Source organism: Martes martes (assembly GCF_963455335.1).
Source record: "Martes martes genome assembly, chromosome: 12".
In the NCBI taxonomy this organism is placed as follows: Eukaryota; Metazoa; Chordata; class Mammalia; order Carnivora; family Mustelidae; genus Martes; species Martes martes.
The window spans coordinates 95,517,209-95,582,990 of record NC_137900.1 but is presented as its reverse complement, the minus strand read 5'-3'; the positions used below and the strand labels follow the sequence as shown (position 1 = coordinate 95,582,990).

At 66.0% G+C, this 65,782-nt stretch overlaps 5 protein-coding genes across 8 annotated transcripts; 3 read left to right on the top strand and 2 right to left on the bottom strand.

Moving 5' to 3' along the window:
* The first annotated feature begins 12,321 nt into the window (after positions 1–12,321).
* Positions 12,322–23,623, top strand: LOC308352828 (endoplasmic reticulum mannosyl-oligosaccharide 1,2-alpha-mannosidase-like). 2 transcript variants are annotated; one of them, XM_080819269.1, is made up of 13 exons: positions 12,322–12,563; positions 13,096–13,204; positions 13,862–13,965; positions 15,542–15,696; positions 15,990–16,099; positions 17,328–17,513; positions 18,178–18,326; positions 18,781–18,933; positions 20,695–20,885; positions 21,578–21,698; positions 22,311–22,508; positions 22,595–22,726; positions 22,931–23,623. In XM_080819269.1, exons 1-13 carry the CDS (start codon positions 12,444–12,446, stop codon positions 23,141–23,143), a joined length of 1,941 nt encoding a protein of 646 aa, XP_080675395.1. In that variant the 5' UTR covers positions 12,322–12,443; the 3' UTR covers positions 23,144–23,623. The 2 variants fall into 2 exon arrangements, with proteins under 2 accessions (XP_080675395.1, XP_080675396.1); XM_080819270.1 differs by having other exon boundaries at positions 18,745–18,933.
* Positions 23,624–28,119: 4,496 nt separating this feature from the next.
* Positions 28,120–32,535, top strand: DPP7 (dipeptidyl peptidase 7). The gene is made up of 14 exons (XM_080819294.1): positions 28,120–28,188; positions 28,746–29,058; positions 29,130–29,243; positions 29,327–29,466; positions 29,550–29,713; positions 29,875–30,010; positions 30,084–30,165; positions 30,245–30,411; positions 30,608–30,668; positions 30,999–31,117; positions 31,210–31,366; positions 31,461–31,525; positions 32,045–32,115; positions 32,231–32,535. Exons 2-14 carry the CDS (start codon positions 28,977–28,979, stop codon positions 32,364–32,366), a joined length of 1,494 nt encoding a protein of 497 aa, XP_080675420.1. The 5' UTR covers positions 28,120–28,188; positions 28,746–28,976; the 3' UTR covers positions 32,367–32,535.
* A 786-nt stretch (positions 32,536–33,321) lies between these two features.
* On the bottom strand, positions 33,322–45,062 carry MAN1B1 (mannosidase alpha class 1B member 1). Of its 3 annotated transcripts, none has more exons than XM_080819268.1 (13): positions 44,821–45,062; positions 44,180–44,288; positions 43,418–43,521; positions 41,687–41,841; positions 41,284–41,393; positions 39,870–40,055; positions 39,057–39,205; positions 38,450–38,638; positions 36,498–36,688; positions 35,685–35,805; positions 34,875–35,072; positions 34,657–34,788; positions 33,322–34,452 (listed from the first exon to the last, which is right to left on the bottom strand). In XM_080819268.1, the coding sequence occupies exons 1-13, from the start codon at positions 44,938–44,940 to the stop codon at positions 34,240–34,242; spliced, it is 1,977 nt and encodes a 658-aa protein (XP_080675394.1). In that variant the 5' UTR covers positions 44,941–45,062; the 3' UTR covers positions 33,322–34,239. The 3 variants fall into 3 exon arrangements, with proteins under 3 accessions (XP_080675394.1, XP_080675393.1, XP_080675392.1); XM_080819267.1 differs by having other exon boundaries at positions 38,450–38,602; XM_080819266.1 differs by having other exon boundaries at positions 44,180–44,285.
* Positions 45,063–47,257: 2,195 nt separating this feature from the next.
* On the bottom strand, positions 47,258–52,671 carry UAP1L1 (UDP-N-acetylglucosamine pyrophosphorylase 1 like 1). The gene is made up of 9 exons (XM_080820846.1): positions 52,344–52,671; positions 51,542–51,746; positions 51,207–51,382; positions 50,716–50,888; positions 50,410–50,603; positions 49,855–49,995; positions 49,127–49,312; positions 48,491–48,557; positions 47,258–47,811 (listed from the first exon to the last, which is right to left on the bottom strand). Exons 1-9 carry the CDS (start codon positions 52,630–52,632, stop codon positions 47,728–47,730), a joined length of 1,515 nt encoding a protein of 504 aa, XP_080676972.1. The 5' UTR covers positions 52,633–52,671; the 3' UTR covers positions 47,258–47,727.
* A 4,402-nt stretch (positions 52,672–57,073) lies between these two features.
* Positions 57,074–61,741, top strand: SAPCD2 (suppressor APC domain containing 2; the record flags this gene model as incomplete). The annotated part of the gene is made up of 6 exons (XM_080820263.1): positions 57,074–57,650; positions 60,196–60,308; positions 60,774–60,920; positions 61,194–61,301; positions 61,425–61,541; positions 61,613–61,741. The coding sequence occupies 6 exons, from the start codon at positions 57,074–57,076 to the stop codon at positions 61,739–61,741; spliced, it is 1,191 nt and encodes a 396-aa protein (XP_080676389.1).
* Positions 61,742–65,782: the final 4,041 nt, after the last annotated feature.

Sequence of the window (65,782 nt, the reverse complement as noted above, 5' to 3'; positions counted from 1 at the left end):
AAAGCGCCTGCTCTGGTGAGGTGTGTGCCAGGATAGATGTCCCATGCCTCCTGCTTCTACACTTCCCCACCCCACCTCTCTTCATTCACTCCCAGCCCCCACTCCTCTTGCCCCTTTCCAGAACCTCCCTCGTCCCTCTCACCCTCAGGATCCTAATTCTTTGTCCCTACACCCCTGGAGAGTGCTTCACTTCCCTAACTCAAAGGATGGCTGAAGCTCCGCCCCCTGCCAGTGACATCACTGTTTCCAATAGCAACTGAGGATTCTGCAGACCCAACTGCAAAAGCCCCCAGTAGGGATAAAGCAGGGCCATCCCTACACCTAAGTGATGTTCTGAGCAGTAGAGGGGAGACGCCACTCCCTGCCTCCCTGTGGTTCTCACCAGCAGGCTGACGCCCCCCTTCGCCGAGCCAAACGGAGACACCCAGGGACAACCCTGGTTCTGAGAGGCAGGGGCTTGGCTTTGGAATGCTCCCTTTCTCAACCCCTTCTTTCTCAATGCGAGGGAATCATTGCTGCGGGGCTAACCTATCCACAGCCTGTCATGGCCCCCCACCCCGCTCCAGGATTGAGGTCCACAGTGGAAGGAGCACCAATCTTAGACACACTTACTCCCCCATGGGCTCACGGAAGGATCTGTTGGTGGGTGCTTGGGAGCCCAGAGCCAGCCCCACTCCACAGGGTCTGTGTCTGGTCTCCGAACTTCTGTGGCCTGCGGCCTGGGGCCGGTGTCCAGTCAGAGCTTGGAGGCTGTGTGGGTGAATGAGGGCTGGCCGCCAGCTCCGTGTGGCCCAGACAGCTCCAGAACACTTTGGAAGGAAAGAATTCAGCAGGGGCTGCAGCCAGAAAGCCTGGCCCCTCCCCTCTCCCCCCATTTGCCAGGCTGCAGCGGCTCGTGCAAGCCCTGGAGAGGCAGTTTCTAAACATTCAGAGCTCCGAGAGCGAGTTTTCACAGGCTGGGAGCTTCACGCTGGCTATGGCGGAAGCAGTTACACCCAGGAAATCATCAAAGCCTGCAAACGAGCGCTTATTCTGCCCCATGGAGGGTGAGTTTGTCAGCACACCACCACCTCCCCTAGGTGGCCGATGCCCTTGCTTTTGTCCTGAGCCCCTGGTGCACCTTCCAAGCATTCAGGAATGGTGGGGGGAGGCTGTGACTCCCCGCCAGACCTCGGCCCCCTCCCAAGTGTGTCTCTCCTGGGACCTGCCCTCCATTTTACTCTGTGGCCTTCTCCCAAGGGAGTGACGCAGGCATAGAGGGCCTGGGCCTTGCTGTGCCCCGATATGACAGATGAACCTGCCTGGACTTGGGCCCCTCTGAATCCGCTTCAGCCAGTTCTTTCGGGAGGACTCAGGGGCCTGGGGCGGTGCCGCTGGCCCGGGTGGAGAGGGAGGCCTGGTGTCCTCCAGGCCTCCCCCTAGGGAGGTGCTCCTGTGGAGGGAGCTGCACCCCACTGCTCCAGCCATGCTCCACGCCCCAACCATGCTCCAGGAGGCACTGCCAGTCCCAGGCCCAGCCCTCCTAAGCCCCAGTCGATCGGCAGGCCGGCCGAGCGGGTGTCCCCAAACCCAAGCAGACCACTCCAGGCTCTTCCCTGGGACTCCGGCTGGATCGAGAGCTGGGACAGGAGCCCGTTCCTCCATCCTCTCTGCAGGTGCCGCTCTGAGAACTGGGGTCAAGAGCCACTTGTGGACACATTCTGCCAAGAGGCGACCCGTCCGAGAAAGGAGGACGCTGACGCCAAGGGGGTAGGGTGCGGAAGCTCTGCAGGCCCCTTGGCCATGGCCAGCTCAGGGCCCAGAGGACGGGCCTGCCCCTGCTGTTCACCTGCGGCGAAGGCCTGCCTCCACATTTTCCCCGACTGGGGAAACGGGGCCGGCTGTCAGACGTGGACCGGCTGGAGTCAGGCTCTCTGTGCCCTGATCGGGGAGGCCTGAGGACCTTCACAGAGTCCTGCTTCAGACACCAGTGATGCTCGCTTGCTTGCTCTCATGCTGGTTTCCCCACGTCCACCTTGACCCACCTGGTTCCACTGCCGGCCACCGGCACCACAAGGGCCCTCCTGTCCCCGTCCCCGTCCTGACTCGCCAAGTCCCACTTTTCCCAAAGGCCACCTTCCCAACATCACAGAGTCCCCCACGGACCCCACTGTGGACAAGACCGAGCATTTCGTTCACGCAGCAGATGTTTGCTGAGCAGCTGCTACGTTCTGGGCACTGCCGCAAGGGCTAGGGGTACCGCAGTGGAGGACCTGGACAGGTACCTTAGGCCGTGAGAGGCAGGAGAAGGAGGAGAAATCGGAGTGGGAGGTAGAGAGTGATGGTGCCGTGTGCTGGTGTCCACACGTCTGTGATCACGGGGATGTGCACCCCTTCAAGGGGGCCCGATGCTTCTCCCCTTGACTATGGACTGGACTTGGCGACTTTCCTACTGAATGGAATGTGGCAGAGGGGGTGGTGTGCAACGTCCGAGGTCAGGCACCGTCTGTCTCGGGCCATCTGCTCCGGGGCAAGCCAGCCGACTGCCATGCTGGGAGGATAGTCAGCAGTCCTGGGAGATGCCAGCGTGCAGCGTAACCCCATGCCAGGAGCCTCCTGCCCATGGCCAGCCCCGACTTGGAGACGCCAAAGGCCCTCCGGCCCCAGCCGAGCGTTCGCATGACCACGGTCCTGGCTAACCTACTGACGGTCGTGTCAGGGAGACCGTGAGCCTGAACTACCCCGTCGAGCTGCTCAAGAATTCCTGACCACAGAAACGGTGAGGGACAATGAATGTTTATTGTAGTTTCAGATGCCAAGTTTTAGGATAATTCGTTATGCAACAACAGATGACTAGTCAATAGCGGTTGCTTTTCTAGGTTACTCCTCCCCTAAAAGATGTCTGAGAAGAAATGAGAATGAAGGCCAGGCAAATATCTGAGGAAAGAGTGTTCCTGGGATAGGGAATGGCAAGTGCAAAGGCCCTGGGGTGGAAATGTGGCAGGGAGCAGAGTGAGTGGGGGAACAACAGTTAGGGGGGAAGCCAGAGAGGTGATCGGCCAGATCCTGGGGGACCGAGTAGGCCATGAGGAAGACTTCAGCCTTACTTTAAGCGAGCTGTGACGCCACTGGAGAGATTAGATCAGAAGAGTAACACAATTCAGTTTGTTTTTTGTTTTTTAAAAGATTTTATTTATTTGACAGATCACAAGCAGGCAGAGAGGTAGGCAGAGCGGGGTGGGGGTGGGAAGCAGGCTCCCCGCTGAGCAGGGAGCCTGACGCGGGGCTCGATCCCAGGACCCTGGGATCATGACCTGAGCCGAAGGCAGAGGCTTAACCCACTGAGCCACCCAGGCGCCCCTCAGCCTGTTTTTTTAGAAAGGATCCCCTGGCTGCTATGCGGAGAACTAGCGACCAGCCAGTACGTTACGGGATCACCCATGGGCCAGTGACAGCCACCAGGTGACAGCCAGGGAACGAGGAGGCAGGTGGGCCACAAGGTTCTTGTCCGTGGTGGCACTGCCGGCTGAGAACGGAAAGGGGCAGGTCCATAGGTCCTCTGAAGTAGGAATCAAGACTTTAATATTTTTATAAAGTTCCCACTAAGCACTGCTAGAGAGTCTCCACATTTTGATAGGCTGTTTTTATTTTTATTCATAGACGTATTTTTCCATTCTCATTTCCCTTGCAATTTCTTCTTCGATTTACTGGTTATGTGGGAGCCTGTCATTTCATTTTCAAATATTTGGATATTTTCCCGGTATCGATTTTTGCTGTAATTTCAGCATGGCCAGAGCGCACACACACTGAGACTTGTCTTCTGGTCCATAATATGGTTTTTCCTGGTGACTGTTCTATACAGACTAGTGGGAACTGTGTGCCCCCGATTGTTTTCTATGTGGGGCGAGTGTTCTAATAAACGTAAACGTGTCTCACTGGGGTTCTGATTTGGTCTCCCGGGTCACTCACGCTGGTGAGCCTTCTCACACGCTTGCTGGCCTCACGTGGGTTTTCTCTGGGGAAGTTCCGTTCAGGCCTGTTGCCCCGTCTGAACTGGGTTAATTTTCTTTTTAGTATTGAGCTGTAGGAGCTCTTTGCACATTCTGGATAAGTCTTGTATTAGATACATGTTTTGCAAGTATTTTCTCCAAGCCTCTTGTGTTTTCATTTCTTAGCATCATCTCCAAAGTGCAGGAGTTTTAGAAGTTTGGGTGAAGGGACGCCTGGGGGCTCAGTGGGTTAAGCCTCTGCCTTCAGCTCAGGTCATGGTCTCAGGGTTCTGGGATCGAGCCCCGCGTCGGGCTCTCTGCTCAGCAGGGAGCCTGCTTCCCCCCCTGCCCCCCCCACTGCTGCCTGCCTCTCTGCCTACTTGTGATCTCTCTTGTCAAATAAATAAATAAAATCTTTAAAAAAATTTGTATGTGACTACAAAGGACCCAAAATAAACTTGGAAAAGAATGTTGTTAGAAGTCTCACCCTAGTGGATTTCAAAACTTAGCGAAGCTGTGTGATGAGGACACTGTGGTCTGGGCACGAACACACAGATCAGTGCTCCAGAATCGAGGTTCTAGAAATAACCTTTTCACTCAGGCCTGTTGATTTCCTCCCTGCGTGCCTCCCTCCCTTCCTTCCTGTCTCTCTTCTTTCTTTCTTTCTAATATTTATTTATTTGAGAGACAGCGTGAGAGCGCGGGGGCAGGGAGGACAGAGGGAGAGTCTCCAGCAGACGCCTGCTGTGTGCGGGGCTCCACCTCAGGACCCTGAGATCAGACCCAAGCTGAAACCAAGAGCCAGACACTCAACCGACTGAGCTCCCCTAGGTGGCCCAGGCCACCTGATGTTCTAAAGGCAGACAGGCAATTCAACAGCAAAGTAGCTTTTTTTTTTTTTTTAACGGTTTTTATTTATTTATTTGACAGAGATCACAAGTAGGCAGAGAGGCAGGGAGAGAGAGGGGGTGGGAAGCAGGCTCCCCGCTGAGCAGAGAGCCCGATGGGGGACTCGATCCCAGGACCCTGAGACCATGACCTGAGCCGAAGGCAGAGGCTTAACCCACTGAGCCACCCAGGCGGCCCCAAAGTAGCTTTTTGTTTCAACAAACGGCGCTGGGCCAGTTGGATATTCACGTTCAGACGGATAAATTCATACTTCGTCTCATACTACACCACAAGAAATTGAACTCAAAATGTGTCCTAGACCTAAATGTAAGAGCTAAGCCCCTTGATAATTAGACTTCATCAGAGCTTTTTTAAAAAGATCTTATTTATCCATTTGAGAGACAGCGTGCAGGAGCAAGGGGAGGGGCAGAGGGAGAGGGACAAGCAGAATCCCTGATGAGCAGGGCACTCAGCGCGCACACAGGGCTCAGTTCCAGGACCCTGGGATCATGACCGGAGCTGAAGGCAGATACTTAACAGACTGAGCCTGCCACGTACGCCTGGACTTCATCAGAACTTTTTTTTTTTAAATTGTGGTTTGATTATTTGACGAGAGAGAGAGATCACAAGTGGGCAGAGAGGCAGGCAGATGGGGGGGGCAGGCTCCCCGCTGAGCAGAGTGTCCGACGCGGGGCTCGATCCCATGACCCCGGGATCATGACCTGAGCCGAAGGCAGAGGCTTTAACCCATTGAGCCACCCAGGTGCCCCCACATATAAATGTTAAGATCCACGTGTCAGTTTCTGCTACGACCTGATGAAGGCCGCACTGACTTTAGGGATTAACTTCTTGGAAACTTGAGCTTCACGGTACCAAGTCTTCGGGTCCATTTACTCAGCAACGTTTTGTAGATTTTAATGCACAGGTTTTGCACTTATTTTGTTAAATTGATTCTTAAATATTTTATTCTCTTCGATGAAATTATGAATGGAATTGTTTCCTTAATTTTATTTCTGGCCTGGTTCACTGCTAATATGTAGAAATAAAATTGACTTTTGAGTATGGATCTTTCCAAACCCATTCACTCACTCAGCAGTGCCGCTGCTGCCCGGAGCACTTCCTGCGGGGTCGTGCTGGCTATTAGCAGACCGTCCTCCTCCTTCCTTTCCAGTCTGGAGGTCTTTCTTTTCTTGCCTGAGTGAACTAGACAAAAGCTCCTTGCCTTGTTCCCACTTTTCCAAGGGAAGCATTTGGTCTTTCACTGTTAAGTGAGATGTGAGCTGTGGGTCTTGGAAGCTGGAGGAAGTGTTCTTCTATCCCTAATTGTTGGAATCCTTATGAATGCGTGTTGGGTCATGTCAAATTTTTTTTCTTTTTTTAAGATTTTATTTATTTATTTGACAGAGATCACAAGTAGGCAGAGAGGCAGGCAAAGAGAGAGAGAGGAGGAAGCAGGCTCCCTGCTGAGCAGAGAGCCTGACTTGGGCCTCGATCCCAGGACCCTGGGACCATGACCTGAGCTGAAGGCAGACGCTTAACCCACTGAGCCACCCAGGCACCCCTCAAATGCTTTTTCTGCATCTACTGAGATGACTAGGTAGTTTTTTTTTTACCTTATTTTACTAATATGGCATATAACATTAACTTTTGGATGTTAAACCAACCTTACATTCCTGGGATAAATCCTACTTGGTCACAACATACAATCCTTTTTATATGTTGCTGAATTGTTTGCTAATGTTTTGTAAAGAATTTTTGCATTATGTTATAGACATTGTAGCTTCTTGTGATGTCTTTGTCTTGTTTTGGTATCAGGTTAACGCTGGCCTCATAGAATGAACTGGAGAGTGTTTCCTCATTTACTATTTTCTGAAAAAGTTTGTGAAGAATTTGGGTTAATTGTTCTTTAAATTTTTGGTGTAATTCACCTGTAAAAGGCTAGACCTTCTGGGTGGGGGGATGGAGAACAGAGGAAGGTTTTCAAGTCACTATTCCAATTTCCTTACAGACATATTCATATTTTCTGTTTCTTCTTGCATCAGATAAAAGTTTTGGAAATTTATATCTTTTTAAGAATGTGTCCATTTCAGGGGCACCTGGGTGGCTCAGTGGTTAAGCGTCTGCTTTCCACTCTGGTCATGATCCCAGAGCCCTGGGATCGAGCCCCACATCGGGCTCCTTGCTTGGCGAGAAGCCTGGTTCTCCCTCTCCCACTCCCCCTGCTTGTGCGCTCTCTCTCGCTGTGTGTCAAATAAATAATTTTTTTTTCCTAAAGATTTTGCTTTTGGCTTTGAAGTACAGCCTGTTGGGCCAGCAGCAGCAGCACCCCTGGGGAGAGGTAGGAAGGTCAGAACCCCAGAGTCAGAGTCTGCATTCTAAGATCTGCGGGTGTCTCCCAGCACACAAGGGTCCGCCAAGCACACGCATGGGGCTCTTGGTTTGCTTTTCTGGTATCTTTCTGCCACCCCCGTCTCTTTTTTGCTCCATATTCTGGCAGATTTCCACTACTTTGCCCTTCCAGATTAATCACTCAGGTTTTGTCGGCAATAATGTTTCTCACTTCCAGGAGCCTCTCTCGTTGGTTTTGTCCTACAGCAACCTGTTCTCTAGTGGACGGGACACCTCCTTGAATCTCTCCCGGCATTTAACCCCACTGATCCTGGCTTCTGTTTTCAGGGGTCCCGCTCTCCTTGCTGACGCGGGTCTCTCTCTTCCAGCCGAGTCAGCCTCGGTCGAACCCTCCCGGGTCAGGAGTGGGCCAGGCTCTCCCAGGCGCTGCTGGCAGCCTGTCTGCTGTTGGCCCGGCGGCAGTCTCTCCCCCAGCTGTGCAGGCTGCAGGACCTCTGGGGCAGTGGGGGGCAGCTGCCCGAGGCTGCCCAGTCCCGCGAGGCTGGGGTGAAGGGGTGTGGCGCACACGGAGCTCAGCCGTCAGGAAGGACTTGCCGCCCGACCGTGGGGACTGCGGTCAGCACACAGCCCCAGCCAGCAGCTCCATGGCCAGCCGACTGCGCCCCCCACCGCCGTCCGATCCGGTGTTGAAGCCCAACAGCTCTCCCTCGCGCAAACTCCACCAGAGAACCCCCGCCGGGAGGGGCCTGGGAACGTGGGCGGTCAGACGGGGCCCGGGGCCGGGGCCGGGGTCGGCCCGCCCCAGGGGCAGCGAGGAGCCCCGCGCCGGCGGGCACTGGAGCGGACAGCCCCTGGCCGGAGGCACCTGCACAACGGCCAAGGCTTTGCACGGGGATGGATCAACGGGACGGCTTGTGCTGAGCACACTCACGTTTGACAGGGAGGCAAGGAGCACCTGGGGCCCGGGGGCAGGCCACTGACTGCCAGGCGGGGCCTCTGGTCGCTCACACAGACGTTCTCAGCCCCTGCAGGGCTGCCGGAAAGAGCCCAAGCCTGAGGACTCAGGATGCCGGACCTCAAGGGCCCTTAGCTGCAGCTATGGTCAGAAGCCTGGGGCCACACACGTAGGGGGCAGATGCCCCCGAAGCTTGACACCCGACTCGTCTAACCCTTCCGAGCCTGCAGACTCGGTCCCATCCGCCCCTCCTCCCCTGAGGGAGACGATGCAGACGTCTGGCCTCCTCCCCTGAGATGATAACTCAGAAACCTTTTCCCCTCTTCCACGTGAGGTCTTTGCTGGGTGGAGTCCAGAGGAGCCAGCCGGTCTGGTCTGCACCCGCCCAAGGAGCCCTAAGATCCTGCCAGCAGATGGGAGGGGAGCTGGGGTCAGGCTGTGGGAGTGGGTGCCGGGGGTGTCCGACAAGGGACGCGGGATCACCAGGGAGGCATGATTCTGCCCTTGGGAGCTTCCTCCCGAGATGCTGGATTCAATCTTCACAAGGACCCTCAGGACTAGGCTGGGACTCGCCAGGAGATGTGAAATGAAGAAGCCACTGCTGTCACAGCAGAACAATGACGGGACAGGAGACGCAAGGGAGCCGGCATGCTGGACGGATGGGGGGCCTTCAGAGACCCAGACGTGAACCCCAGACGCGAGGGCCACCAGCTCTGGCAGGGTCCCCGTGACCAGCTGACTGGCTACATAGAGGGTGAGTCACACACCGGAACTACGGAAGGCCGTCATGCCAGCGGCTGTGGGCTGGTGTCCCGGAGAAACATCACCAGAGCCTGCACAGAGACCCCGGCGAGAGCAACCCCAGGCAGAGAAGAACATGGCTCTGCAGAACTCAGGACAGAAATGGTGAGGAAACTTCTAAATTCCGAGACCTGGAAGGATGAAAGGTTCCAAGCTAAAACTGTGGGCAGGAGGAAAAAGGGACTGAAGACCCCAACTAGGGGCTTGGACCCTCACCCCATCCCCTCCCGGATGCTCCCTCCACAGGCCCCACAGTCAGACTGGGGCCTGGGAAGGGCCGCCTCTCCCCCAGCAGCCAGGCATGGGCCAGGGGGAGGGGCCAGGCACCAAAAACCAGCCTTGCCCCAGGCTGCAGAGGAAAGGGGAGTCACCCAGCCCCGCACCCCACACTTGTCCCTGGCCAACGCGACCTCCAGTCTCCACCTGGGTCCTGCCTGCCAGGTGATGGGACAGGTCTGGACAGGGATCCTGCCCTTGGGCTGTGGCCTGGGAACCCAGGCCTCCAGAACAGGCCCAGGCTAAGGAAGGGGGACCTAACACTATAAAGGGACTGTCACTGTGATAACTAACATGGTGACAATGACTTTCTATCGAGTCATACCACTGCAACAGTACTAGCCTGGCTGCAACTCCAAGGGGGATTTCCAGTCCCGCTCAGCCTGGATGAGGACCAGGCCAGTGCCCTGCAGCCCTGACTCACTCCCAGGACTGCAAACCCCAGGGCCTGAGAGGTGGGGACACAGGGATCTCCACCAGGTGGGGCCTCTCCCATCCTTGGTTCCGTGGAACACATGACCCAAAAACTGCTGTGGACCGAGGAGGGCTCTTTTGCTGTGCTCCGGCCTGTGGGGTCTGGGTGGGAGACAGAGGTGTGGCATCCCTGGAGAGAGCAGCGACCCCGTGTCCGTTTGAGTGGAGACCAGAGGACCAGTGGCACCTCTAGCCCTACATGCAGATCCACCTCCCAAGGGGCACCAGACACTCGAGCTTTTCTGCAGATGCACATACGAGGCAAAAAGAGAATGGGACAGTGTCCCTCCGTCCCACCTCCCAGGGCACTGTGGCCAAGGAGCTGCCCCCTCCCTCCTCCTCTAGCAACTGCACCGTGTCACGGCCCAGCCCCCACCTTCCCACCAGCCCCAACGCACACACAGCCGGCACACCTAAAGCTGGGTCCTCTCAGTTTCCCTTGGACGTCTCGGCTCCCCGGCCACGTCTACGGTGGGTTCGGGCTGCTGAATTTTACGGGCTTCCCCCCACGACCCAGTGGGCCCAACGCCTGCGGCCTCACGTGGCGGTTCATCAAGCTGAGGTGTAACCGGCCAGGGAGCTCCTTCCCCCGGCCAGCTGGCCAGTAGCTTGCGACAACCTGGGTGCTCACGCTCCTCCCGGTTCCCGGCAGGGAGGCACAGCCTCCACCTATGCGCCCACGGCCCCCGCGCCGCACCCCAGCACCCTGACCGAGGCCGGGGGAAACCCACAGGCCCTGGCCCTGAGCCCCTGCCTGGCCTTGCTGCTCCGGGGCCCTGTGCCTGTTTCCTTCCCCTCCAGAGAGCAACACAGGGGCCCCACCCTCCCCACTGACGTGGAGGGCAGCATGCACTGCAGCCGGCCGCCAAACCCGGAGCCCGGCCCCGGGCCCCCAGCGACCCCCAGGGCAGCCCACACCCCTGCCCAAGCTGTGCTTTCCCCAGGGGGAGGACGTTCTCCAGGCCCCGCGGGGTTCAGATGCGGCGGACTCCTCCAGCGGCTTGCGGGGCCCTGTAGACCTGTCCAGGCACCCCACCTGGGCACGAGGGCAGGGCCACGCCCAAAGCCCAGAGGAGGACTTTGCTGCCACCCAGGCTCGGCCAGTCCCTTGCAGACCTCAGAACCGAAGCGTGGGCCTCAGGACCCAGCTCTCAGCGGCTCCATCAGGCAAGCAGGGGGCGCAGACAGAGGCCGGTCGGCCAGGTCAGGGGTCCTGCCCGCAGCTGCAGCTCCTCCCCTCCGCAGCTCAACAGCCCCGCCGCCTCCTTCCTACACCAGCTGGAAACGCTACTGCGAAACGGCTCGCTTTGAAGGGCGCGGTTTATTTTAAATTCCTTACACCTTTACGTCACGTTTCAAACCCCGCACAGAGGGGGCGGGGCGGGGGCGGGGCAGCCGCCCTGGGGCGGCGGGACTCGCAGCTCACAGGATCGTGGGGCGCCCCCCAACCAGGAACGCGAGGAGGGCCCCCGCAGTGCTTTCTCACGGGGGTGCGTCCCCGCGCCCACTGCGCACCCAGGAGGCAGGACGGGCCCTCCCCACCGTGCTGTCCCTCAGGCTACCTTTAGAGCCTCGAATCCCAGACCACCCGTCACGCCCCGGACTTCTCCACGGAGGACTGCCGGACTCCCGGGTGTCCCCCAGGGTGGGGGCGGGGAGGAGGGCGCCTCTCCAATAAACTCAGGACGCGCTGATGCGTCCCCGGCCCGGCGAGCGCGGTTTCTGAGCAGCGCGCGTCGGAACGGCAACCCGGGGGCCCCGGCTCCGTCCCTGCCGGGGAGCGAGAGCCCACACGCCGGGCTGCGGCTGCACCTGCTCGGGGCTGCCCAGGGACCCCCCTCGTGCCCCCGCCCAGCGCTTCCCCACGGTCTCCGCGCGGCCTGAGACAAGCCCGCGGGTCCGCCACCTGGGGGTGGGCCCAGAACCTGCCCTGCCCCCCCACCCCCGCGCCCCCGGCCCAGCGCTCCAGGGCAGGGCTCCCGCCGACCGCACGTGCAGGGAGGGATGCGCTCGGGCACCGCCGACCGCCGAGCTGGGTGCGGGGACGGACCCGCGGCGGCGGCCTCTAGGAGGCAGGGGGACCGGACGGCGCGAGCGCCGCCCTGGGGCAGGCTCAGCCACGAGGCCGCGCGGGAGGCCCACGCGGAAGGGCCGCAGCCGGACTGCGGGGCCGGCTTCCACCAGCCCCGCGCGGGGCCCGGAGCCCCGCAGACCCTCCTCGGCGCCGCGGGGCCGCGCGCACAGCGGGCTGCGGGGGCGGCCAGCGCGCCCCGAGGACGGGCCCGGAGAGCCGCCGCCCCGCCTGCCCCGACTCCGCCGCGGCTCACCTCGCTCGGGCCCGGGCAGTCCGCCCGCGACCCGGACTCGAGCCCCGCAGCAGGGGGCGCCGGGCGGCGAGCTGGGCGCAGGCGCGGGCCGGCAAACGTGGAGGGCGTGAGGTCACGGCGCACGGGCGGTCGTGCGCCGGCGCAGTGGGACGTAAACACAGGGGCGCGCCGGGGCCGCGAGGGCGGGCGCAGGCGCAGTGGGGCAAGGAGGGCGCGGCGCAGGCGCAGTGGGGCAAGGAGGGCGCGGCGCAGGCGCATCGGCCGCGCTCGCGATGGGCGGGGTGTGGACGGCGCCGCGATGGCTGCCCGCGGGTGTCGGGCCCGCGAAGCCCCGGGCCCCTCTCAGAGCCCGGCCTCCTGACGCCGCCAGTGGGCGGGGCCGCCCGGGCCGCCTCCGCCGCTGTCATGTACCCGCCGCCGCCGCCGCCGCCGCCGGCGCCGCATCGGGATTTCGTCTCGGTGACGCTGAGCGCCGGCCGGACCTACGACGGCAGCAAGAGCTGGCGGCGGCGCTCGTGCTGGAGGGTGAGGCGCCGGGGCGCGGGGCCGCCGGGGAGCCGGGCCGGGGCGCGGGGCCGCCGGGGAGCCGGGCCGGGGCGCGGGGCCGCCGGGGAGCCGGGCCGGGGCGCGGGGCCGCCGGGGAGCCGGGCCGGGGCGCGCTGGGCCGGCCTGCGGCCGTCTGTCTGGGGGCCCCGGGTCTGCGGCGTGGGGGCGGCGCGCGGTGCCCCGCGCGGAGAGCCGTCGGTCGGGGCGGCGAGGCGGGAGCCCCGCCCGGGCCCGCGCCGGAGTGTCCCCGGCGGCCTCGGGCTGCAGCGCGTCCGTCCCCCCACGTCTGGGCAGAGGCGAGGTCCCGCCGGCGGCCGGAGCCGGCGCGCGCCCGCTGCGGGCGTCTGTGCCCCGCCCGCGCGGCGGCTCGCCGTCCGGGCCGGGAGGGCACCTCCCGCGGGGCAGACCCCGGGCCTGGGGAGCGCCTGGCCGCGCGGGGCTGGGGGCGGGCGGGGAGGTCCGCGCTCGTGTCGCTCTCAGCGAGGAGCCTCACTGCCCTTCCGTCCGTCAGAAGTGGAAGCAGCTGTCGAGACTGCAGCGGAACGTGATCCTCTTCCTGCTCACGTTCCTGATGCTCTGCGGGCTCCTGTCCTACGCCAGCGTGGCTGACCAGTGGCGAGGTATCAGCGCCTCGCCCGGGTCTGTGTGTGTCCCCGAGGGCTGGCCGTGCAGAAGCGGGAGGTCGAGGGGCAGAGCGCTGGCGGCTGTGGGGCTGGCAGGTGGCTGTGCGTTTCCCGTTGTGCGACTGCTTCCTCGGTGTCTGGCTGAGTCCCGGCACCTCCACGCCCTGTGCCTCGCAGAGAAATCGAGGCCCGGAGGTCGCAGGCCCGGTCCAGACGCGTCAGGGGAACTTGCGCTCGCGTCTTCCTTCCCCGGGGTCTGGACGCCCCCCCCTCCCCCCGCGGAGTCCTGGGGAGCCCCTAGGGAGTCCTGGTGAATTTCTCTGTTGGGGCCCTGGCCTGCAGCAGGAAGGCGGAGGAGCCGCGGGGGGGGGGGGGGGGGGGGGCTCAAGCCGGCCGCCCGCTCTCTACCCTCTGCGGTCCCTGGAAGGGCAGAGCTGAAGGCCACGTGTTTGTGGGGCGTGGGTTGGGACGAAAGACCCGGAGCTGCCAAGGACTTTCAGAAAGGCTTGGTTTCCTCTGGCGTCGTTGGATTCCCCGGGGCCCACGCTGTCCTTTCGTGAGGAGTCTCGCCTGTCTCGACGCGCCGCGCGACACACGCAGAGTCTCCTCCAGGCCGTGGGGGCTGCTGGGGATAAAACCGCCTCTCTTGTTTAGCGGGGAACGGCCGGTCAGCGGAAGAGCGGAAGATGAGACCAGCGGACCCGCCCGTCTTGCCAGCTCCTCAGAAGGCAGAGGCCCTCCCGGGCCTCTCACCGCAGGTACATCGGGTGACCTACGCGTGGGGTCGTCCCCGGGCTCCTGCGGGACGCAGGCGTCTCGGAACAGTGTGTGGTGTTTCGGGTAGACGGGGAAGAATTCTCTCTGTCCCCGTCTGTGTGTCTGTGTGACGTCTGAGCCTCACGCTCCTTGTGCTGGGCCGGTGGGACGACCCTTGGGGCGGGAAAGAGGAATACTCTCTGCTTCGTTCTTCTGGAACGCCTGCTGGCATGCCAGGCCCCGTGTCTGCTGGTGAGCAGCACAGACCCGTGCCTTGCCTCGAGGAGCTGCGGGCTGGCGGGGGCAGGCAGGCGAACCTCCTGAGAGGGGAGAGCAGTCGCCGCCGCCGGGAGGGATAAGGCTGGTGCCGGTCCCGCGGTCGGGGAAGCCGCTGTGCGACTCTGCTGGTTCTGGGTAGGGTCAGGAGAGCTGGGCTCGAGTTGGATGAAAGTGCCCAAGGCCCGGGGAGCTGGGCTTGCTCGGGGACTTGAAGCTTCAGCAGGTCTGGACGGGGCAGGGGGCCGGGATCAGTCCAGGCCGGGCCCTACGGGGCTGCCCCGGGGAGCCGCAGGAGGCCACGCTCCAAACTGTCTCATTCGGGAGCTGTGTGTGAAAAAGCGGGTGTTCTCCCTCGTAGGGAGGGCAGGCAGGCGTTTTTTTTTTTTTTTTTTACCTCTTCTGGTCCCTCCCTTGCACACGGTCTCTGCCCTAACGGTTGGGAAGGCAGAGCCAGCCTGGCGTGTTTCCCCACGGAGAGACACGTTTCCAGAGGTGTTTCGGGAGGCCCGTGATCCAGTCTCTGGTGTCCAGCAGGGGCCTGGACGGTAAGGGGTTAATATGCACACCTCCCCTGGTCCAGGCCGGGGGACTGGGAGCCCCTGGTGGAGGCCACTTGGACTTTGTCTCTTGCTCGGACTCCAGCACTGGTCCCCCGGACCGGGGTCAGCCTCGGTGCTCTGTTTCGGCCAGACCCCCTTCTCCTGGCCACGTCACTCGTCAACGTCGTCGCAGATCCTGTGGACGCTGAGAAGCGGAGGTTTTTCCCGATTCCCAAGGGGCCTTCCTCCCGTCCTCTGGGGGAGGCGCCTCGTCCCGCCCTCTGTCGAGCACTGGCTGCTCCCAGGCCCCGGTGCTCCGTCCCTGGACCCGGCGCCCTGCCCTCGCCACAGCATCCCGAGGGTGAAGCGCAGGAGTCCCGGGGCACGGGCCCGCGGCCGGGTTCTCCCTGCGGCTCCATCCGCGGGGACGTGGTCCTGACCCTCTCTTGCTACCTTTCGGGTCTGTGACGGCCTGGGAGCATCCCGGACCAGGAGTTCAACCCGCCATCCAGGGCTGCGCCAGCCCGTTGGCACATCTCCATCCCTGTCGGCCAGGGCCGGGAGATGGCGAGTCGGGATCTCCCGGCCAAATCTGCGTGTTGTGATGAGAAACAAAGGGATTTGCTCCGGGGCCGTGTGCTGCCGGCCGATTCACGCACTGCGTGGGGTTGGGCCTGATCGGGGAGCGTCCCGGGGGGAAAGGAAGGGCAGCCCACAGGCAGTTGAGCTGTTTTCACGGGTGACTCTTGTTTTTATCTAGAAGCCTCAAAGGCATTTCCGACGGGGACCTCCCAACCTGCAGATTCGAGCCCCCGGTAAAGGCTCCGAGGACAGGAGGCAGGACGACAGCAAGCGGAGGGGCGAGGCAGTGGGTGACGCTCGTCGGGAAGAAAACACACGGAGAACGGTGGTCAGGTACGAGGAGCGTCAGAGACGGGGCTGGACGTGCAGAAACGCTGAGGCCCGCGTGTCTGGCGGTTTCTGAAAACCAAAGAGGAGGAGGGTGAGCGCAACGTCTGAGGTACATGTTGCTCTCAGAGCAGGCAGGGTCCAGGGCGGGACCCTGGTGGGGGGGCAGACCCAGCCTTCTCCTGCTCGTCCTGCCCAGAGTGGCGGGCAGCGGGGAGCCCCGCCGGGTGGCCGGGACCTGGGGGCGTTTCCGTCTCCGCCCTCAGGCTGGCTGATTGCTCTTCCTTCTCTCCCTGAAGCTGGAGGGGAGCGGTGATTGAGCCGCAGCCGGGCACCGAACTTCCTTCGAGGAAGGCGGAGGCGCCCCCCGGACCTTCCTCCCAGGCCCCCAGGATTCAGAACCAGGCGGGTAAGACCCCACGGGCGCCCTGTTGGGCCTCACCTGGACGTTCTGACGAGGGGGGCGCGTGGACACCCAGAGGGGGAGCACCTGTCGTCCCTCCGAGTGCTGGTCCCCCGTGACACCCGGGCGGACTGCAGATCTCTCGAGAGCCTGGAGAGGACACGGGGCTCCTTGGCGGCCCATCGCTGCAGCCCCTGGCCGCCCGTGTGGGTGAGAGACTCGTTTCCCAGCCTGCGTCTGTGCCACGGGGGGCTGGAGGGAGGCGCCTGGGGAACGTGGAGACGCAGCCGCCCCTCTGCGTCTCCACCCACGCCCGACGGGTCCCGGCAGGTCTGCGCAGCCCGACGCGGTGGCCCCGGGGTGGAGGGCCTTCTGGGCGCAGGCGTGTCGGGCGCCCCGTGCAGCCTGTCTGCTTCGGTTCTCATGGCGCCCTCTGGGGTCGCCTGTGGGTCGTATCCCCGTTCCACGGATCGGAGAGCTGAGGCGGGGTCAGTCACGGCCAGGGCCGTGGGCCTCGTGGAGCGGGGGCTCGTGCCAGGTCAGCGAGTCTGGGGCCCAGGCTGTGACCCTCTGGTCCCAATTGCTGTTGCCTCTGACGGAAGGGGGACGTGTGGGGGACACCGAGCGATCGCGTGGCTTAGAGGACAGACGGCAGCGCCGCGGGCGTCAACACGGATGGGCCTCAGACCGCACCGAGCACCCACGTGCGGTGCCGCCATCGACACGCACGGTTGTGTCCACGCGGGGGCTCCGTCACTCGTGCCCCGTCCTCCCCGGTGTGGAGGGCAGAAACCTCGTCCCCCACATGAGTCGTGAGGGCACCCCGGAAAGGCTCCAGGGCGGCCGTGGGTGCAGCTGCTCCGCACTAGTTCCTCCTTGAAAACGCCCGGGGCCGGTGAGGCGCGACGGGGCACCCGGGAGGTCAGCAGCCGCCAGCACGCCCGACGCTACCGAGGCCGAAGGGCACGGCGCAGCCACCGGGCGCTCACCGTGTGGTCCCCGGGCCCCAGAGCGTCGTGCCCGCCGGGCCCCCGGTGGAGGCAGACGGGAGGCCACGCTGTCCCGTGCTGGCCCCGGAGGCCTCGCCGCCCTGGCAGCCACGTCCAGCCGTGAGGACCCGACCTTGGACGTTGTCCCCTGCTGCTCCCCCACCCCGTTCCGTGTGGGGCTGCAGAGGGGCCCTGTCTGAACCCTGACCGGCACCGGTCCTGGCGACCTGCTCTCTTCCCTCCAGCCTCCCCGAACGAGCGCCAGAGGGCCGTGATCGACGCCTTCCGCCACGCGTGGGCCGGATACCGCAAGTTTGCCTGGGGCCACGACGAGCTGAAACCTGTGTCCAGGTCCTTCAGCGAGTGGTTTGGTCTGGGCCTGACGCTGATTGACGCCCTGGACACCATGTGGATTTTGGGCCTGAAGAAAGGTATCCGCTCCTTCCCTCGCACGTGGCCAAGTTCTCCTGGGGTGACTCTCGGGCGAGCGAGCTGTTGGCGAGGGCGGTGGGTGGGGGTATGAAACGCTGCTGTTCCCATCTGGTGCACGCTCCCTTCTCGTGGGGGCACGATCGGACGCGCTGGGCGTGGGTGGTGGCTTTCCTGCCTGACCTCCGGCGTCCAGGGCCGGTTCCAGCCGGTTCCCCTGTCGCAGCCGGCAGGGGCCCTGTGGCGGGAGGCGGCACGTGATGCCACGGGCTGTCCGCGGCCCGCGTCTCTCCCTCACGTCCCCCTTATGCCACGCTGATCGGGTGGCACGGGGATCACGCGTCGTTGGTTATTCGCGAGCTGGGACTTCAGAGGCGTGTTTTAAGTTGTCTGAGGAGGCCCGAGACTCCCGCCGAATCACTCAACGCGGCCGTTTGTGCCGGGATCGTCCACCGTCGACGGCCCGTGCTCACGCGCGCACGCGGGCTCCCTTTCTCTGCGCGCCTGAAGTCGCGGGGGCTCCTCCCCTCGCCCAGGGACCGGACGTGGCGAGCCTGCGGGGGAGAGGGAGAGACACGAGAATGCACGGGGCCCCCGAGCGAGAGGTCACGGGGGCGCGCTAGGAGCCCCGATCCGCTCCCCTCCCCACACTGTTTCGTGTCACAGAGTTTGAAGAGGCCAGGAAGTGGGTGTCTAAGAAGCTACGGTTCCAGAAGGACGTGGACGTCAACCTGTTCGAGAGCACGATCCGCATCCTGGGCGGGCTTCTGAGCGCCTACCACCTGTCCGGGGACGACCTCTTCCTGAAGAAGGCTGTGAGTGTCCCTGCGCCCGCGGGGAGGACGGGCCCGAGCGAGCGTGGGCGTGCGAGCGGCTGTCGCTCTGCTCCCGGGATCCAGGGAGGGAGAGGTGGGGAGGGGTTCGGGGGCGCGGGCCGGCGGGGGGGTGGGTCTGCCCCCAGCGCTCCCGCTCCTCTGCTGGAGCGTGAGCGCACACGCGCGTGAGCGGCGTCGCCCTGCCTGTCGTCCCCGCGGCTTGCAGGGACGTTCTCTCGGAGCTCCCCAGGGCCGGCTTGGTTTGGTGGCCATGGAACGTGGAGGCCACGCGGGGCCGGTAAAGTCCCGTGTCCGTCCGCGTGACTGGACGGAAGCGGGGGCTGGGTTAGCACCGTGGGACGGAGGCCAGTCCACCGTGCGGCAGGGAAGCTTGATTGCCCGCCGTGCTGTGTATCAGGAGGATTTTGGGAATCGGCTCATGCCTGCGTTCCAGACGCCTTCCAAGATCCCGTACTCCGACGTGAACATCGGCACCGGGGCCGCCCACCCGCCGCGCTGGACCTCGGACAGCACGGTGGCCGAGGTCACGAGCATTCAGCTGGAGTTCCGGGAGCTCTCGCGCCTCACGGGCAATAAGAAGTTTCAGGTACGGAGGGGCCGGGCCGCCCCGAGACGCTCCCTCTCGTTTCCTCTCCCGTTCCCCGTGGTTCGTTAGCAGATGCCGCTTTGCCAGGGACAACAGAGGCCGGGGCGTCGAGTCGGCACCTGGGGGCTGAGTCCTCGCCCCGGCCCCGCCCTACAGCAGGCCCGTGTCCTCGGGGGTCCCAGGCGCCCGCCTCCCACGTGCCCCGCGGGGTCGGGGGCGGGGGGGCAGCGGCGCCCGCGGGGCGGGGCGTCCAGCCAGGTCGGCACGAGGCGGGAGGAAGGGAGCTGCGCTGGGGCTTTCCCGACCCGCGCGCCCGTCGTGGGCCCTTGTTGTCAGCGAGCCCCCGGCCGCGCCTGGTGGAGCCGCTCTCCTCGTCGGGGGGAGGCTGGGGGGGCTTCGGGACTCGGCGCAGCGTGCCGGCGGTTCTCCCCTTGTTTAGAGAAACAGAGACGTGATCGGAGTGAAATCGTGACTCTTCACGTGTCCGTGGCCCTGCGTTCCCCCTCCCCCACCGTGCAGCCGTGGGCGAGCTCTGACGCCTGCACGACATCCTCCCCGTCGGAAGTGGGCCGCGGCCGTGAGCGCTGTGCCCTGTGCGTGTGTGGCGGTGGGGGCTCTCGGTTCTGATCGTCCCGCGCGGTGAGGTTCTGCGGCCGGGGCTGCCCGTGTCGGGCTTGGTCGCCACGGGGGACGTTTGCATCCGCGTGGAGGGCGCCCACGGGTTACGTCTGTGTCGTGGCGTGCGCGCGTCCCGCGTGTCCCTTCTCGCCCCCAGCGGTACCCCGCCGTGTGGACAGGGTAGGAGCTGTCTAGGTGCTGGCCGGCCCTGCCTGTCAGGCTGTCTCCGACGTGGGTGTCGCGAGAGGCGCGCCCCCGGGAGCAGGTTCCCGCCACGCTCGGGCCCCGGCTCTTGCGTGGCTCCTGGCGCGTTGTCGGTCGGCCTGCCTCGGGTGGCCGCGGATCTGATTTCTGGGTGCGGCGTTCTCTGAACGCCCGCTGGCCCCGTGTGTGTCCTGGGGAGACGGGGGGCGTGCGGGGCCCTCCCTGCCCATCCATGGCGTGGCGGCCGTCCCGTCGTCGGCGCCTAGTCCAGCGGCTCCGCACGTGTCCTCCTGCTCCTGGGGCGTCAGCCGGGCACCTGCCCGATGCCGGGATTCCGTGGTGGCCGGCGACCCGCGAGGACCCTGTGGGTGGGTGTGGGCGCGTGCGTCTGGCGGAGCCCAGGAAATGGCTCCCCGCGTGGGCTCCTGGGCGCGGTGACCGAATGCACGCGAAGCCGGGGAGCGGAGGTGCCGCGGGGGCCCGGCAGGGAGCTCGGAGCAGCCCAAGTGGGCTGGCTCTTGAAGGGGGCGCAGGAGCTCCCCGGGGGTGGTGAGCCGCGAGCCCGGGTGCGGAAGCCGACGTGCCTGCCTTCCCTCCAGCCCGCGGGAGCAGCCGGCCGCGCCTGGGCGGGGGGTCATGGGGACCAGGCCCGCGGTCATCGGACTCGGCCCCCCCGCCGCCCCCCGGCTCCCGGCCCCCGCCCCCTGCGAGATGAGCGGGGCCCTCGGGGCGGCCACGCGTGCGGGCACGGACCGGGTTGCCGCGGGGCCTGGGCCCGTCTCAGAAGCCGCTGTCGGCGGCAGCTGGGCCAGGGGCGCCGTGGGCCGGGACGGCGGCCTGCTCCCTCCTCGGCGGGGAGCGGGTCCGTCCCGTGGGGGCGAGCCGACGCAGCTCGCCCACCCCCCTCGCTCACGCCTGCTCTCCCGTCGTCTGCCGCAGGAGGCCGCGGAGGAGGTGACGCGGCGCGTGCACTCGCTGTCGGGGAAGAAGGACGGGCTGGTGCCCATGTTCATCAACACGCACAGCGGCCTCTTCACCCACATGGGCGTGTTCACCTTGGGCGCCCGGGCCGACAGCTACTACGAGTACCTGCTGAAGCAGTGGGTCCAGGGCGGAAAGAAGGAGACCCAGTGAGGCCGGGTTCTGCTGCGCGGCGGGGGCGGCTCCCCGCGGCTCTCCTCGTCCCGGGTTCCCGGTCGGGCAGCCGCCGTGCCGGCCCGCGCTGGGCCCGTCCGCGAGGAGCGTGTTTCCTCCAGGCACGGCCTTCGTGTCCAGGAGGAGGGGACCTGGCTGGTCGCTGAGGCTCATGCTCCCCAGTGCCAGGCGGGGCCCGGGGTCGGGGCCCGTCCGAGGGGCCCCCAGCCTACCGGCAGCGCGGTCCGCCTCGCGGTTGCGGAGGCCACTGTGCACACGCGCCCCCCAGCAGAGGGCGGCCGGGGCCGCCTGGGCTGCACCGTGCGGCGTGGGAGGCAGAATCGCCCCCCCGGGAGGGAACCGGAAACCCCCGACGATCGAGCCTGGGGCCGACCGCCACCCAGAACCCCCGGGGCTGCGGGCAGAGACTGGGGCGTCACACCGGGAGCCGGTGGGGACGTTGGGGTCCTGGGGCTGTGCGGAGGCCGGTCTCGGGCCGTCCCCCGGGGCGCTTGAGAGGAACGCCCCCAGCTCCGGGCCAGCCTGGCGCCGCCTCAGACGGGGCCAGGGCTCCGGGCCACCAGCGTGTGCTGGTGGTGCACGGCCACGCGGCCGCTCCTGGGTGCCGGGGCGAGGGGGCCGTGCTCCCGGCTGGCCCCGAGCTGACGGGGCCTGCCGCCCTGCCCAGGTTACTGGAGGACTACCTGGAAGCCGTCGAGGGCATCCGAAGGCACCTGCTGCGCAGGTCTGAGCCCGGGAAGCTCACCTTCGTGGGGGAGCTCGCCCACGGCCGGTTCAGCGCCAAGATGGTGAGCGTGCCCACGAGCCAGCCCGGGCGGGCGGGGCTTCGGCCACCCCCCACCGCACCCCCGACCGCCCACCCCGGGCCGCGTCCTGAGCTGTGACCGATTTGTGAGCCGGGACGTTGCAGAGAGCCCCGAAGTGCTGGCCGTGGGCGTGCGCCCGGGTCGCGTGGCCTGGGCTGGGGTGGGGGCGGCGGGGGGAGCTGAGGGGGACCCGAGGTCTGCACTGGGTCCCTGGCTGCTGCCCCTGGGTCCCGGGCACCGCTCCCCGCTTCCCAGGGACCCTCCCTCTCCCCTGGGCCCTGGGCCCAGCTCCTGGTCTCCTGCCACCAGCACTGCGGCAGCCCGTTGGTGTCGGTGGGGGAGCGGGGAGACCTGGGTCAGCGTCTGCTCCCCCGGGAGGGGGTGTCTTTCCCCCGCCTCTCCGCTGCTCACGGGGAGCCTCACGTGCTGGGCCTGTACTTGAGTCGCTGGCCCGAGTGGACCCTGAGCCGTCCCCGCTCGGGCTCGTTGACTCCCGGGGACACGGGAGGCACCATCCCCGGTGTCACCGCCGCCCCCCCGCCCCGCCAATGCGGCCACAGACTCCGCCGTGGTGAGGACCCGCTCTGATTTCAGGACCACCTGGTGTGCTTCCTGCCAGGGACGCTGGCTCTGGGCGCCCACCACGGCCTGCCCGCTGACCACATGGAGCTGGCCCGGGCGCTCATGGACACCTGCTACCAGATGAACCGCCAGATGGAGACTGGGCTGAGCCCCGAAATCGTGCACTTTAACCTGTACCCCCAGAACGACCGCAAGGACGTGCAGGTCAAGGTGAGCCGGGGCCGGGCTCTGGGTGTGGGGGCGCCGTCGGGGCCGTGTGTCTGAGCTCAGCCCGTGTCCCACCCCCCCGCTCCCAGCCGGCCGACAGGCACAACCTGCTGCGGCCCGAGACGGTGGAGAGTCTGTTCTACCTGCACCGCCTCACGGGGGACCCCAAGTACCAGGACTGGGGCTGGGAGATTCTGCAGAGCTTCAACACGTACACACGGGTGAGCCGCCTGCCCGCCGCCCCGCCGGCCCCCTCGCCCCGGGCCGCGGGCACGGGGGAGGGGCAGGCTCACCGTGGCCTCTGGAGTCGGGGGCGCCTGGGGCTCCGGGGCTGGGGTGTCCCTTGGTCCCGTCCCAAGGGCCGAGCCCGTGTGGGGAGCCGGCTGTGGCCACAGCCCGGACGCTGCCGTCTCGGCCCCGTGCAGGTCCCCTCGGGCGGCTACTCCTCCATCAGCAACGTCCAGGATCCCCTCAACCCCCAGCCCAGGGACAAGATGGAGAGCTTCTTTCTGGGGGAGACGCTTAAGTACCTGTATCTGCTCTTCTCGGATGACCCGAGCCTGCTCAGCCTGGACGCCTACGTGTTCAACACCGAGGCCCACCCCTTGCCCATCTGGGCCCCGCCGGGCGGGGCGTGACTGCCCCTAGGCCAGTGTCTCAGATATGACACATCGTTGCTGTGATTCAGGGCTATTCTGTCCACTGGAGGAGCCTCGTTCCTTCTTCCTGTGAATTTTGAATCATGTTTACATTCCGGATACCCAGTCTTCGTCTTGTCAGCCAGTGCCCAGGCTTTGTGGTCCCAGGTGACTGGTCACCTTCCCGGGGCTGCGCTGGGTCCCCCAACATCGTGGCAGTGACCAGAGCTGAAGGGACAGCCCAACATGCGACTCAGCCGGTGGTCGCAGAGCTTGTGACGTGTCCAGACCCGAGGGTCTTGGCGTCTGTGACCTCCTCTGAGTCCGGGCACCTGGCGGGTTATGGCGTTTACACGTTGGACTCAGGGATCCTCCGCTGTCCTTGTAGGGCCGGGAGGGGCAGGTGGGCGAGTGCATCCTGCTCCCGGACCACCTGGTAGAATGGACTTTCTGGGCAGCATAAAAACGTTTTTTTCCTCACGCTGGTCAGTGGATCTTTCGCGAGTCGTGTTTGGGTAGAAATGCTGTTGTTCGTTCGCGACGCCTCGGGCCTCCTTCCAGGGCAGTGTCGGTCTCCGTCCCAGAGAGTCCTGCTGTCTTCCGAACACACGTGATCTGTGCACGCGGCCAACCTGTCGTCGCACAGGCTGCCGTCGTCGGAGCCGGGGCCAGACGGCGTTTGTCAGCTGCTGTGGAAAGACACAGCAGACGGTGGGTAGTGAGTGATGAGGCGCTACCCAAGTTCGTGGTTCCTGAGCCTTTGCCGCGGTTTGTTAACTACAAAGGTTCGTGAAACAGAGCGTGCATATGGGGGGACGGTCAGTCTGGTCAGAGAAGAAGGGGCGTGGATGTCCAGAGCCCACAGCGGCCATGGAAGTCCCCGTTCTCCCTGGAAACGTAAAGCAGCCGGTGGAATCAGCAGCAGCAGGTGTCAGCGGCCGCGGCGGCGACGTCACGAGGGGCAGACGGTACGGCCGGCTGAACGGAGCACAGGTAGGTGCCAGAAACTACCCCTGAAGAAGTCTTGCTTTGAGAATCTTTAGAAAAAGACTAAGAACATTCTTAAATGGGCTGCATGACATCAGAACACGCATGTGGAAGTAAGAGAAACCAGAAACGTGTGCGCAGCCTGAGCATGTGCATGAGAAGTTATGCAAAGGAGTAGAGTCTCAGACTGAAGCGTGCAAGCGCGAGATTCATGAGTGCAGCTCAGTGCCGACAGAATCGTGCAAAGGCCCAGGGGTAGGACTAGAGCTACACAATGGGAGGATTGGAAGAAAAGCACAAAAAGCAGTGGACAGAGCCCGGTGGCCTCCAGGGTCCCATCCAAGTGGGTGCACACGTGCACCAGTGGAGGTCGCAGCAGAGAGAGGGGCTTGAGAATATTTGAGAAATTGCGGGTTTCCTGAATTTGGTATAAGAAGATACAGATGTACAAACGCAAGAGCTTAGTGACTTCCCTGTAGAATCAGTTCAGAGAGACGTGCAGCAGAGACAGTGTTGAAAGACAGAATCCTGAGCATCATGAGAAGCAATGCGTGACGCCCAAGACGTCCTCAGGTCAACAGCCGTTTTCTCCCCAAAGTGATGGGGGTGCCTGGGTATCTCCGTGCATTACGTGTCCAACTCGTGGTTTTTGCTCAGCTTGCGATCATACTGAGTTGTGGGATCGAGTCCCAGGTCGGGCCCCCTGCTCAGCAGGGGGTCTCCGCCCCCGGCCCCTCTGCCCCCTCATGGGCACTTGCTCGCTCTCGGATCTTTAAAAAAAAAAAAAAAAAAAAGGCTGTAAGTCTATGGAATGACATACTTTGATGAAAGAAAAGTTTTCAGCCAAAGATCCTGTATACAGCAAAACTGACTCTCAAAACGTGGGAGAACCTTCCCAGATCTTCCCAGAGAAAAGCCGAGGCCCTCGTTGCCAGTCAGCCTGGCTCACGGGAGGCCGTCAGATGGGAACGGAAGGGCACTCGGGAGGGAGGGAGGAAGATGTCTGTCAAAGCCAGCCGTGGGGAGTCCAAAAGCCAGGGTCGGGGTTTGTTCGCACCTCCAGCCTTCACCCGACAGGCCTCAGCGACACGCGTCCAGCAGTGACCAGTGTCCGTTCGGGGCCGCGGTGTACAATGACAGCCACCTGAAGAGGTGGCTCGGAGCCGCTCCAAGGTCGGGGGTGTGTGAGTGAGTGGAGTTGGCGTCCGTTGGAAGGACAGTGCTGCCGGCCGAGGGTCCTCACGTCTCTGCGCCCCGCGAACTGCGTCACCACTGAACATGCGGCGGCAGGTCAGGAAGGAAGCGAAGGCCATGAGCAGCGCGGGGAACTCGCCAGGCCAGCGTACGGGGCGCGGCCCGAGCCGCAGTAGGATCCCTGCCCTTCTGAGGTGCGTGGGGAGCGCTCCCCAGGCTCTGCCAGAGGTCAGGATGCAAAACAAGTATTTCTGTGTTTCTAAAAACTGAAAAAATAGTGTCTTTGAGCCACAGTGGAATGAAGCTGGAAGTCAGAGGACAAATAAGAGAAAACCGACCAGTTCATAGATCCGTGGAAATTAAACAACACGCTCAGTGGGTCAGAGAGGAAAGGAGAAGGGAAATTTTTAGAATTCTGAGATCCATGAGAGCGAAGGCACAAAATACAGAATCTATGGGAGGCAGAAAAAGCCACGCTCAAGTACAAGTTTATAATTTTGAATGCCTGCATGTGAGAGGGAAGAAACCGGGTTCCTGGCCGGCTTGGACGATGAAACATGAGCCTCCCGATGTCAGGGTCATGAGTTCAGGCCCCACGTTGGGTGTAGAACTTCCTTAAAAAATAATAGTAAAGGAGGAAAGATCTCAGATTAATGCCAAGCTGTGCACCTTGAGGAGCTGCAAAACAGGAAGCAAACAGCCAAGAGCGGGACGGAGGCGGTAGGGCCGAGGGGTCGGACCGGGGAACAACACCGTCCCCAAACCGGAAGTCGGTTCTTGGAGAACTTCGGTGAAACTGATGAATCTTTAAGGTGACAACAAACAGCAGGAAGGCAGATAACGAAAACCAGAATCGTAAGCAGGGGCGTTCCTAGTGACCTCACAGAAATGGCAAAGACCGTGAGACTCTGATAAAAAGTTCACGCCGACAAGTTTGATAATCTTTTTAAGATGGACAAGTTACCTAAGTTAGCTCAGGAGACGACAAAGGAAACCTCGACAGACTTAGAACACACAGACCGAAACAGCAGTCGAGGACGAAGGGAAGCCAGGAGCGCGCGGCTTCCCGTGAGCCTCACCAGACCTTCGAAGAGTCGGGGCGCGGCCGGGGCACCTCCTGGCGCGCGGGACCCCTGATCTCGGGGGTTGTGAATTTGAGCTCCACGCTGGGTGTAGAGACTACTTTAAAAGTCTTTTTTAAAGTAATGTTTTGAAGAATTAGCACCAGTCTTTCTCAGACTTTCCCAGAACATTGGGAGGAGGGCGCGCTCTAATCCGTTCTGTGAGGCCCGTATTACCTTGGTACCAAAACCAGACACATTTCGATAGAAGAAGACTACGAACCCCAAACACGGGACCGGGCCCGGCTCCCCAAATGTGGGGGCTTTGGATGGAGGATTAAGACCCCGCTTTGGCCCCCATGAAGTTGGGAGGAGGGTTTCTGGACCCCCAGACGTACCCGCGTGGTCAGGCCCACCGGGCGTGGCGGGACAGTCAGAGGGAATCCGAATGCACCTGCCTGGGTCTTCCTGGTGCCACCCCAGGCACGGAGGCGCTGCCCGGAGGGTTTGGAGGGGAGACCATGGTGAGCCTGCGGTTGGGGTGTCAATGCCTGGCGCCTGGGCTAGGAGGAGGGAGTGAGAGCAGGACCAGCCTGAGGAGAAAGTGCCATCCGGGGGAAGAGCTGCGAGTCCTCGTGTCTTGTCCTGGCCTCGACCCTCCAGAGACCACGAAGACCCTGCACGGGCACCTCTCTACTCAACACAGGACAGGCAGCCCTGGGTGCGGGCACGAGGACACAGGAACAGGGACACGGGGACACGGGGACACGGGAGCTTGGGAACACAGAGACAGGATGGGGACACAGAGACAGAGGGATAGGAACAGGGGGACAGGGGGGCACAGGGACGGGAACAAGAGGGTAAGCACAAAGGGACCTGACACGGGGACACAGGGACACAGGGACGGGGACATGGGACAGGGACACAGGGACTGGGACATGGGACGGGGACACAGGGACTAGGACATGGGATGGGGACGCAGAGACGGGAAGGGGGGCACAAGGGTGGGCACAGAGGGACAGGGGGACGAGGGCACAGGGTTGGGCACAGAGGGCGAGGGACCCGGGGACATGAGGAACACAAGGATACAGGAACAGACACACAGGGACGGGGACACAGGGACACAGGGACAGAGGGGCACGGGCTTGTGGGGACACAGGGCCACAAGGATGGGGACACAGGGACACAGGGATAGGGGCACTGACAGGACATGGGAATAGGGGCGGGGGGGCAGGGACACAGGGACATACAAGTGGGGACAGGGACTCTGGAGTGATTGTGGTGTGGCATTCGGTGACCATGGGGGACCACACCCATGGGGTGGTGTGACACGATGGACAGTCATTGTCACCATGCTGGTTGTCACAGTGACAGTCCTGCGACAGCGTGAGGTCCCCACTGCTCAGTCCGGGCCTGTCCTGGGGGCCGAGGTGCCCAGGCCCGTCCCAGCACCAGACAGGGCGGGCCCAGGCAGAGACTGGAGGTCATGCTGGCCAGGGACAGCGTGGGGAGCGGGGCTGGGTGACTCCCCTTCCCTCTGCAGCCTGGGGCAGGGCCGGTTCTGGTACCCCGCCCCTGCCCCGGGTGCAGGCCTGGCTGCTGGGGGAGAGGCGGCCCCTCCCGGGCCCCCGTCTGACTGAGGGGCCCCTGGAGGTGTTGCCGGATTGTCTGTGGTTCTTGGTCGCCCCCTGGAGGAACGGGGAGGAGGCCACACAGAGGGGTGGGCCGCAGAGCAAGGTTTATTGAGTGACGGAGGACAGAGGCCTGTGCGCTTGCCGGCCGGTGCGGCTGTCATCCCTTCAGGTTCTTGGCATCTCTGGGGGGGGGGCGGGGGAGGCTGGAGGGCTCCTCCCCGGGGGGGTGTAAAATCCTCTTCGGGTGGTTGGTACTCAGGGCCGGGGCCCGTGTCCCCGCCGGCCTGTCCTTCATCTGCAGCCTGGGGGTGGTGGGGTGGGCGAGAGGGCCCGCAGGTCCCAGCGGGGACCTGGAACCCTCCTCCCCCGACGCCGGGCGCTCAGCAGCCGCATCCCTGTGCTGCCCAAGCACCTGCCTGCGTGGCCGCGCCCCTGCCATAGCCCTAGGCCCCTTGCGGTCACTTGGACGAGCCCCTTGCTCAGGGCTGCGGGCCGCCTGCCCCAGACCCCTTCTTCCCGCCGCCACCCACCTTCCCCAGGCTCCCGCTGCTCTCCTCAGGGGTCAGCCCACGCGGCCCTCGAGTCAGCCCTGTGGGGGAGGCGCGGGGAGGAGCAGCCTGGCCGGCCGCTGCCTCCCTGCGGCTCACCCTGCGCGGGGGCCCTGGCCGGTGGCCCCTGGAGGGTGAGCTGGGGGGGCTGAGCACACGTCCCCTGTCCCGGCACCAGGCCCTCGAGCCCTCTCCTGCTTCCCACGTCCCCAAGGGGACTGTCTCCGTGGTGACGTGGCGGGTGGCAGGAACCTTGAGACCCAGGACGGAAGGCCCCGGGAGGCGGGGCGGCGGGAAGGTCAGGTCAGGCGGCGCCCAGCAACCCCCCCCCCTCCCCGCCCCGCCGCTGCCCGCCCTGGCAGTCACGTGAGCGCGGCGGTCACGTGACCGCATCCCGCTCCCCGCGGAGATGGGTGCTCGGCCGTGGCCGATCCGGCCCTGGGCCCTGACCCTGCTGCTGGCGCTGGGGCTGCGCTGCCTGGAGGCTGGGGGTGAGTGCGGGCCCGCGGGCATCCCCCCCCCCGCCCTGCGCACCCCTGCGCTGAGCACCGCACCCCTCCAGCCCCCAGAGCCCTGGAGAGCGACTTCCGGGAGGGCTACTTCGAGCAGCTCCTGGACCATTTCAACTTCGAGAGGTTCGGCAACAAGACCTTCCCCCAGCGATTCCTGGTGTCAGGTGAGGTCGCGGGGGGTGCGGGTCACGGACCCCGGGGGTCCTGCCCCTCGCCTCACCCGCCCCTTCCTGCCTCCGCCCAACAGAGAAGTTCTGGAAAAAGGGCAAGGGGCCCATATTCTTCTACACGGGCAACGAGGGGAACGTGTGGTCCTTCGCCAACAACTCGGGCTTCATCCGGGAGCTGGCGGCTCAGCAGGAGGCCCTGGTCGTCTTCGCGGAGCACGTGGGTGCCGGCGGCGGGCGCGGGCGGGGAGGGCGGGCGGGCGCGGGGGGAGCCCGTCTCAGTCCCGCCGCTGCGCCCCGCAGCGCTACTATGGGAAGTCACTGCCGTTCGGCGACCTGTCCACGCGGCGCGGGCACACGGAGCTGCTCACGGTGGAGCAGGCCCTGGCCGACTTCGCCAGGCTGATCCGCGCGCTGCGGCGCGACCTCGGGGCCCACGACAGCCCCGTCATCGCCTTCGGGGGCAGGTGGGTCCTCGCCCCACGGGCCGCTCCCTGAGCCACACATGCGTGCGTGGCCCCTGTGGGACCTGGAAGTCTCGGGGCCTCCCGGGGGCACCGTGGAGACTGGTGCTGGGGAGGCTGGGGTCCTGGCCACCGCGGCCCAGCCCACCTGTGTCCCCTCCCAGCTACGGGGGGATGCTCAGTGCCTACATGAGGATGAAGTACCCCCATCTCGTGGCCGGCGCGCTCGCGGCCAGTGCACCCGTCGTGGCTGTGGCCGGCCTTGGCGACTCCTACCAGTTCTTCCGGGACGTCTCGGCGGTAAGCCAGGGTTCTGGGGCCCCGGGCCTGGGCCAGGCTGTGGCAGTCGCAGCCACAGCCCTTCTCTCTCCAGGACTTTGAGGGCCAGAGTCCCAAGTGTGCCCAGGGCGTGCGGGACGCGTTCCGGCAGATCAAGGACTTGTTCTCACAGGGAGGTGAGGAGGCATGTCCCCTACCCCCTGCCCCTCGGCCCCACGCACACCCGAACACCGCGGTCCCGCTTCCTCCTGACAGCCTATGACACGGTCCGCCGGGAGTTCGGCACCTGCCAAACACTGTCCAGCCGGGAGGACCTGACCCAGCTCTTCGGGTTTGCCCGGAATGCCTTCACCGTGCTGGCCATGATGGACTACCCGTATCCCACCGACTTCATCGGGCACCTTCCCGCCAACCCAGTCAAGGCAAGAGGCTTGCTCCCGACACCCAGAAACGTGGGCAGGGATCTGGGGAGGGCAGTGTCCGAGGACAGAGAAGGGCCCGTGAGATGGCCAGTGCTGGACGGCCCAAGAGCTCACGGCCACTCGAGCCCAGGACCAGGGCAGGGCCAGCCGGGAAGGGGCCGTAGGCCAAGCGGGGCTCTTTGGTCGGCTTCCCCAGGTTGGCTGTGACCGGCTGCTGAGTGAGAACCGGAGGATCAAGGGGCTGCGAGCGCTGGCTGGTGCGTCTGCCCCTCGGCCCTGCGCCAAGTGTGGGGGGTGGACATGGCTTGGGGGCACAGGCCACGTGGAGGCGAGGAGCACCGATGTTCCCATGCAGTCAGTCCCTGGCCCAGCCGGGGGGTGGGTTCCGTTACACAGGTTCTCCGAAAGGCCCTGGGTGGGGCGGGCAGCACTCCCAGCCATGCCCTGCCCTGTGGGGGGGGGGGCATCCTGGGGGTGGTAGGAACTGCCCACATGGACCCCAGGAGCTCCACGCCTCGCCGGGCGCCCTGGCCCCTCCAAGGGGCAAGGTGAGTGTCCGGCCCCGGCCCAGCGCACCTGTCTGCCAGGGCTGGTGTACAACTCCTCGGGCACCGTGTCCTGCTACGACATCTACCAGCAGTACCAGGCCTGCGCGGACCCCACAGGCTGTGGCACTGGCTCTGACGCCAGGGCCTGGGATTACCAGGTATGGGGCTGCCAGCCGCCTGGGAGTGCCCGGGACGGAGGTGCCTGATGCGGGCCCCCGCTCTCCTGAGCTCGGTGTGGGGCATCCCGCAGGCCTGCACCGAGATCAACCTGACGTTTTCCAGCAACAACGTGACAGACCTCTTCCCCGAGCTGCCCTTCACAGAGGCGCTCCGCCAGCAGTACTGCCTGGACACGTGGGGGGTGTGGCCCCGGAGGGCCTGGCTGCAGACCAGCTTCGGGGGGGACGGTGAGGCTCGAGACGGAAGCGCCCCTCCCTCCGCCCCGCGCAGACGCGGTCCCCGATCCAGCCCCGTCCCCACCGCCACGGTCGTCTCTTGCAGACCTCAAAGCTGCCAGCAACATCCTCTTCTCCAACGGTGACCTGGACCCCTGGGCAGGGGGTGGGGTGAGTCACGGCCTGGGGGCTGCTGCAGGGCGCTCGGCTCTGGCCACCGGGGGGCCGTGCTGGCTGCTCCCCGTGGGCCTGCCAGCCTCCGCACCTGGCTTCTGTGTGGCCTCCATTTTCCCTCTAAGGGCGGCTCCTCCTCCCTTCTCTGGCTCTTCCCCTTGGACTGCCTTTGAGGGGGGCGGCCAGAGGGAGGGGGAGAACCACAAGCAGACTCCCTGCCGAGCACAGAGCCTGGTGGGGCGCGATCCCACTACCCCAGGGTCAGGCCCTGAGCCGAACGCTCACGGACTGAGCCCCACAGATGCCCCCTCCCCTTAGTGTGAACGGACGGCTGGTGCCCTAAGCTCTAGCTCTCCTTCCTGACGAGGCAGCTTGGGGCCAGGCTGTCCCTGGGAGCTCCTGCTTCAGCTGCACCCCCGTGGGGACACAGCCCCCGGCAGGCCGTAGCGGGTGGGTGGGGTGCAGGGGTGGGTTGGGCCGAGGCCCCCGGCGCAGCAGACAAACGTCCTCCGACAGATCCGAACTAACCTGAGTGCGTCAGTCCTCGCCATCACCGTCCAGGGGGGCGCCCATCACCTGGACCTAAGGTGCGGTCCTGCCCGGGCGGGGTGCTGCGTGTGGTCCGGACCAGTTGGCCGACGGGCGGGGGAGGGCCAGGGCTCAGCCTGCTGCCCCACTTAAGCCCCCCTGCCTGCTCCTTAGAGCGTCTCACCCAGAAGACCCCACGTCTGTCCAGGAGGCTCGCGGGTTCGAGGCCAGGCTCATCCACAAGTGGGTGGAAACAGCCAGACGTGAACAGCGGCTGCGGCCGGCCCAGCGTGGGGGACTCGGAGGTTGAGTGCCCCCCAGCTGAGGACCAGAGAGGACTCCAGGGGAGCATCTCAGGGCTCTGGGGTGAGCGGCCGCGGAAGCGTTGGGCAGCCCGGGAAGTGCGCTGTGGGCTGAGGGAGCAAACGTGAACACAGGCTACCAAACCAGCTGCACATTTAATAAAACAGAGCCCTCAATTCGTGTGTGGTCTCAGGGCATGGTGGGGGGGACCCTGCGGCCAGCCCAAATGTCCTTCCCAGCACCCCCAGCCAGCCGTGCCTCTGAGGGGTCGGGCCCTGGGGCTGCAGCTCCTCTTTTGGGGTGGGGCACAGTCCCTATCCCGCCCCTGGGCTTGGAGAGGCAGGTATGCGGCGATGGGAGGTGAGGTAACGGAGCCCACTTGGGAGACAGGCCCTGCACCCCGTTCCAGGCACAAGAGACATGGTGTCAGGGGTCAGAGGACAAGGCAGCCCCAAGGGCAGCCAGTGGACACGTGCGTTGTTGAGACAACCGGGAACACGGCCAAGAACCCAGGTCCTGCCAGGCACCGGGAGCCCAGAGCACCAGAGGCACCGTCCACCAGCAGGGGAGACCCCGGCGGCCCAGTGTCCCAGAGAGAAGCTGCGCCTGCGAGGCCACCTGGCCCTAGGAAACAGGGTCCCCCAGACACTGAGGCTCATCTCTGGAAAAGCGCCCCAAGTCAGGGCCCAGGGGTGGAAGTGGCAGGCTCCTGTGGCCACGGGGCAGGGCTACAGGGCCACCCCCACCTACGGACACGGAGCGCAGGACGCAGACATCCCTGGGATGAGCAGGGGCGGGGCGTCCGGTACCACAGGAACATGGACTTCAGGTCCACACCGGGTCCCCAGGCTGCTGGTCACAGTGGGAGGCCCGACCTCCGAGCACAGAGTGCCAGGTGTGCCGTGACCACAAAGGCTAGACCCCAACCACAGCTGAGCACACACAGTCTTACACACAGCGGAGAGAAGAGCAAACCTACTTTTATGTTGCCCAAAAAGTCCATTCTACCAGGTGGTCCGGGAGCAGGATGCACTCGCCCACCCGCCCCTCCCGGCCCTACAGGGCCAGGGGAGGATCCCTGAGTCCAATGTGTAAACGCCATAGCCCGCCAGGTGCCCGGACTCGGAGGAGGGCACAGACGCCCTCAGACCCTCGGGTCCGGGCACGTCACAAGCTCTGCGACCACCGGCTGAGTCGCATGTTGGGCTGTCCCTTCAGTTCTGGTCACTGCCAGCCACGATGTCAGGGGAACCGGCGCACCCCCAGGGAGATGACCGGTCACCTGGGACCATGAAGCCCGGGCACTGGCTGACAGACGTTCAGGTACGAGGAATGTGAGTCATGGTTCCAGTTTCCAAGGGAAGCAGGAGGCTCCCCGATCGGACGGGACCACCGTGATTCGCGGGGCTGACGTTGTAACACCATCGTCATGAGAGGCTCACACAGGATGCCCAATGGTCCTGCCCACCCACGAGGCCCTGAGATGCTCAGGCCCAGGAACCCCTGGTGTCTGGGGCACCTGAGTGGCTCAGTGGGTTAAAGCCTCTGCCTTCGGCTCAGGTCGTGATCCCAGGGTCCTGGGATCAAGCCCCGCATCGGGCTCTCTGCTCCGCAGGGAGCCTGCTTCCTCCTCTCTCTCTGCCTTCCTCTCTGCCTTCCTGTCTGTCAAATAAATAAATAAAATCTTTGGAAAAAAAAAAAAAAACCTGCACCAGGAACCCCTGGTGTCTCCATTCAGCCAGGCCTGGACCACGGGCAGCCAGCCGAGTGGACACTACAGGGCCATAGGCCGACAGTGGACCAACCCAAGCCAGGGGTCTACAGACAGGCTTCCATAAACACAAGACCCGGAAGATGCTGGGGCGGGGCCCATGGGGCAGTCACGCCCCGCCCGGCGGGGCCCAGATGGGCAAGGGGTGGGCCTCGGTGTTGAACACGTAGGCGTCCAGGCTGAGCAGGCTCGGGTCATCCGAGAAGAGCAGATACAGGTACTTAAGCGTCTCCCCCAGAAAGAAGCTCTCCATCTTGTCCCTGGGCTGGGGGTTGAGGGGATCCTGGACGTTGCTGATGGAGGAGTAGCCGCCCGAGGGGACCTGCACGGGGCCGAGACGGCAGCGTCCGGGCTGTGGCCACAGCCGGCTCCCCACACGGGCTCGGCCCTTGGGACGGGACCAAGGGACACCCCAGCCCCGGAGCCCCAGGCGCCCCCGACTCCAGAGGCCACGGTGAGCCTGCCCCTCCCCCGTGCCCGCGGCCCGGGGCGAGGGGGCCGGCGGGGCGGCGGGCAGGCGGCTCACCCGTGTGTACGTGTTGAAGCTCTGCAGAATCTCCCAGCCCCAGTCCTGGTACTTGGGGTCCCCCGTGAGGCGGTGCAGGTAGAACAGACTCTCCACCGTCTCGGGCCGCAGCAGGTTGTGCCTGTCGGCCGGCTGGGAGCGGGGGGGTGGGACACGGGCTGAGCTCAGACACACGGCCCCGACGGCGCCCCCACACCCAGAGCCCGGCCCCGGCTCACCTTGACCTGCACGTCCTTGCGGTCGTTCTGGGGGTACAGGTTAAAGTGCACGATTTCGGGGCTCAGCCCAGTCTCCATCTGGCGGTTCATCTGGTAGCAGGTGTCCATGAGCGCCCGGGCCAGCTCCATGTGGTCAGCGGGCAGGCCGTGGTGGGCGCCCAGAGCCAGCGTCCCTGGCAGGAAGCACACCAGGTGGTCCTGAAATCAGAGCGGGTCCTCACCACGGCGGAGTCTGTGGCCGCATTGGCGGGGCGGGGGGGCGGCGGTGACACCGGGGATGGTGCCTCCCGTGTCCCCGGGAGTCAACGAGCCCGAGCGGGGACGGCTCAGGGTCCACTCGGGCCAGCGACTCAAGTACAGGCCCAGCACGTGAGGCTCCCCGTGAGCAGCGGAGAGGCGGGGGAAAGACACCCCCTCCCGGGGGAGCAGACGCTGACCCAGGTCTCCCCGCTCCCCCACCGACACCAACGGGCTGCCGCAGTGCTGGTGGCAGGAGACCAGGAGCTGGGCCCAGGGCCCAGGGGAGAGGGAGGGTCCCTGGGAAGCGGGGAGCGGTGCCCGGGACCCAGGGGCAGCAGCCAGGGACCCAGTGCAGACCTCGGGTCCCCCTCAGCTCCCCCCGCCGCCCCCACCCCAGCCCAGGCCACGCGACCCGGGCGCACGCCCACGGCCAGCACTTCGGGGCTCTCTGCAACGTCCCGGCTCACAAATCGGTCACAGCTCAGGACGCGGCCCGGGGTGGGCGGTCGGGGGTGCGGTGGGGGGTGGCCGAAGCCCCGCCCGCCCGGGCTGGCTCGTGGGCACGCTCACCATCTTGGCGCTGAACCGGCCGTGGGCGAGCTCCCCCACGAAGGTGAGCTTCCCGGGCTCAGACCTGCGCAGCAGGTGCCTTCGGATGCCCTCGACGGCTTCCAGGTAGTCCTCCAGTAACCTGGGCAGGGCGGCAGGCCCCGTCAGCTCGGGGCCAGCCGGGAGCACGGCCCCCTCGCCCCGGCACCCAGGAGCGGCCGCGTGGCCGTGCACCACCAGCACACGCTGGTGGCCCGGAGCCCTGGCCCCGTCTGAGGCGGCGCCAGGCTGGCCCGGAGCTGGGGGCGTTCCTCTCAAGCGCCCCGGGGGACGGCCCGAGACCGGCCTCCGCACAGCCCCAGGACCCCAACGTCCCCACCGGCTCCCGGTGTGACGCCCCAGTCTCTGCCCGCAGCCCCGGGGGTTCTGGGTGGCGGTCGGCCCCAGGCTCGATCGTCGGGGGTTTCCGGTTCCCTCCCGGGGGGGCGATTCTGCCTCCCACGCCGCACGGTGCAGCCCAGGCGGCCCCGGCCGCCCTCTGCTGGGGGGCGCGTGTGCACAGTGGCCTCCGCAACCGCGAGGCGGACCGCGCTGCCGGTAGGCTGGGGGCCCCTCGGACGGGCCCCGACCCCGGGCCCCGCCTGGCACTGGGGAGCATGAGCCTCAGCGACCAGCCAGGTCCCCTCCTCCTGGACACGAAGGCCGTGCCTGGAGGAAACACGCTCCTCGCGGACGGGCCCAGCGCGGGCCGGCACGGCGGCTGCCCGACCGGGAACCCGGGACGAGGAGAGCCGCGGGGAGCCGCCCCCGCCGCGCAGCAGAACCCGGCCTCACTGGGTCTCCTTCTTTCCGCCCTGGACCCACTGCTTCAGCAGGTACTCGTAGTAGCTGTCGGCCCGGGCGCCCAAGGTGAACACGCCCATGTGGGTGAAGAGGCCGCTGTGCGTGTTGATGAACATGGGCACCAGCCCGTCCTTCTTCCCCGACAGCGAGTGCACGCGCCGCGTCACCTCCTCCGCGGCCTCCTGCGGCAGACGACGGGAGAGCAGGCGTGAGCGAGGGGGGTGGGCGAGCTGCGTCGGCTCGCCCCCACGGGACGGACCCGCTCCCCGCCGAGGAGGGAGCAGGCCGCCGTCCCGGCCCACGGCGCCCCTGGCCCAGCTGCCGCCGACAGCGGCTTCTGAGACGGGCCCAGGCCCCGCGGCAACCCGGTCCGTGCCCGCACGCGTGGCCGCCCCGAGGGCCCCGCTCATCTCGCAGGGGGCGGGGGCCGGGAGCCGGGGGGCGGCGGGGGGGCCGAGTCCGATGACCGCGGGCCTGGTCCCCATGACCCCCCGCCCAGGCGCGGCCGGCTGCTCCCGCGGGCTGGAGGGAAGGCAGGCACGTCGGCTTCCGCACCCGGGCTCGCGGCTCACCACCCCCGGGGAGCTCCTGCGCCCCCTTCAAGAGCCAGCCCACTTGGGCTGCTCCGAGCTCCCTGCCGGGCCCCCGCGGCACCTCCGCTCCCCGGCTTCGCGTGCATTCGGTCACCGCGCCCAGGAGCCCACGCGGGGAGCCATTTCCTGGGCTCCGCCAGACGCACGCGCCCACACCCACCCACAGGGTCCTCGCGGGTCGCCGGCCACCACGGAATCCCGGCATCGGGCAGGTGCCCGGCTGACGCCCCAGGAGCAGGAGGACACGTGCGGAGCCGCTGGACTAGGCGCCGACGACGGGACGGCCGCCACGCCATGGATGGGCAGGGAGGGCCCCGCACGCCCCCCGTCTCCCCAGGACACACACGGGGCCAGCGGGCGTTCAGAGAACGCCGCACCCAGAAATCAGATCCGCGGCCACCCGAGGCAGGCCGACCGACAACGCGCCAGGAGCCACGCAAGAGCCGGGGCCCGAGCGTGGCGGGAACCTGCTCCCGGGGGCGCGCCTCTCGCGACACCCACGTCGGAGACAGCCTGACAGGCAGGGCCGGCCAGCACCTAGACAGCTCCTACCCTGTCCACACGGCGGGGTACCGCTGGGGGCGAGAAGGGACACGCGGGACGCGCGCACGCCACGACACAGACGTAACCCGTGGGCGCCCTCCACGCGGATGCAAACGTCCCCCGTGGCGACCAAGCCCGACACGGGCAGCCCCGGCCGCAGAACCTCACCGCGCGGGACGATCAGAACCGAGAGCCCCCACCGCCACACACGCACAGGGCACAGCGCTCACGGCCGCGGCCCACTTCCGACGGGGAGGATGTCGTGCAGGCGTCAGAGCTCGCCCACGGCTGCACGGTGGGGGAGGGGGAACGCAGGGCCACGGACACGTGAAGAGTCACGATTTCACTCCGATCACGTCTCTGTTTCTCTAAACAAGGGGAGAACCGCCGGCACGCTGCGCCGAGTCCCGAAGCCCCCCCAGCCTCCCCCCGACGAGGAGAGCGGCTCCACCAGGCGCGGCCGGGGGCTCGCTGACAACAAGGGCCCACGACGGGCGCGCGGGTCGGGAAAGCCCCAGCGCAGCTCCCTTCCTCCCGCCTCGTGCCGACCTGGCTGGACGCCCCGCCCCGCGGGCGCCGCTGCCCCCCCGCCCCCGACCCCGCGGGGCACGTGGGAGGCGGGCGCCTGGGACCCCCGAGGACACGGGCCTGCTGTAGGGCGGGGCCGGGGCGAGGACTCAGCCCCCAGGTGCCGACTCGACGCCCCGGCCTCTGTTGTCCCTGGCAAAGCGGCATCTGCTAACGAACCACGGGGAACGGGAGAGGAAACGAGAGGGAGCGTCTCGGGGCGGCCCGGCCCCTCCGTACCTGAAACTTCTTATTGCCCGTGAGGCGCGAGAGCTCCCGGAACTCCAGCTGAATGCTCGTGACCTCGGCCACCGTGCTGTCCGAGGTCCAGCGCGGCGGGTGGGCGGCCCCGGTGCCGATGTTCACGTCGGAGTACGGGATCTTGGAAGGCGTCTGGAACGCAGGCATGAGCCGATTCCCAAAATCCTCCTGATACACAGCACGGCGGGCAATCAAGCTTCCCTGCCGCACGGTGGACTGGCCTCCGTCCCACGGTGCTAACCCAGCCCCCGCTTCCGTCCAGTCACGCGGACGGACACGGGACTTTACCGGCCCCGCGTGGCCTCCACGTTCCATGGCCACCAAACCAAGCCGGCCCTGGGGAGCTCCGAGAGAACGTCCCTGCAAGCCGCGGGGACGACAGGCAGGGCGACGCCGCTCACGCGCGTGTGCGCTCACGCTCCAGCAGAGGAGCGGGAGCGCTGGGGGCAGACCCACCCCCCCGCCGGCCCGCGCCCCCGAACCCCTCCCCACCTCTCCCTCCCTGGATCCCGGGAGCAGAGCGACAGCCGCTCGCACGCCCACGCTCGCTCGGGCCCGTCCTCCCCGCGGGCGCAGGGACACTCACAGCCTTCTTCAGGAAGAGGTCGTCCCCGGACAGGTGGTAGGCGCTCAGAAGCCCGCCCAGGATGCGGATCGTGCTCTCGAACAGGTTGACGTCCACGTCCTTCTGGAACCGCAGCTTCTTAGACACCCACTTCCTGGCCTCTTCAAACTCTGTGACACGAAACAGTGTGGGGAGGGGAGCGGATCGGGGCTCCTAGCGCGCCCCCGTGACCTCTCGCTCGGGGGCCCCGTGCATTCTCGTGTCTCTCCCTCTCCCCCGCAGGCTCGCCACGTCCGGTCCCTGGGCGAGGGGAGGAGCCCCCGCGACTTCAGGCGCGCAGAGAAAGGGAGCCCGCGTGCGCGCGTGAGCACGGGCCGTCGACGGTGGACGATCCCGGCACAAACGGCCGCGTTGAGTGATTCGGCGGGAGTCTCGGGCCTCCTCAGACAACTTAAAACACGCCTCTGAAGTCCCAGCTCGCGAATAACCAACGACGCGTGATCCCCGTGCCACCCGATCAGCGTGGCATAAGGGGGACGTGAGGGAGAGACGCGGGCCGCGGACAGCCCGTGGCATCACGTGCCGCCTCCCGCCACAGGGCCCCTGCCGGCTGCGACAGGGGAACCGGCTGGAACCGGCCCTGGACGCCGGAGGTCAGGCAGGAAAGCCACCACCCACGCCCAGCGCGTCCGATCGTGCCCCCACGAGAAGGGAGCGTGCACCAGATGGGAACAGCAGCGTTTCATACCCCCACCCACCGCCCTCGCCAACAGCTCGCTCGCCCGAGAGTCACCCCAGGAGAACTTGGCCACGTGCGAGGGAAGGAGCGGATACCTTTCTTCAGGCCCAAAATCCACATGGTGTCCAGGGCGTCAATCAGCGTCAGGCCCAGACCAAACCACTCGCTGAAGGACCTGGACACAGGTTTCAGCTCGTCGTGGCCCCAGGCAAACTTGCGGTATCCGGCCCACGCGTGGCGGAAGGCGTCGATCACGGCCCTCTGGCGCTCGTTCGGGGAGGCTGGAGGGAAGAGAGCAGGTCGCCAGGACCGGTGCCGGTCAGGGTTCAGACAGGGCCCCTCTGCAGCCCCACACGGAACGGGGTGGGGGAGCAGCAGGGGACAACGTCCAAGGTCGGGTCCTCACGGCTGGACGTGGCTGCCAGGGCGGCGAGGCCTCCGGGGCCAGCACGGGACAGCGTGGCCTCCCGTCTGCCTCCACCGGGGGCCCGGCGGGCACGACGCTCTGGGGCCCGGGGACCACACGGTGAGCGCCCGGTGGCTGCGCCGTGCCCTTCGGCCTCGGTAGCGTCGGGCGTGCTGGCGGCTGCTGACCTCCCGGGTGCCCCGTCGCGCCTCACCGGCCCCGGGCGTTTTCAAGGAGGAACTAGTGCGGAGCAGCTGCACCCACGGCCGCCCTGGAGCCTTTCCGGGGTGCCCTCACGACTCATGTGGGGGACGAGGTTTCTGCCCTCCACACCGGGGAGGACGGGGCACGAGTGACGGAGCCCCCGCGTGGACACAACCGTGCGTGTCGATGGCGGCACCGCACGTGGGTGCTCGGTGCGGTCTGAGGCCCATCCGTGTTGACGCCCGCGGCGCTGCCGTCTGTCCTCTAAGCCACGCGATCGCTCGGTGTCCCCCACACGTCCCCCTTCCGTCAGAGGCAACAGCAATTGGGACCAGAGGGTCACAGCCTGGGCCCCAGACTCGCTGACCTGGCACGAGCCCCCGCTCCACGAGGCCCACGGCCCTGGCCGTGACTGACCCCGCCTCAGCTCTCCGATCCGTGGAACGGGGATACGACCCACAGGCGACCCCAGAGGGCGCCATGAGAACCGAAGCAGACAGGCTGCACGGGGCGCCCGACACGCCTGCGCCCAGAAGGCCCTCCACCCCGGGGCCACCGCGTCGGGCTGCGCAGACCTGCCGGGACCCGTCGGGCGTGGGTGGAGACGCAGAGGGGCGGCTGCGTCTCCACGTTCCCCAGGCGCCTCCCTCCAGCCCCCCGTGGCACAGACGCAGGCTGGGAAACGAGTCTCTCACCCACACGGGCGGCCAGGGGCTGCAGCGATGGGCCGCCAAGGAGCCCCGTGTCCTCTCCAGGCTCTCGAGAGATCTGCAGTCCGCCCGGGTGTCACGGGGGACCAGCACTCGGAGGGACGACAGGTGCTCCCCCTCTGGGTGTCCACGCGCCCCCCTCGTCAGAACGTCCAGGTGAGGCCCAACAGGGCGCCCGTGGGGTCTTACCCGCCTGGTTCTGAATCCTGGGGGCCTGGGAGGAAGGTCCGGGGGGCGCCTCCGCCTTCCTCGAAGGAAGTTCGGTGCCCGGCTGCGGCTCAATCACCGCTCCCCTCCAGCTTCAGGGAGAGAAGGAAGAGCAATCAGCCAGCCTGAGGGCGGAGACGGAAACGCCCCCAGGTCCCGGCCACCCGGCGGGGCTCCCCGCTGCCCGCCACTCTGGGCAGGACGAGCAGGAGAAGGCTGGGTCTGCCCCCCCACCAGGGTCCCGCCCTGGACCCTGCCTGCTCTGAGAGCAACATGTACCTCAGACGTTGCGCTCACCCTCCTCCTCTTTGGTTTTCAGAAACCGCCAGACACGCGGGCCTCAGCGTTTCTGCACGTCCAGCCCCGTCTCTGACGCTCCTCGTACCTGACCACCGTTCTCCGTGTGTTTTCTTCCCGACGAGCGTCACCCACTGCCTCGCCCCTCCGCTTGCTGTCGTCCTGCCTCCTGTCCTCGGAGCCTTTACCGGGGGCTCGAATCTGCAGGTTGGGAGGTCCCCGTCGGAAATGCCTTTGAGGCTTCTAGATAAAAACAAGAGTCACCCGTGAAAACAGCTCAACTGCCTGTGGGCTGCCCTTCCTTTCCCCCCGGGACGCTCCCCGATCAGGCCCAACCCCACGCAGTGCGTGAATCGGCCGGCAGCACACGGCCCCGGAGCAAATCCCTTTGTTTCTCATCACAACACGCAGATTTGGCCGGGAGATCCCGACTCGCCATCTCCCGGCCCTGGCCGACAGGGATGGAGATGTGCCAACGGGCTGGCGCAGCCCTGGATGGCGGGTTGAACTCCTGGTCCGGGATGCTCCCAGGCCGTCACAGACCCGAAAGGTAGCAAGAGAGGGTCAGGACCACGTCCCCGCGGATGGAGCCGCAGGGAGAACCCGGCCGCGGGCCCGTGCCCCGGGACTCCTGCGCTTCACCCTCGGGATGCTGTGGCGAGGGCAGGGCGCCGGGTCCAGGGACGGAGCACCGGGGCCTGGGAGCAGCCAGTGCTCGACAGAGGGCGGGACGAGGCGCCTCCCCCAGAGGACGGGAGGAAGGCCCCTTGGGAATCGGGAAAAACCTCCGCTTCTCAGCGTCCACAGGATCTGCGACGACGTTGACGAGTGACGTGGCCAGGAGAAGGGGGTCTGGCCGAAACAGAGCACCGAGGCTGACCCCGGTCCGGGGGACCAGTGCTGGAGTCCGAGCAAGAGACAAAGTCCAAGTGGCCTCCACCAGGGGCTCCCAGTCCCCCGGCCTGGACCAGGGGAGGTGTGCATATTAACCCCTTACCGTCCAGGCCCCTGCTGGACACCAGAGACTGGATCACGGGCCTCCCGAAACACCTCTGGAAACGTGTCTCTCCGTGGGGAAACACGCCAGGCTGGCTCTGCCTTCCCAACCGTTAGGGCAGAGACCGTGTGCAAGGGAGGGACCAGAAGAGGTAAAAAAAAAAAAAAAAAACGCCTGCCTGCCCTCCCTACGAGGGAGAACACCCGCTTTTTCACACACAGCTCCCGAATGAGACAGTTTGGAGCGTGGCCTCCTGCGGCTCCCCGGGGCAGCCCCGTAGGGCCCGGCCTGGACTGATCCCGGCCCCCTGCCCCGTCCAGACCTGCTGAAGCTTCAAGTCCCCGAGCAAGCCCAGCTCCCCGGGCCTTGGGCACTTTCATCCAACTCGAGCCCAGCTCTCCTGACCCTACCCAGAACCAGCAGAGTCGCACAGCGGCTTCCCCGACCGCGGGACCGGCACCAGCCTTATCCCTCCCGGCGGCGGCGACTGCTCTCCCCTCTCAGGAGGTTCGCCTGCCTGCCCCCGCCAGCCCGCAGCTCCTCGAGGCAAGGCACGGGTCTGTGCTGCTCACCAGCAGACACGGGGCCTGGCATGCCAGCAGGCGTTCCAGAAGAACGAAGCAGAGAGTATTCCTCTTTCCCGCCCCAAGGGTCGTCCCACCGGCCCAGCACAAGGAGCGTGAGGCTCAGACGTCACACAGACACACAGACGGGGACAGAGAGAATTCTTCCCCGTCTACCCGAAACACCACACACTGTTCCGAGACGCCTGCGTCCTGCAGGAGCCCGGGGACGACCCCACGCGTAGGTCACCCGATGTACCTGCGGTGAGAGGCCCGGGAGGGCCTCTGCCTTCTGAGGAGCTGGCAAGACGGGCGGGTCCGCTGGTCTCATCTTCCGCTCTTCCGCTGACCGGCCGTTCCCCGCTAAACAAGAGAGGCGGTTTTATCCCCAGCAGCCCCCACGGCCTGGAGGAGACTCTGCGTGTGTCGCGCGGCGCGTCGAGACAGGCGAGACTCCTCACGAAAGGACAGCGTGGGCCCCGGGGAATCCAACGACGCCAGAGGAAACCAAGCCTTTCTGAAAGTCCTTGGCAGCTCCGGGTCTTTCGTCCCAACCCACGCCCCACAAACACGTGGCCTTCAGCTCTGCCCTTCCAGGGACCGCAGAGGGTAGAGAGCGGGCGGCCGGCTTGAGCCCCCCCCCCCCCCCCCCCCCCGCGGCTCCTCCGCCTTCCTGCTGCAGGCCAGGGCCCCAACAGAGAAATTCACCAGGACTCCCTAGGGGCTCCCCAGGACTCCGCGGGGGGAGGGGGGGGCGTCCAGACCCCGGGGAAGGAAGACGCGAGCGCAAGTTCCCCTGACGCGTCTGGACCGGGCCTGCGACCTCCGGGCCTCGATTTCTCTGCGAGGCACAGGGCGTGGAGGTGCCGGGACTCAGCCAGACACCGAGGAAGCAGTCGCACAACGGGAAACGCACAGCCACCTGCCAGCCCCACAGCCGCCAGCGCTCTGCCCCTCGACCTCCCGCTTCTGCACGGCCAGCCCTCGGGGACACACACAGACCCGGGCGAGGCGCTGATACCTCGCCACTGGTCAGCCACGCTGGCGTAGGACAGGAGCCCGCAGAGCATCAGGAACGTGAGCAGGAAGAGGATCACGTTCCGCTGCAGTCTCGACAGCTGCTTCCACTTCTGACGGACGGAAGGGCAGTGAGGCTCCTCGCTGAGAGCGACACGAGCGCGGACCTCCCCGCCCGCCCCCAGCCCCGCGCGGCCAGGCGCTCCCCAGGCCCGGGGTCTGCCCCGCGGGAGGTGCCCTCCCGGCCCGGACGGCGAGCCGCCGCGCGGGCGGGGCACAGACGCCCGCAGCGGGCGCGCGCCGGCTCCGGCCGCCGGCGGGACCTCGCCTCTGCCCAGACGTGGGGGGACGGACGCGCTGCAGCCCGAGGCCGCCGGGGACACTCCGGCGCGGGCCCGGGCGGGGCTCCCGCCTCGCCGCCCCGACCGACGGCTCTCCGCGCGGGGCACCGCGCGCCGCCCCCACGCCGCAGACCCGGGGCCCCCAGACAGACGGCCGCAGGCCGGCCCAGCGCGCCCCGGCCCGGCTCCCCGGCGGCCCCGCGCCCCGGCCCGGCTCCCCGGCGGCCCCGCGCCCCGGCCCGGCTCCCCGGCGGCCCCGCGCCCCGGCCCGGCTCCCCGGCGGCCCCGCGCCCCGGCGCCTCACCCTCCAGCACGAGCGCCGCCGCCAGCTCTTGCTGCCGTCGTAGGTCCGGCCGGCGCTCAGCGTCACCGAGACGAAATCCCGATGCGGCGCCGGCGGCGGCGGCGGCGGCGGCGGGTACATGACAGCGGCGGAGGCGGCCCGGGCGGCCCCGCCCACTGGCGGCGTCAGGAGGCCGGGCTCTGAGAGGGGCCCGGGGCTTCGCGGGCCCGACACCCGCGGGCAGCCATCGCGGCGCCGTCCACACCCCGCCCATCGCGAGCGCGGCCGATGCGCCTGCGCCGCGCCCTCCTTGCCCCACTGCGCCTGCGCCGCGCCCTCCTTGCCCCACTGCGCCTGCGCCCGCCCTCGCGGCCCCGGCGCGCCCCTGTGTTTACGTCCCACTGCGCCGGCGCACGACCGCCCGTGCGCCGTGACCTCACGCCCTCCACGTTTGCCGGCCCGCGCCTGCGCCCAGCTCGCCGCCCGGCGCCCCCTGCTGCGGGGCTCGAGTCCGGGTCGCGGGCGGACTGCCCGGGCCCGAGCGAGGTGAGCCGCGGCGGAGTCGGGGCAGGCGGGGCGGCGGCTCTCCGGGCCCGTCCTCGGGGCGCGCTGGCCGCCCCCGCAGCCCGCTGTGCGCGCGGCCCCGCGGCGCCGAGGAGGGTCTGCGGGGCTCCGGGCCCCGCGCGGGGCTGGTGGAAGCCGGCCCCGCAGTCCGGCTGCGGCCCTTCCGCGTGGGCCTCCCGCGCGGCCTCGTGGCTGAGCCTGCCCCAGGGCGGCGCTCGCGCCGTCCGGTCCCCCTGCCTCCTAGAGGCCGCCGCCGCGGGTCCGTCCCCGCACCCAGCTCGGCGGTCGGCGGTGCCCGAGCGCATCCCTCCCTGCACGTGCGGTCGGCGGGAGCCCTGCCCTGGAGCGCTGGGCCGGGGGCGCGGGGGTGGGGGGGCAGGGCAGGTTCTGGGCCCACCCCCAGGTGGCGGACCCGCGGGCTTGTCTCAGGCCGCGCGGAGACCGTGGGGAAGCGCTGGGCGGGGGCACGAGGGGGGTCCCTGGGCAGCCCCGAGCAGGTGCAGCCGCAGCCCGGCGTGTGGGCTCTCGCTCCCCGGCAGGGACGGAGCCGGGGCCCCCGGGTTGCCGTTCCGACGCGCGCTGCTCAGAAACCGCGCTCGCCGGGCCGGGGACGCATCAGCGCGTCCTGAGTTTATTGGAGAGGCGCCCTCCTCCCCGCCCCCACCCTGGGGGACACCCGGGAGTCCGGCAGTCCTCCGTGGAGAAGTCCGGGGCGTGACGGGTGGTCTGGGATTCGAGGCTCTAAAGGTAGCCTGAGGGACAGCACGGTGGGGAGGGCCCGTCCTGCCTCCTGGGTGCGCAGTGGGCGCGGGGACGCACCCCCGTGAGAAAGCACTGCGGGGGCCCTCCTCGCGTTCCTGGTTGGGGGGCGCCCCACGATCCTGTGAGCTGCGAGTCCCGCCGCCCCAGGGCGGCTGCCCCGCCCCCGCCCCGCCCCCTCTGTGCGGGGTTTGAAACGTGACGTAAAGGTGTAAGGAATTTAAAATAAACCGCGCCCTTCAAAGCGAGCCGTTTCGCAGTAGCGTTTCCAGCTGGTGTAGGAAGGAGGCGGCGGGGCTGTTGAGCTGCGGAGGGGAGGAGCTGCAGCTGCGGGCAGGACCCCTGACCTGGCCGACCGGCCTCTGTCTGCGCCCCCTGCTTGCCTGATGGAGCCGCTGAGAGCTGGGTCCTGAGGCCCACGCTTCGGTTCTGAGGTCTGCAAGGGACTGGCCGAGCCTGGGTGGCAGCAAAGTCCTCCTCTGGGCTTTGGGCGTGGCCCTGCCCTCGTGCCCAGGTGGGGTGCCTGGACAGGTCTACAGGGCCCCGCAAGCCGCTGGAGGAGTCCGCCGCATCTGAACCCCGCGGGGCCTGGAGAACGTCCTCCCCCTGGGGAAAGCACAGCTTGGGCAGGGGTGTGGGCTGCCCTGGGGGTCGCTGGGGGCCCGGGGCCGGGCTCCGGGTTTGGCGGCCGGCTGCAGTGCATGCTGCCCTCCACGTCAGTGGGGAGGGTGGGGCCCCTGTGTTGCTCTCTGGAGGGGAAGGAAACAGGCACAGGGCCCCGGAGCAGCAAGGCCAGGCAGGGGCTCAGGGCCAGGGCCTGTGGGTTTCCCCCGGCCTCGGTCAGGGTGCTGGGGTGCGGCGCGGGGGCCGTGGGCGCATAGGTGGAGGCTGTGCCTCCCTGCCGGGAACCGGGAGGAGCGTGAGCACCCAGGTTGTCGCAAGCTACTGGCCAGCTGGCCGGGGGAAGGAGCTCCCTGGCCGGTTACACCTCAGCTTGATGAACCGCCACGTGAGGCCGCAGGCGTTGGGCCCACTGGGTCGTGGGGGGAAGCCCGTAAAATTCAGCAGCCCGAACCCACCGTAGACGTGGCCGGGGAGCCGAGACGTCCAAGGGAAACTGAGAGGACCCAGCTTTAGGTGTGCCGGCTGTGTGTGCGTTGGGGCTGGTGGGAAGGTGGGGGCTGGGCCGTGACACGGTGCAGTTGCTAGAGGAGGAGGGAGGGGGCAGCTCCTTGGCCACAGTGCCCTGGGAGGTGGGACGGAGGGACACTGTCCCATTCTCTTTTTGCCTCGTATGTGCATCTGCAGAAAAGCTCGAGTGTCTGGTGCCCCTTGGGAGGTGGATCTGCATGTAGGGCTAGAGGTGCCACTGGTCCTCTGGTCTCCACTCAAACGGACACGGGGTCGCTGCTCTCTCCAGGGATGCCACACCTCTGTCTCCCACCCAGACCCCACAGGCCGGAGCACAGCAAAAGAGCCCTCCTCGGTCCACAGCAGTTTTTGGGTCATGTGTTCCACGGAACCAAGGATGGGAGAGGCCCCACCTGGTGGAGATCCCTGTGTCCCCACCTCTCAGGCCCTGGGGTTTGCAGTCCTGGGAGTGAGTCAGGGCTGCAGGGCACTGGCCTGGTCCTCATCCAGGATGAGTGGGGACCGAAACTCCCGGCCTTGCAGGTACGGCTCCAGACCCTGGGAACAAAGAAGTCATGATGTCCACTATTCAGCTCTGTCCTTAAGAGGGTTACAAATTCACCTTGAGCCAGTGTGGGGTAGGGTGAGAAAGGCTCCAGGAGCAAGGATTGGATGCCATTTCTAGCCCCAACCCCTGATGAATCTTTTGGGCAAGCTCAGACCAGATCTTCTCAAAAGGGTTGGGGCCAGCTTTCCTCACTCAGCAAGGCGTCCATTAAAATCTTCCTGGCTGGAACCCCAAACTCTCACCCCACCTGATATTCTCCTGCTTCTCCAAGATTATGACAGCATCTTAACTCATCACCCACCCCATTCCCGGAAGATCCTCCATATCTTAAAAAACTATTTCCCGGGGCACCTGGGTGGCTCAGTCGGTAAGCAACTGCCTTTGGCTCAGGTCATGATCCCAGGGTCCTGGGACTGAGCCCTGCGTGGAGCTCCCTACTTGGCAGGAAGCCTGCTTCTCCCTCTCCCACTCCCCCTGCTTGTGTTCCCTCTCTTGCCGTTTCTCTGTGGAATAAATAAATAAAAGCTTAAAAAAAAAAAAAGAACTGTTTCCTTATCAGTAAACTGAATCAGAGCTCTTTCTGCCCTAGCACGCACTTCTCCCCAGTGCCCCCCTCCGGATCACACATGGCCCACCCCAGAAAGCCCGTGTGGGCCGGTGGGCTCTCACCTCTCCCGAGTAGGACACCAAGGGCGAGATCTCACAGATGGCGGGAGGCTCTCTGCTGCCGGGCAGGCTGTGGGAGTCCATGCATCAGCACCTGCTCCTGGGTGCGTGTCCTGGGGCTGTCCTTGAATGACCCGGCTCCCAAAGCTCTTTTCTCAGCTAAACCCCCTTTTCCTGCACACTCAGAGCCCTCAGCAGACTGCCCCTGCCCAAGTGATAGGCTCTTACTTGGTTGGGAAAACAGCCCTGCAGGCCCCCCACAGCACCTGGGCCGATGGAGGCAGGTGGAGGAGGTGGCTGCGGACAACCAAGGACACAGAACCCTACCATCCTGTGCTTTGCCGGCCCTGAAGTGTGACCTGCCTTGCCAGCTTCCACACGTCACGCCTCGGTCTTGGTCAGGAAGGGTGGCAGCCGCCCACCTGTCCCCAGGCCCTGGGCCGACCTCAAGGGGCTGGGCCCCAGGCTGCAGGCGGTCTCTGTATGGCCGGACAGGGCCCCTGGCCACCTGCACTCAGTGTGGTGCGAGCTCGAGCCCCAGCCCCAGCTCAGGCCACGGCAGAACCAGCAAGCCCTGGGGCTGGGGGCTGGACCCTGACACCCTTGTCCTCAGCGGAGCGTGCTGAGACCCACGCTCACCTGGGCGGTTCCGGGAGCCGGGCCCCGCAGGCATCCAGGAAGTGGGCCCCTGCCTGCAGGGCCCAGCGGTAATGCTGCATGAGCAGGGCACGCCGGGTGGTGGCGGGGTTGTCCCTGGCAGCTGAGGCTGCGTTCTTCAGCGGAGAGAACTCCTCCTCCCGGGACACCTCAAAGGCCACGAAGCTCCTGTGGGGGAAAGAACTAGTGACTGGAAGTCCTGGCCCCGAGGCCTTGGTCCTGGGCAGGTGCAAGCCGCACCGGGTTCCGATGACTAAGTGGGGGTCACCTCCATGGGGGAGGCCCCGCAAGGACCGCATGTGTCTTTCCTCCTGAGTCCCCTGGGGCTGCATGAGGTCCTTCCACCCCTCCAGCCAAACCCCAGATCCTCGGACCCCAGGGTGAGGGCCAAACCCCCGAAGCCCCCCAGGCATGGCCCGGAAACAGCCTCCTCACTCCAGGCCAGGAGCAGCCAGAGGGCTCGGGAGGGGCAGGGGTGTCTCACGGCCCTGAAGACCGAGGCCATCCCAGACGCTGCCAGGCTCACACCATGGGGGCTGTTTCCTCTGGCCTTCTCCCCGGGCCTGCTTCGGCCCCTACTCCCCACTGCAAAGGGGCACTCCCACTGCGTCCCCCACGAGCCTCCACTTCCCAGCCCGACGAGGCCTCAGAACCCACCACCGATACAGAAAGAGAAAAAAAGAAAACAATGAATGACTTCGAGCACTAACTTAGCAAACCGGAACACATCAAACACAAACTTCTCCATCTTTATCCCGTTTGGTTTTATCGGCTTTACCGGATTTCCCTCCTCATCCACGTACGGAACCTTCTTCACAGCCACGTGTGGCTTCAGCAAGGGCTCAAACTCGCTGGGGGCACAGGAGGACAACAGAGGGAAAGACAGTTCAGATGGGATGTCCCGGGGAGCCCCATCGCCACCTCTCCGCACACCCAGCCACCTAAGACAGCTGGCAGGGGCGCTGGGTGCTGAGCCCGGTCTCTGGGAGGGCGTGGGGATCCCTTCAACCCGCCCCCAGCGCCCCCAACCCCGCCCCACCAAGTCCAAGAGGGAGAGACAGGCCTCAGTGGCCACGTCCTGCCCAGATGACATGGCAGGGGCAAGCCCCAGGGCAAGAGGTAGTGCCTGAGGCCAACGGCCACTCCACGGAAGAGCAGGCCGACTGGGCCCAGAGCCTTACAGCACCCGCTGGGGCTCTGGGGCCCCGGTCGCTGTGGGCCACAGACCACTCTGGCCAGCACCCGCGGCCACCTGCAGAGCACACCTGCTGACCATCTGGAGGAAGTCTCGCGTGAAGAAGTGGTTGCAGATGTTGCCCAGGCCGTAGAGCAGACTCCCGTCGGGCCCGCGCAGCTGCGCAGTCTCGGGGCTGATCTCGCTGTACTCCACCACCTGAGGGACCCCGTCCACCTGGCACACCACACCCACCGGCTCCTCCGGGAACGCCTTTTCCACCACCTGCGGCCGAGGCCTGGGCTGGGAAGGCTGGCTGGCGCCGGGCCAGGCGGGACGGGGCCCGGGGCCGGGGCGGGCTGGGGGAGGCGGGGCCGGGCGGGCAGGCAGGGCTCACCTTCGCCCCGCAGTCTGCGCCGCGAAGCACGCAAAAGCCGATGAAGACGGGGTCAGCCAGCCGCACGAGGATGTTGTCCACGCAGTACACGTGCACGAACTCCACTCCCCGACGCTCCATGTCCTCTAGAATCCGGTGGTCCGACAGGGCACAGTACAGCCCCCCGTTGCCGTCTGCAGAGGGAGAGAGGCACCATTTTCGAGGGATCCCCCTGGGCTTCAGCCTTATCGAGTCCAGGGCATGCTGGAAGCAGGGGAGGCCCCTTGGGGCTGGACCTTGTACCCGAGGCAGCTCTCCGTCACTCTCCAAGTAGCACTCTGGTTGTTTCCTGTGACAGATGGGAACCGAGGCCCAGAGAGGAGAGGCCACTCACCCGGGACCACACAGCCTTCGGGCATAACATTCTGGCCTCTGCCACAGTCCTCCGCACCTCTAATTCCCTCCTTGTTCTGGGCCAGGCGGTCCTTCCTGGGCTCAGGCGTGGGGCATACCTGGGGCCATGGCAACTTTGTCTTTCTGCTCCAGGATGGCCTTGCCATCGAAGGTCACTGCAGGCAGCATGCGCTGCTCAAACATGACCACGTTGCTGGGATCCAGGTGGAAGAAGTCACGCTCCTTGAAGAACTTGGCCGTGGGCCCCAGTGTGAACTCACTGGTCATGATGTACCTTCAAGGAGAGGCGAGGCTGAGCAGGCCGCTGGAAGGGCTCTGGGATACGGGGCTCCGACAGGGGCTGCTGGGGTCCGGGCTGGGGTTGGGGCCCAGGTCTGGATGCTGCGGGGGCAGGGGATTGTTCTGGGGACCAGGTACCGCAGAGAAGGCGCACCAGGGGACGGTGCAGCGGGTCCCGTGGCGCTGGCCGGCAAGCTGCTCCACCCGCTGGATCCGTTCTGCCTGCAGCTGATACAGGGTCTTCCGGCTCGGCAGCCCCACCTGGTACATGCCTTTGGGGTAGGTCACGCCCAGGCGAGTACCCTGCCCCCCCGCCAGCAGCAGCACGGCCACCTTGTTCAGGGAGATCTGGCGGAAACCTGGAGGTGCGGGGTGCCTACCATGAGGGGACACCTGGGACCGGCCACATAAGCCCCCCTTTCACCTCAGAGCAAGCCACACATGCGTCTAGGACTCAAAGACTTCTGACAGCCACAGAAGAGAAATTCCCAAGTAACATTCTGATCCCCTGTGGGCCAGGTGGGGCCCCACCTTGTCCTGGACCCACAGGGGTCTTGATGATGTGCTCCAGGGTTCATTCCCAGCCTAGGTCCTTCAGAGGCAACACCAGGTCAGGCTGGTCAGAGCAGTGCGGCAGGGGCCTCGGGCAGGCTTCCCTCCAGGAGCACCTGCCTCACCTGTCAGGCCCGGAGGCCAGGAGTGCACCTGCGCGAGAGTTCCCTGCGGCCGATTCGCCGTGGGCTGGGCGGCTGGCTAGGCCGGTGCGCCCGCACGAAGCACTCTCCCGAGGGCCGGGCGTCTGGGGGCGGCTGCCACCCTGGCCGCGTTTGGAGCCCCCCACCCCCGTCGCGAGCTGCGAGGGAAAGGGGACTCCACAAAGGAATAAGGTGCGCTCAACTCCTCCAAGTACAACCTCTCCGGTCAGCCCCCCTTTGGGCCAGGCCCGCCCCGCTTACCTTCCTCCTCCCAGAGTCGCCGCATCTCCGGGTCGCACCGGCTCGCGCTGCCCACGCACTCGGGGGGCAGGGGCCGCAGGCGCGCGGCCAGGTCGGGCCGCGGGCCCGGGGGGTGCGCGCAGGCCGCAGCCGCGCGCCGGCAGTGCTCGCGCAGCGCCTCCGGCTCCAGCGCCCCCAGCTCGGCCAGGAACGCGGCGCGGGGCCCCGGCGGCAGCTCGGCGCAGAAGCGCAGCAGGTGTTCCTGGCCCGCGCGCTGCAGCCGGGCGCGCACCTCCCGCTCCGAGGCCATGTCGCCGCCGCCGGCCGCGCGGGCACTCGTGACCCGCGCGCTCCTAGGGGCGTCACGGGACCCAGCGGGCGGGGACGACCCCGGAGGGGCGGGGTCGGGCCGCCCCGCCTCGACCCCGCCCCCGAGCGCCCCCTTCCAGGGCGCCCCGCCCCTCTCCGGCTGTGACCCCGCCCCTGTCCGCTCGGCCGCCGCCAGCGACCTCCGGGGTCTCGCCCGCCGCAGCCTGAGGAGGGGCCGCCAGGCAGGGCGCTAGGGACGCCTGAGGCGTAGGGCCCCGGGGCGCCCCGAGTCGGGAAGCCCCCTCCCGAGATCCGCAAGCCCCCTGGCCCGGGCGCGTGAGGGCTGACTTCAGCTCTAATGCACCCCGCTCTGAACCCGCAGCCCTGACCTGAGGGGGAGGCTGGGGTCTGTCCCTGCACGTGGCCATGTTTGCCTTGACCACGACTGCTGGCGGCTGGGCCGAGCCAGATCATCGGTAGAGTCAGGTGTCTAGATGCCACCGAGGACCCGCAGGGCCACCGTGCCTCCTTGGGGGCTCCCTCCTTCACATCCCTCCTCATTGCCGGGTAACCAGAACGGCTCAGCAGCAGCCCTTCGCCCCGCCATATGTTAACTATCGGACTTTAAATATCTTGCTGCTTATTAAAAAGTGTATAGATCAAGTGATATAGATATCTTGCTGTTTATAAACGCCCTTGTGAAAAATGGTGAGTAGCTTTGGCCATTTTGGGACAAAGCTTTCTTCTAGAAAATTAGTTTTTTTAAGTCTAAAAGCAATACAAGCACAGGGTTAAAACAAATTCAAATGGCACTTTGGGACCCAAAACGAAAAGTAACATCTCTCTCAGGCCTGCCGCAGCTAACCCCTGTTCAGGCAACTGTGTCTCCCTGCACGTGGGTTCTGCACAAAGGGACTCCCACAAACCCCCTTCCTGGGTTAGGAAGTAGAGCTTCCCACAGCACCCGGGGGGCCCACTCTAAGTCCTGGTGGACCTGAAAGAAGTTATCTTCCAAGGATAACCTTAGGCCTGCCTCTGGGCCTTTGCACTGGCCGTTCCTCCTGCCTGGGCTGCTCTTTCCCAGAAAGTGACTTCCGGGCCCACTTCTCCGGGTCTCTACTCATGTGTTGCCTCCTCGGGGAGACCCTCCCAGGTCACGTTGGCTCAGAGAGCACCCTCCCATTTCCGTCTCTGTTCCTTCCTGCTTTTCTGTGTTCTCCCCTGCCCAAGTGCCCCAAGGAAGGGAAACTCCATGACAGCTGGAGGTAATTTGGTTCGCTGCTCTGCCCCATCACCTTAGATCAACGCCCAGCACACAGTATGTGTTCAGTAAATGTTTGTGGAATGAATGAACGAGTGTTAGATCCCACACCTAGCTCAGTGCCTGGGCTACATCAAGCGTTCAGGGAGTGCTTGCTGAATGAACGAACGGTCTGCTTCAATAGTTTGGGTAGCCGAAGGGCACATGTTAGAGGGGGAGGTGCGCATGGGGGGTAGGGAGCCCAGTAGCAGAGTGGGGGCTAGAGTCCAGGAGGCTCTCAGCCCCACACATGTGCCCTTGAAGGCAGGTGTCACATGATCTCAAAGCTCATCCTCAGAGTGGCCCCCAAACCTCCTTCAAGACGCGGTGTGGGGCTGAGATCAGAAGGGTTCGGACAGTTGAGGCTGGGTAGCCGGAGGCACCTGAAGGGCCAGAGAGGGAGAGCTGCCCACATGGGCAGATGGCAGGGGCCACCAGTGAGGGAGAGGTGAGTAACAAGCTCCTGGACAGCCTGGCAAAGGCGGGCTTGTGGCCCAGGAATCACCTTCCTTGTGCCCTGGGGCTTCATCCAGAGGGTTCAGGTGAGCCAGGGTCCAGAGGCCAGCACGGGCCCCCAGTTCTCCTGCAGCGTGGGGACCAGAGAACCTGGAACAGGCACAGGGACTGTGTAAGGCTGGGGACAGAGGGCCCCACTGTCCACCTCCACGGAGCTCCAAGCTGGCACAGTAAGAACGTAATTACAGCTGGGACTGGCACCTCAAAAACCACAAGGGCCACTTGGTCTGGGGTCTGGGAAGCCCCCGGGGGTGATAGCGACACTGAAAGGTGCAGAGCTAGGAAAGTGTTGGGTCAGGCTGGAAAGTGGGGTGGAAGGAGAACGTGGTCAGAATGCAGGACGGGAAGTACCCAGGGACCATGCCTTAGTCCCACCCCCACAGCTGGCACTGACTCCAGGGTCTTCGTACCTTCTAGCAGTGCCTAGCCAGGGAAGCCATCAAGAAACCCACAGACGCAGGGCCTCCTCTCCCATGGTTCCTGATGCTCGGAGAAGGCCTTTTTTCAGCACAGTGGGCTCAGGCTCACAGGGGCCTGGCCTGGGTGTTGCTGCCCCACTGTCCTGCTGTCTGTAGCAGCAAGGCTTGCTGCTGCTGGCCACTGGCCTCCACACCCCCACAAACCCCCACAGAGCTGTCTCCAGGCCTCCCCATCCCACCTAAGGGGGGCGTTTCCATTGTGATTTCCAGGATGAGGCTTCCCACGTGTGGGCTACCCACCAAGCCTCCACTGTGGGCCAGACCGATTCTAGGCTCTGGGGTGGCCCTGTCCTACTTCCAGAAAGCACAGGGAGGGACACATGGGGAGAGAAGCACCATCACGAGAAGACAGCCTCATGCTGTGAAGATCAGGACACATCACTTTCAAGGTGTGGGTCAGGTGCCTGAGTGGAGCTTCAAAGGATGCAGAGTGGTCAGCCCCGAGCAGAGGGGGAAAGGTGTTCCCGGTGGGGGAGCTACCATGTGCAAGGGCCCAGAGGTGAGGGGCGGCTGCGGACCCTAAGCATGGAGGACCCGGGCAGGTTGTGCTGGAAGGAGAGTAGGAGGGGGAGACGAACGGCAGGACAAACAGCTTGAATGCTGGAACTTTGTCTAGTCCTGTCACTAAAGGGGAAGGCAGGGGTGGATCAGGCTCCATGGGGAACCCCAGGCTCCAGCTTTCTAGGTCCTTCCAAAATTCCTTACCACAATGGAGCCCCAGCTTTGAGGGCTGTGAAATTAATAAAGGGAAGCGTCTTTAGAATGGAGTCAGGAGGGGCGCCTGGGTGGCTCAGTGGGTTAAGCCTCTGCCTTCGGCTCCGGTCGTGATCTCAGGGTCCCCGCATCCGGCTCTCTGCTCAGCAGGGAGCCTGCCTCTCCCCACTCCCCCCTCCCCGCCTGCTACTCTGCCTGCTTGTGATCTCTCTCTCTGTCAAATAAAAAATAAATAAATAAAATCTTAAAAAAAAAAAAAAAAAAAGAATGGAGTCAGGAAACCCTGATGGGAGGAGCTCTCCTGAACAGAGCACCTGGCCCAGATGACGTCACTTTCCTGGGCAGGAAGAAATTCGATTTACTACCCTAACTGGAGGAAGTTCTCTTCTTGAAGACACCGCCCGCTAAGCTCCAGCCCCCTCCCAGACTGGCCAGACAGAAGGATTGGATCCTGGCTGGAAATGAAGCAGGGGCCACTGGGGACACAGGGCTGCCTGGCTGGCCTGAAGAGGCCGAGAGAGTTGGCGCCGCTGGAGAGAGTGTCCAGCCAGAGGAAGAGGCTGGAGCAGAGGACTTTGGAAGCGGAGGAGAGCTGGTGGCCAGATGGGGATCTGGGGACACAGGAAAAAGTGGCTTTGTCCTGCAGTAGGCAGGAAAGGCCAGGCTATCCCCAGGGACAAGGCGAGGAGCTAGCAGCAGTGTGGACAGAGAGGCCTCTGTGAGGGGAAGCGCCCAGCTGGCGGGAGCCCACAGACCTCTTGGGACTGTCCCGGTAAATGGGCCCCCGAGTCGGGGTGCCTGGGCCAGGAGACCCCGAGCAGGGGGCGAAGAGTCCCCAGGGAAGCCAGACGGGGAAGGTGACTCCCTGGAGGAGGTGTGCTTCCCGTCCTTACCCCCGCGAGGACACTGGGGACAGGTTTTCCGTAGGCCCCGCCCCTCGGAGAGGGCCGAACCGCGGCGAGAGGGCTGCGGGTGGCAGGGGGAGCAGAAAGGGGTCCGCACGGGGCGCCCTCCCCGACCCCCGAGGCCGAGGGGAGGCCGAGCTGCGGGACTCCCGCTGCCCCCCGCCCGCCCGTGCGGGGCCTCCGCGCACCCCGGCCGCAGCCCGCACGGCGGCGGGAGCGCGCGGGGCGGGGCCCTCGGCGGAAAATCAAACCAGGCTGGCGGCCTCTCAGCCAATCCGAGAGCAGACGGGCCTGCTTCGGCCAATGGCCGCCGCGAATGCTAATGAGCGCTGACGCCACGAGGAGGGTCCATTCAAAAAGTCGCAGCTATTGTCGCGGCGGGCCGCGCGGGGACGGAGCCGGGGCCGCAGCCGGGGCCGCAGCCGGGGCCGCAGCCGGGGCCGCGCGGGGACGGAGCCGGGGCCGCGCGGGGACGGAGCCGGGGCCGCGCGGGGCCGCAGCCGGGGCCGCAGTCGGCGGCGGCCGCCCATGGCCGGAGCCGCGATGGCCGAGCCGGGCCGCGGGCCGCCGGCCGCGCCGGGCACCGAGGGGCTGCCGCGCGCCTTCCTGCAGAGCCTGCGCACCCTGTTCGACATCCTGGACGACCGGCGGCGCGGCTGCGTGCACCTGCGCGAGATCGAGTCCCGCTGGCAGGGCGCCGACGCGCACGAGCTGCCCCGCGGCGTGCTGGAGGGCCTGCGCCGGGTGGCCCCGGCCAGCGGCTACCTGACCTTCGAGCGCTTCGTGGCCGGCCTGCGCACCTCGCTGCTGAGCGCCGACGGCGGCCCGCGGGGCCAGGCGCGCGCCCCGGCCCGGGGGGGCTGCCCGGCGCCGCCCGGGGGTCCGCAGCCGCCGCCGCGCCTGGTGTTCGCGCCCGCGGACGAGCCGCGGACGGTCCTGGAGAGGAAGCCCCTACCCCTGGGCTCGCGGCCCCCGGCGGCCGGCCCCGGCGGCGCGGCCCGGAGCCTGGAGAAGCTGTGCGGGCCCGCGGAGGCGGCGCCCGGTCCCGCGGAGCCCGAGCGGCCCCAGGGCGCGGCGCTGGAGCGGAGCCCGAGCGCGGACGCTGGTGAGTGCGGGGCGGCCCGCGGCCCCGCCTGGTAGCTGCCCTCCGCCCCCCACCCCGCCGCCGACCCCCGCGACCTGCGCCTCAGGCCGGAGCCGGAGAGGTGCTGCCGGTGCCTCTTGTGCCCCGGGGGGCGGGGGCGAGCCGCTGAGTGAGCCCGAGGGCCGTGAGCGCCCAGAGGGAAGGGGCCCTCTTGCCTTTCCCGGTGTGCTGCGGGGCCAGGAGGCAGGAAGCCCCTCCCCCGCCACCGTGGGGGAGGCCACCAGGGCCAAGGGGCTGGGGGGTGACTCCAGACTCCCCCAGAAAGTCGCCCTACCCAGCCTGAGCTGAGTACTGGGGATTCCCGCCCCACACCTGGGGACACTAAGGCTCTCAGTCGCCCTCGGATAACAGCCTAGGCCGAGGAGTTTCCCTCTAGTTCAGAGGAGAGAGGGTCCGCCGGACTGAGAGGGCCCCCTTCCGCCTTTCTTGGGTCCTTAGCTCGGCAGCTCTACCAAGAGGGCTGGGCCCACTGCCTCCCCACCCCAGGCAGGATGGACACCTCCCAGGAAGACCTGATGGGGTTGCCAGGAAGAGTGACCTGGTTGGGTGGGTCTCCAGCCCAATCTTCAAGGCCTAACGGGCTGACACCAGGGAAAGACGCAAATGCAGCAAACCACTCCCTGCCCCTGCCCCTCCCTGGTGGGGGGGTGGCCAGCGGGGTCCTTGCCCGGCTTTGGTGCAGTGGGCAGTGACAGGAGATGGCTGGATGACCCCTGTGGGCCCCTCTGGTGTCTGCTCTGGGAATAGCAGCTGCCTTACGGATGGGACGTGGTCCCCTCCCCACCTCAGACGCCCACCACAGCAACTGCCAGCCCTTCCTATGCCTTCACCGCCCCGCCAGGCTCACCGGGCCTCCGCCCAAGCCTTGCCCGTATTCCCCAGCCCCATGACTGGCTCCCGGGCTCTGTGGCAAAGCCGGCCCCCAGCCCGTCGCAGGGTGGGGGCTCTCCCTGCTCCTCACTGGCCAGCCCCTCCGTCCCTGTGGTCTGGGGAGGCGGGGGGCACTCCTGGGTGCATGGCTGGAGCCGTCCCCAAGGCTCCACATACCTGAAAATCAGCGTGGGGTTGGGTTTGGGAACCTCCGGCCTGTGGCCCAGCCCTGCTCTGTCCTGGGGCCCTGGGTGGCCCTAGGTCACCTGCTGCGCCTTTCTGAGGATTCGGCACAGGGCTGGGCAGGTGACACGTGCTCACCACGGGGCAGCTTGAGCCTCAGGCCAGCCTCTCACTGTCCCCTTTACAGACAGAGGCCCAGACCAGAGGCGCAGCATGTGCGTGGAGTCCAAATCGGCAGCTCCGAGACCCCCAGCTTCCCAGGAAGGGAGAGACCCCCACCCTGGGGACCCAGACCCCCCTTCTTTGGCCCTGTTGGAGCTCAGTGCACCCAGGCCTACCCTGGCCCAGTGGGTACAGGCTGCTGGCTCAGGCCCAGATGGGGATAGGGCTGCCTGCACCTGCTGGTCATCCGACAGAACACCCAGGGTGCTGTCATCTGGGAGCTGCCCCCAGACCAAGCCCAGGTGTTCTGTGGCTGTTCCCCGCCCCCCAGCGTCCCTCTGCTGTGTCTTCTCTGCCCGCCGTATAGCACGGGCAGGTTGGGACGTGATCTCTGGGCTTGCTTGTAGCCTGTCCGCTGCGGCTGCCTGGAGGCCTGCCCTGACACCTGGTGCCAACCCGGTGGACGTGTCCGCTTCTTGCTTCACCCCCCACTCCCCTTAGCCAGTGCCGGGGGCATAGCCTGTGAGGCCGAGCCTGGTGTAGGGGGACAAGGCCAGGGATCCACTCCTCCCCTCTTGTGTCGCCCTGCATACGCTCCCGTTCCCCAGGGAAGCCAGCTGGCCCTGCTGGCTTGTCACCCCCAAGCCGACTCCGCTGCAGGGGTCTCTAAGCCATAGGAGCTGCTAGGTTATGTGCCGAGTGAGGTGTCGGCATGTGTATGCTGGCCCAAGGTCATGTTTTATCCCTCCTGGGAGGAGTTGGGTCTGGGCCGCCTGTACCCTCCCATTTCCCCTGCACTGACTCTTGTCACCCTTAAAGGCCCTGGCAGACAAGGAGCCGGGAAGCCCGGGGCCCTGCTCACTCACCCTATTCCCCGCAGCCTTTGAGCCCCTGCAGGGTACACAAGTACTCTGGGCACGGGGGGACACCCAAACTGGGCAAAGCCCTTGCCCTCCAGGCGCTCGTGCTGGGGCACATCTGTGGGCACACACATCTGTGTTGTGTGTACAAACCTGCAGCTTCAAGGGCCACACGGCCCTCCCAGGGTGAGGGGAGTTTGTGGGGATCGAGTGGGGAACTGGACCGCACAGAGGCAAGGTGTGTACAGGGCTAGGCGGTGGCCTAGGGATGGGTTGAGATGGGGGGCTCTGTGCAGAGGCCCCGAATCGCCCACGAGCCCAGAGGCACGTCGGCCCGGACACCCAGCTCTGCACCGCCGGGCTTGGGGCGGAGGCGTTGGGCCTGACTAGGCAGGCCTGGAAATGAGCCAGGGTCTTGCCTCCCTCCACAGGTGCGCGGGCCTGCAGGCCCCGGGAGCTCGGCCTGGGCGATGCCCTTCGGGTCCCCCGTGCCCGAGGGGAGCGTCGGAGGCACACCATCACCAACGGCGTGGACTGTGACCTGGTGGGTGAGGGCTCTGGGGGATTGTCGTGTTGCCTGGGATTGGACTTGGCCCCCACGCTTGGTCTCCTGGACCAGCCCTCCTCCTGGGAGGTAGCCGCCAAGCCTGGGTTCCGGGGGGCTGGCATGGCAGTTGGTTACAAACATGTCTCCCCACGTGGGCTTGAATCCACTGGGGGACGGCTCGTGGCCTTCAGGGAGAAGAGGGCCTGGGTGTGCGGCGGCGTGCGGAGCGGGCATGGCCCCTCCCCAGCTCGCCCAGCTCCCTGGCCCTGTGCGCGCCGCTCGCCCTGAAGGGAGCTGCGAGCTGGGGGTGCTGTCCCCGCTCCTCGGGAGAAGGTGCGCGGGGGGCCGAGGGCAGGCGGTGTCCCGTGGGGTGCAGGTGCGGGCAGGTCGGCGCTGGTGGGGCTGGTCTGCCGTGCGTGGCCGGGGTTCCTCACGAGCACGTGGCCTCCCCGCGCGTGGCAGCTGAAGCAGGTGCAGGAGCTGGAGCAGGAGAAGGAGGTGCTGCTGCAGGGCCTGGAGATGATGGCGCGCGGCCGGGACTGGTACCAGCAGCAGCTCCAGCGCGTGCGGGAGCGCCGGCGCCGCCTGGGCCAGAGCAGGGCCCGCGCCGTGAGTGCTGCCCCACGGCTGCCCCCGTCCCCATCCTGAGACCTGTCGGGAGCACGGGTGCTGCCAGGTTGCCAGGACCCCCCCAACACACACACACTGCGTGTGCCCTGGGGCAGGCGTCCCCCCAGCGGCGACACCCGTGGGCTCCGTCTGCTCTGAGCTGTCACTCGAGTGGGGGGTGGGAGCGGCCCCTGTAAGGGCCCCCCCGGGGCGCGGTGGCTGATCTGTGGCCTGTCCTGTTCGCCCACTTCCCCTCTCCTGCTTCCCTCCCAGGACGTGGGCGCTGAGGGGAGCCCCCTCCCGCTGGGCCGGCTGCTGCCCAAGGTTCAGGAGGTGGCCCGGTGCCTGGGGGAGCTGCTGGCTGCGGCCTGTGCCAGCCGGGTGAGTGTCCCCTGTGCCGCCCGGCGCCCGTGCCCAGCGTGGTGCCACGCCTCCCCCTTGCTCTGGAGGCTGTGCCCGGGGATGCCAGGCCCGCCTGACCTGCCTGACCGTGCCCTCCCTCAGGCTCCGCCCTCATTGTCCTCGGGGCCCCTGTGCCCGGCCCCCGCCTCGCCCTCAGCCCCGGGCTGGCAGCAGCAGACCATGCTCATGCTGAAGGAGCAGAACCGGCTCCTCACCCAGGTGAGTGCGGGGAGGGCTGAGGGTGGGGGCCGGAGGCCTGCGGGACCCTGACCGACCTCCCCCCTGCCCAGGAGGTAACCGACAAGAGTGAGCGGATCACGCAGCTGGAGCAGGAGAAATCTGCGCTCATCAAGCAGCTGTTCGAGGCTCGCGCCCTCAGCCAGCAGGACGCCGGGCCCTTGGACTCCACCTTCCTCTAGCTGCCGGTGGGCCCCAACCTGCTCTCGGCCTGCTGTGGTGGTCAGCCCGTGCAGGCCCCTCTCTGAGCCCCGCTGGGCTGAAGACCACCTGACTGGCCTGGACCCAGTTTCCGCCCCCTCTCGCCGTCTGGGTTCCCCTGCAGCCCCCCCCCCCCCCCGGTGGAGCCAGCGGGTGGGCCGTGCGCAAGAGGGCTCCGCGGCCCCGACACGGCTCGCTCCTGGCCTGGGGGGCTGAACCAGGCTGGGGCTGCATTGTGCTGACAGACAAGCTGCGGTGGCCGCCGCCAGTGGGCCGCAGGGGACGCCTGCCCGTGTTTGCCGGATCTCAGGCAGCGCTGGGTGGGCCCCCTGCGGTAGTCACAGCGGGCCCCGCCTCTCTGACCTGGGGTGTCCAGTGGAAGGGGCTGGTCCCACTAGGCTGCACTTCTGGCCGCAGCCAGCAGAGGGTGCCTCGTGCACAACGTCCGGAACTGCCCAGCTGCGGCCAGGGCCAGCGCTGGTCTCCTGCGATGTGTGCCGCCGGGGGCCCAGCAGGAGATTGGGCCCGGGAGCCCAAGGGCATCTTCCCTCCCTGAGGGGCCGGAGCCAATGGAAGGGGTGTCTGGTCCTGGGGGAGCTCCAGAGTTCACACCTGGGCCGAGGCCGGCCTGCCTGCTCCCCCTCACAGACCCCAGGCCTTAAAACAACGTGGGTTAGCGCTCGCGAGCCCGCAGAGCAGCCTGTGTCCCATGCTCCGGGCCTTGGGCCCACCAGGCACCCTGGCCAGGGCGGGATATGGTCAGCAGGGCGGCTGTGGTGCGCCCCTCCCCCCGGGAGGTCTGTCCCCACAAGAGATGTCAGCATGGGCCTCCCAGGTGAGCCCCCCAGGTTCCCTGCCAGGGCCTACCTCACATGACTCAAGATTCCCAGGCGCAGGGACCTCCCTGCTCCCACCCCTAGCTTGGCATCAGACTTGGAAAACCAGAGGACTCAGGAAGAGACGAGGCAGGGTCCTTGTCAGGGACAACTCCCCAACCCTACACCAGGCCCCCCAGAGGGGAGCCTCCACCCCGGGAGGGGCCTTGTGACCTGGGCCACCATCCCCCCAGGAACTCACCTCCCACGCTGAGGACAGGACATCACCGTTGGGTTGTGCAGTGGGGGGCCCCAGGCATGGGGTGAGTATGGGGAGACCCCATAAACCCGGGCAGTTTAGGCACGTGGACTCCCACGGCCGCGGAGGGTCCTGGCTGCGGAGGAGGGGTCCCAGGTGCAGAGTCCCAGGTGCAGAGCGGCTGTCGGCTCCCTGCCGACTCCAGCTCTGGGCTCCTCACACCGTGCTCAGGGCTCACGGGGGGGGGGGGGGGGGATTGTCCAGCATGCAAGCTGCCCTCCTTGGTGGGTGGGGTGGGCTCTTCTGGGGCCCCAAGGACCCCCAGGCCTAGACCCGTGCAGGCTCTGTGGGAGGGGAGCCAGGAGGGGAGTGGGGTCCTGAAAGGTAAGACCGGGCCCCCAGCACCCTTTGGGACATTCAGGACACTCAGACCCCCAGCTGGCGGCGTGGGGACCGCCGGGACCTGCTCTCCCACCTGCCGTCCCGGGACCGGTCCCTCCACGCCGGCCCAGACCCTGAGCCCGCCCTCTCGCTAGGAGTCCGTTCACAGGTTCTCCAAAGGCAACCGGTGACATTTCCAAACCTGAACACCCGCCCCCCCCCCCCCCCCCCCCGCTCCTAACCCTCCCGGAACCTGTCACTCAGGGCAGCCTCCAGGCTCAGCCTCCACCGCCCTTCCCAGGCCCGGCCAGGAGCCGGCCCCCAGCCGGGCAGCCGGCCTCCCACCTCTGGTCTTTGCAAACGGCGTTCCGTCTCCTAGAACACCCCCTCCCTGCCTCACCCCACTCTCCCCGATCCAACCCTCCAGGACAGAACCCAGCAATGGGAGGGGGCCGCCTCTGGGGGGCAGCGGTGTCCCCTGCAGCGTCCGCCCGGCCGGGGGCTTCTGCGTTCCCTCTGCCGTCCTCACGCCGCCGGCCCCACCGGTCTTTCACTGGGAGAACTTCCACGGAGCGGGCCCCTCCGGCGGCCAGCGGACCGCTCCGCCCTTGTCCTCGGTGCTCCGTCTACCGTGCTCTCTGCTGGCGGTCTGAAGCCAGGCGCCTGTGGGCCTGGACACCGCAAGGGAAGAAGTTCAAGTGGCCCCAGGCTGGCAGGTCCCAGACAGCTGGCAGAAGCACTGGTGACATCTGGGCCCAAGTCGGGGTGGGGGATGCTGTCTTGCTGTGAGGCTGACGCCATCCCTGGGTTCCACCCGCACCCACACCCTCAGTTGTGACGACTAAAATGTCTCAAGGTGTTGCCCAATGTCCCAAGGGCGGTGGTGGTAGAAACATCGTCCCCGATTGGGAATCGCTGTCCCGGGGGTTTCATGTGGGTCGAGTCCGAGGAAAACAAGCATCTAAGTTAAGAAGCTTGTCCGCAGACACCGGGAGCTCACCCACCACCAGAGCCAGCAGAAAGAACAGATTCCGTAAATATTTCAGATACTGGAATTATCAGAGAATATGCAACAACTTTTATATGTCAAAAGAAATAAAAGAGGTTCTTGAAATATAAACAAGGAGTGGCCTTCATAGTTTGTTATTCCGTGAAGGTATGAGCTTTGAGTCTATAAAGATGAACAAGAAAGCAGGAAAAAGCAAACAGCCCGTCGAAGTGACATTGAAGTCGAAATTAAAAACTCAGGTAGAGGGCGCCTGGGTGGCTCAGTGGGTTGAGCCTCTGCCTTCGGCTCAGGTCATGATCTCAGGGTCCTGGGATCGAGCCCCGCATCCGGCTCTCTGCTCAGTGGGGAGCCTGCTTCCCCCCCTCTCTCTCTGCCTGCCTCTCTGCCTACTTGTGATCTCTGTCTGTCAAATAAATAAATAAAATATTTAAAAAAAAAAAAAAAACAGATGGAGGGACGCCTGGGTGGCTCAGTTGGTTGGGCAGCTGCCTTTGGCTCAGGTCATGATCCCAGGGTTCTGGGATCGAGTCCCGCGTCGGGCTCCTTGCTCGGTGGGGAGCCTGCTTCCCCCTCTCCCTCTGCCTGCCACTCTGCCTGCTTGTGTGCTCTCTCTGACAAATAAATAAATTTAAAAAAAAAAACACAAAAAACTCAGGTGGATGAAGCCTCCGTTGGAGACTCCACGAACCAGGAGAGCTTAGGAAGTGAAGGAGGACGGGGCCCGGAGGGTCAAGGGCACTCACCTGCCTGCATTTCCCAGAAGAGGACAAGGGAGGAGGGGCGCTGCAGGACGAAAAGTGGCTTCGGGTTTTCCAGAACTGTCTAAAAACCCCAGTTCTCTGATCCAGAAATCCCAACAAATGCCGGCCAGGCTGGGTAGGGAGAAATGCACCTTTTCTCTCACGAGATCAGAAAAGAATCCGGGGACGAAAGCAGTTGCCTACCAGGGAGCTCGTCGGTGGCCAGCGGGAGAGGAAGGCGGCAGCCACCACCCCGAGGAACGCTTTCAAGAATGAAGGCTACAGAAAGGAAAACCTTTCCTCCTCCCACACCCCAAATGAGAGTTTGCCACCCACGGGAATTCCCAAAAGGAAATTCTGGAGGAAGGACTTCAGGGAGAAGGCAGAAGTCAAGACGGAGCCCTAAATAAGGCTGAGCCGGCTGCCGCCGCGGGATGACCTAACTTGAGGCTCAGCGGTGTAAAGCACTGGCTGTTTCCTCGTGGGTGCAGAGCTCGGGAGCGGTCACCCTGGGCGGTCCAGCTCGGGAAGTCCTGGGGCCGCAGGCGAGGTGTCTGCGGGGGCCACCGAGCACCTGGGTTCCTCGTGTCCACGTCCTCACAGCACCGTGTCCACTTCCCTAGCACAGATGACCCAGGAGCAGCCCCTGGGAGAGAGCCACCCGCCTGGGAGGACCTGGGCTCAGGGGTCCCTGAGTCACAAGGTCACCTCTATCTCCCCTCTGATGGTCAGAAGCCATCCTCGATCCAGTCCTTTCTCGAGCGGCGTAGGAGGGGGACCGGGCGCCCCCTTTTCAGGGAAAGAGAATCAGACGATCT

Bases quoted from the DNA above. Each gene is read 5' to 3' on its own strand.
- LOC308352828 (XM_080819270.1), top strand. From the start codon at position 12,444: ATGTACCCGCCGCCGCCGCCGCCGCCGCCGGCGCCGCATCGGGATTTC. The intron at 12,564-13,095 runs GTGAGGCGCCGG...TCCGTCCGTCAG, and splicing joins GGCGGCGCTCGTGCTGGAGG to AAGTGGAAGCAGCTGTCGAG. The intron at 22,727-22,930 runs GTGAGCCGCCTG...GGCCCCGTGCAG, and splicing joins GCTTCAACACGTACACACGG to GTCCCCTCGGGCGGCTACTC.
- DPP7 (XM_080819294.1), top strand. From the start codon at position 28,977: ATGGGTGCTCGGCCGTGGCCGATCCGGCCCTGGGCCCTGACCCTGCTG. The intron at 29,467-29,549 runs GTGGGTGCCGGC...TGCGCCCCGCAG, and splicing joins TGGTCGTCTTCGCGGAGCAC to CGCTACTATGGGAAGTCACT. The intron at 31,526-32,044 runs GTGAGTCACGGC...GTCCTCCGACAG, and splicing joins ACCCCTGGGCAGGGGGTGGG to ATCCGAACTAACCTGAGTGC.
- MAN1B1 (XM_080819268.1), bottom strand. From the start codon at position 44,940: ATGTACCCGCCGCCGCCGCCGCCGCCGCCGGCGCCGCATCGGGATTTC. The intron at 35,073-35,684 runs GTGAGCGTGCCC...CTCTGATTTCAG, and splicing joins GCCGGTTCAGCGCCAAGATG to GACCACCTGGTGTGCTTCCT. The intron at 34,789-34,874 runs GTGAGCCGGGGC...CCCCGCTCCCAG, and splicing joins GCAAGGACGTGCAGGTCAAG to CCGGCCGACAGGCACAACCT.
- UAP1L1 (XM_080820846.1), bottom strand. From the start codon at position 52,632: ATGGCCTCGGAGCGGGAGGTGCGCGCCCGGCTGCAGCGCGCGGGCCAG. The intron at 51,747-52,343 runs GTAAGCGGGGCG...CCGCACCTCCAG, and splicing joins GCGACTCTGGGAGGAGGAAG to GTTTCCGCCAGATCTCCCTG. The intron at 50,889-51,206 runs GTATGCCCCACG...CTCCCTCTGCAG, and splicing joins CAAAGTTGCCATGGCCCCAG to ACGGCAACGGGGGGCTGTAC.